Source organism: Rutilus rutilus, assembly GCF_951802725.1.
Source record: "Rutilus rutilus genome assembly, chromosome: 17".
Lineage (NCBI taxonomy): Eukaryota > Metazoa > Chordata > Actinopteri > Cypriniformes > Leuciscidae > Rutilus > Rutilus rutilus.
Genome location: NC_140230.1, coordinates 17,436,975 through 17,507,662, shown reverse-complemented (window position 1 = coordinate 17,507,662; position 70,688 = coordinate 17,436,975). Strand labels below are relative to the sequence as shown.

General features: G+C 36.6%; 7 protein-coding genes across 15 annotated transcripts in view; 3 read left to right on the top strand and 4 right to left on the bottom strand.

Annotated features, from left to right (window-relative positions):
* Positions 1-9,983, top strand: part of LOC311306945 (cell adhesion molecule CEACAM6-like) — a 14,168-nt gene extending 4,185 nt beyond the window's left edge. The window contains exons 3-9 of one of the 5 annotated variants that reach the window (XM_084435596.1): positions 42-317; positions 433-687; positions 1,036-1,159; positions 4,303-4,343; positions 4,544-4,569; positions 8,075-8,221; positions 8,416-9,983. In XM_084435596.1, coding sequence (XP_084291722.1) covers positions 42-317; positions 433-687; positions 1,036-1,159; positions 4,303-4,343; positions 4,544-4,569; positions 8,075-8,221; positions 8,416-8,442 — 896 coding nt within the window. In that variant the 3' untranslated portion in view covers positions 8,443-9,983. Of the gene's footprint in view, positions 1-41; positions 318-432; positions 688-1,035; positions 1,160-4,302; positions 4,344-4,540; positions 4,570-8,074; positions 8,222-8,415 lie in introns of all 5 variants that reach the window. The other 4 variants (XM_084435598.1, XM_084435597.1, XM_084435599.1 and 1 more) reach the window with 4 other exon arrangements.
* Positions 9,984-33,839: 23,856 nt separating this feature from the next.
* Positions 33,840-45,269, top strand: ceacam1 (CEA cell adhesion molecule 1). 2 transcript variants are annotated; one of them, XM_084386120.1, is made up of 17 exons: positions 33,840-34,112; positions 34,237-34,500; positions 34,596-34,868; positions 36,075-36,326; positions 36,500-36,778; positions 36,863-37,114; positions 37,909-38,184; positions 38,269-38,520; positions 39,314-39,589; positions 39,674-39,925; positions 40,709-40,984; positions 41,069-41,320; positions 42,118-42,393; positions 42,478-42,729; positions 43,309-43,584; positions 44,225-44,455; positions 44,580-45,269. In XM_084386120.1, the coding sequence occupies exons 1-17, from the start codon at positions 33,866-33,868 to the stop codon at positions 44,666-44,668; spliced, it is 4,275 nt and encodes a 1,424-aa protein (XP_084242246.1). In that variant the 5' UTR covers positions 33,840-33,865; the 3' UTR covers positions 44,669-45,269. The 2 variants fall into 2 exon arrangements, with proteins under 2 accessions (XP_084242246.1, XP_084242247.1); XM_084386121.1 differs by lacking the exon at positions 44,225-44,455.
* A 1-nt stretch (position 45,270) lies between these two features.
* On the bottom strand, positions 45,271-48,614 carry LOC311276458 (uncharacterized protein). Its single transcript, XM_084386122.1, has 4 exons — positions 48,165-48,614; positions 47,553-47,642; positions 46,131-46,181; positions 45,271-45,639 (listed from the first exon to the last, which is right to left on the bottom strand). Exons 1-4 carry the CDS (start codon positions 48,226-48,228, stop codon positions 45,515-45,517), a joined length of 330 nt encoding a protein of 109 aa, XP_084242248.1. The 5' UTR covers positions 48,229-48,614; the 3' UTR covers positions 45,271-45,514.
* Positions 48,615-50,868: 2,254 nt separating this feature from the next.
* On the bottom strand, positions 50,869-58,614 carry pafah1b3 (platelet-activating factor acetylhydrolase, isoform Ib, gamma subunit). The gene is made up of 6 exons (XM_084385884.1): positions 58,339-58,614; positions 57,696-57,779; positions 57,441-57,530; positions 56,385-56,501; positions 53,578-53,700; positions 50,869-52,494 (listed from the first exon to the last, which is right to left on the bottom strand). Exons 2-6 carry the CDS (start codon positions 57,771-57,773, stop codon positions 52,237-52,239), a joined length of 666 nt encoding a protein of 221 aa, XP_084242010.1. The 5' UTR covers positions 57,774-57,779; positions 58,339-58,614; the 3' UTR covers positions 50,869-52,236.
* On the top strand, positions 57,771-62,483 carry prr19 (proline rich 19). Of its 3 annotated transcripts, XM_084385882.1 has the most exons (5): positions 57,771-58,499; positions 58,593-58,691; positions 58,927-60,350; positions 61,149-61,297; positions 61,472-62,483. In XM_084385882.1, the coding sequence occupies exons 3-5, from the start codon at positions 58,934-58,936 to the stop codon at positions 62,006-62,008; spliced, it is 2,103 nt and encodes a 700-aa protein (XP_084242008.1). In that variant the 5' UTR covers positions 57,771-58,499; positions 58,593-58,691; positions 58,927-58,933; the 3' UTR covers positions 62,009-62,483. The 3 variants fall into 3 exon arrangements, with proteins under 3 accessions (XP_084242008.1, XP_084242007.1, XP_084242009.1); XM_084385881.1 differs by having other exon boundaries at positions 57,775-58,691; XM_084385883.1 differs by lacking the exons at positions 57,771-58,499; positions 58,593-58,691 and having other exon boundaries at positions 58,802-60,350.
* Positions 62,484-62,646: 163 nt separating this feature from the next.
* Positions 62,647-66,696, bottom strand: tlr21 (toll-like receptor 21). Of its 2 annotated transcripts, none has more exons than XM_084385880.1 (2): positions 66,639-66,696; positions 62,647-65,860 (listed from the first exon to the last, which is right to left on the bottom strand). In XM_084385880.1, exon 2 carries the CDS (start codon positions 65,747-65,749, stop codon positions 62,786-62,788), a length of 2,964 nt encoding a protein of 987 aa, XP_084242006.1. In that variant the 5' UTR covers positions 65,750-65,860; positions 66,639-66,696; the 3' UTR covers positions 62,647-62,785. The 2 variants fall into 2 exon arrangements, with proteins under 2 accessions (XP_084242006.1, XP_084242005.1); XM_084385879.1 differs by having other exon boundaries at positions 62,647-65,863; positions 66,639-66,688.
* A 248-nt stretch (positions 66,697-66,944) lies between these two features.
* cnfn (cornifelin) lies at positions 66,945-68,253 on the bottom strand. Its single transcript, XM_084384763.1, has 4 exons — positions 68,075-68,253; positions 67,764-67,877; positions 67,200-67,336; positions 66,945-67,048 (listed from the first exon to the last, which is right to left on the bottom strand). The coding sequence occupies exons 2-4, from the start codon at positions 67,873-67,875 to the stop codon at positions 66,959-66,961; spliced, it is 339 nt and encodes a 112-aa protein (XP_084240889.1). The 5' UTR covers positions 67,876-67,877; positions 68,075-68,253; the 3' UTR covers positions 66,945-66,958.
* Between the last annotated feature and the right edge of the window lie 2,435 nt (positions 68,254-70,688).

Here is a 70,688-nt window from a genome sequence, read left to right as displayed (position 1 = left end):
TCGAGTGTACTTTATTTGTTCTTTCTCTCTCATTTACACAGAAAAAATATCTAATGTCAGGCTTATTGGTCCAGAAGAATTATTAATAGAGGGCAACTCAACTGCTAGCATCACCTCTGAGGGAACTGGCAGCATCACCTCTGTGGAGTGGATGAAAGATAACAGTCCTCTGTCTCCTAGCAACCGCATCATCTTCTCACCTGATAACAGATCAGTGTCCATCAGTCCAGTGCAGAGATCAGACAGTGGGGAATATCAGTGTACTTATAGAAACCCTGTCAGCTCTGAGACGGCAACACACAGCCTGATCATCAACTGTGAGTGTTAAACATTTAAACATCAAGATGACTTGAGCTCAAACCTGATGAAATATAGACATACTTCAGTGCTCAGTTTGTCCCTCTGACAGTGAGTCTCTTGTGTTTGTTCTAGATGGACCAGAAGATGTTTCTATTGAGGGTCCGAAAGTGGTGAATTTAGGGGTTCGAGTGTCTCTGTCTTGCTCTGCAAATTCTGAACCTTCTGCCTCATTCATCTGGAGGTTTAATGGAACAGACACCAGTGAGACCACAGACACTTTCACCATAGTGAAGACTGACGTCCCAGACAGTGGAGATTACGAATGCACTGCCTCGAATAGTGTCACAAAGAGAAGTGCCTCACAAAAACATGCTTTACTAGTTAAAGGTAAAAAGATAAAACTAACCTAAAATGTGTTGTCACTTTTTGATAATCAATGCTTTGATCTTAATTTGCCTATTAAAGTATGTAATATTTTCAAAAATGTATGTTTAAAAAAATAGTAATAGGTACTTTTATGACATTTTGTATTGCTTTAGATTATTTTGGATAAAATTATTTGCATAAAAGTCTGCTACATAAAATAAATTAAATACACCCATTCGGTGTACATTTCATATACCTTCATAATGCCTGCTTAAGTTTTATTTAAGTTTTTTTATTACAGTTTTGGTACAGGTGCATTACAGTAAGTATTGTGTTCAGTAGATTATGTGTTGTTTATCTTTATCTTAGTAGGTGGTGATGGAGGAGGAGGAGGACTGACAACAGGAGCGATAGTTGGGATTGTCATTGGAGTTTTAGTGGCAGTTGCAGGCATTTGTGGTCTGATTTTCTATTTAACCAAAACCAAGAAAATGTGAGTAACATGATCTGTTTCTGAATGATGTGCAATTATAGTGACTTTCCCTAAAATATGTCAATATGTATGCAGGTCCGGTTGTACAGGGGTGCTAGTGGGTGCTTAGTGCCCTCAAAGTAAGAGCACCCTTAGTTGAAACTATTATAGTAGCATATTGGCAAAACAGATTTGGCCAACTGTATTCGGTACCCACTGATACGGGTATGCTTTCAAATGCTGCCATTCTATATGTGTGTTTGCGTTCTGATGAAGGTTTTGCAACCTTGAGAATTGTAGCAAATCATAAACATGTCTGTTGAGAGACCAGTCTTGCCAAGCTACCTTGAAAATACAAACTCAGAAGGACACAAGGACACAGAACATGTGTCCATCACACATTCACACATCTTTGTGTGAATTTAGAAGTACTGTGATCTTGTTGCTCAACTAACCATACCAGCATATTACAAGTAGCAGGAAAGCACTGCCCAATGCACAATTAATAACACATAACATCACAGATGTCATTCTCTCTTAAAACATCGCTTGAGTGAGAAGAGAAGTTTAAAGCTTTCAGGTTGTCCCCCTAAAATGACTTCAGATATTTCTAATTGATATCAAGAACACAGCCAGCTACTTTAATGTGTTATTTGTAGTTCATTTACACGACAACAGCGTTTTGGGGTCCTGAAAACATGAACTTGGGTTTCAAAGTGTAATTTATTTTTAACTATACCATTATCGTCTCTGTGTAAACTACAAAAATGTGAATTTGTGAAAATGATGACGTCATGCAGATGCATATAACACAAGGTGCATAGTGTTTCCATACAAAGTGACATCGCCAACTACAGGCTGCACAATACAGCATTTTTAATCGTTTTAGCAGACCCGTGTGAAGAGGGATCATTTTGACAATGTTGTCCTCTGTATGCGAAAAACACAAAGGAAATACTTTTCCATTTTTTAGTACACTGTTGTCGTGTAAATGTACCCAAAGTTTTCATTGTCTGCATATGCCTGTTTTTGAGTCATTCATCAGTTGTCATGGTTTCAGAATAGTCCACACCTGTTCCCTGTTCTGTTGATGATCTTTCTTCTTTAGAAGAGTTCTCTTCTGTTCATTGTCACTCATTGAAGTTACGTTAGTTGTGTATGCTATCGCTCTTTGTGTTTATTAAAAGCGTCTATTTATCGTTTGTTCTGCGTCACGCATCTTCCTTGGGATTTAACTACATGGCAACCCATGACAGTGGTAAAATAAAAATGTATATAATTATATAAACAATGTATTATTATAACTATTATTTTCAAAGAGTTCAATAGGTAAAAAGTAAAGGAAGTGTGCTCCAATAGCTTTGGCTGTGGTAATGGAATTGGTACTGAGAATCCTGTAATTGTACTGGTATATTTACCGACTACTGAAATTTTGGTATTGGTTTTGTGACTAGTATTGTTAATAATAAAATACTAATTTGTTATACTAAGTTAGTAACACATGCCCTCATAATATTTTTTAAATGCTGTTGCATAATTATTTATAAAAGTACTGACTTGTAAACTTGTAAATCTCCCACTGAACATCACTTTTTTTTGTTATGGAGGTACTTAGGAGCTGTTTTTTACCCATTACATGAGTGTAAGGTCCAAATGGGGGTTTCCGGTAGGACGGGTGAAGGTTTTTGCGCATTACTGTCTTTCCTTTTACGCAACACAACAAGAAAAAAGTGAGCGAATGTTTAATTGTTCTTTTTAACTCTTTAATTATATTTTACCCGTTCAAATTAGGAAACTATGTCGCTCAGAGGTCTTCTGTTTAACGCGGGTCTCACGTTCACAAGCCATCAGTTTTGGTCACCAAAGAGAGGTAATTGCTATATACCTGAGATCGGTCACATTCATGGTTACACAATCAAAGATACTTTGGTATAGCACCCGTGGAATTGCATACACTTGAATTTAACTTAACGTTTACTTCAGTAGAGGTATGGCCACTATTACAGATATAAGCCGACCAACATTACTTCTCTTATAATAGCTTTGGATTGGCCATGCTGCGCTTTCCCTCGTACACTTATCTAAAGTAACATTAAATTAAAACAGAGGTAAGACACACCCAAATTTAGATTGGTCAAGCAGCATTTGCTGTTCTAAATGGAAATTCACTTCTTGTCTTTGCAAACCAAGTACACTTGAATTGATGCCAAATATTAGTCGTCACTAATCTGACGCAAAACTTGCGGGAACATACGAATCCGTTTAATCTACTTGGGAAAACAATTTCAGAGTCAGTCAGAATAAAATCAAATGTTTACAATTTATTATGTCAGGTAAATGTATCATGCCAATTTCATAATCAGTTCAAAGATAATAAATACAAAACATCAAATGCTCTGGAATAAAGAGAGAAGATGCGAACCTGACATTCTAAAATACATGATGCGGAGTGCCTGCATACACTCTGCATCACAGGCTAATTTGAGTTACAAATAGCCCTGAGCCTCTTGTTGCATTTCTTTATATAGACAGAAACTTCTTTCACATGGAAACATTTGCTAACAACGGGAATTTGCATTCAGATTTAACACCTTTTGGGAGCAGAATGCCATTTGCCTGGAAGACACACCCTCCTCTGTGTGCGAGTTATCTCTAAACTCTTAAGAACTTTATTACCTTTTGGTTTACTTCTTTGGGAATGAGACCTTTGCACTGAGACATTTCAAATGATACCAAACATGTGTAATACTGTCTGATAATTATTCACATTAAACCATATAGATTATTGGGTGAATTTTGGTGATCTCAGCATGAGAGAGAAGGAACGGGGGAAGAGGGAAAGAGACATAGATTAGGATGGTTCTGAGGTGAGACTGGTGCGTCTCTCAAATGGTGCACAAGAGTGAGTTCAAATGTTAATTTCCTTTGTTCTCTCAGAGAGTTGCCCTCTCTTCCAGTTTTTTCCAGTCTTACATGAGCACTTTAGAGCACCCACACTAATTTCAGAAGCACCTTCAGTGATTTAATTCTGAAACCGGGCCTGAATTTATCTGATAATAAAATGATTTCAGCAAAACAACTGTAATAAACTGCTTATTTGTGAGACAAAAATGTAGTACAGATTAACAACTAGTTGTAACAATGTATTTGTGTTCACACTACAGCCCAAGTCTAAACCTTCACAAAAGTGGACGGCCAAGTGGAGGTATGTTTGTTATTTATTCATAATTTCAAAACAATTAAGTTCTGATTAAAGCAACACTACTGACTTCAACAATTATAGCAAGATTGACCATGATACTGTACATTCCATAATAGATTTCAGATGATCTATTCATATTACAGATGAATCAGAACATATTTATTTCAGTATCAAACTTATTGAATGTTTCTTTCTTTAAGCAGCAGCAGCACAAAGCAGACAAGAGCCTGTGAGTGACTTTCAGTTTTTCTCATCAACCATTTTTGGTTAACCATTACATTCACTGTAAAAAAAAATCTGTTACATTTACGGTAAAATACCGGCAGTTGTGGTTGCCAGAAATTTTCTGTAAAAAATACGGTAGCAACTTTTCAGATTTTACAGACTTTACTTAAATTTACATTAATAAACCATATTTAATTATCTGATGTAATGTTAATTTACTGACCTATTTAAGTATTTATATCTGTTTTGTACCATAGTAATACTCTGACAACCACCAATCACAGTTGAGATGAAAATCACATGATGAATTAAAGCTCATCACAAGCAGCTCTTTCACAAGAAAGTTAATACTAATAAATAGAAGCTGCACAGTGTGATTCACACAAACACTAAACACCATCATGGTAATACACGTGAAATTTTAAAAATGCAATAAACATTAATTTAACAGCATTAAATGTAACATAAACCCTAATGTCATAACTGATTAGAAAAAACTAAGAAAACTATGAAGAAACATATAGTTATTTCAACAAAAATACATCAAATGTGAAGTGTCACGCAGGGAATTGTGGGAATGTCAATTTACGTTTTTTCAATGTAAATTATACAATGACTTGTTCTTTTTCACTTCCAAAAACTGTAGATCTATCACAGTTGTTTACCGTATATAGTAAGGAAACTTTCTCTTAACCAATAAACAGTTTTTCACTGTAGCGTTTTTACAGTCTTTGACCGTTAAAATCACGATTTTTTTTACAGTGTTTTATTCTCTAAAACTAAAAATCTGATGTGAAATTACACATTACAAACACTTAAAGGTGTTTTTCAGTGGTAGTAACTGTTATTCAGTTGTTCTTCCTCTTCTGTCTTTTGACTCTTTTATCTCATAGAGGTAATTAAAGAGTTTATGGCTTTTATAGCAGGAGGGATGTGTGTATTTTTACTGTCAGCTCAAAAGGACTTTAAGCTTTCAGAAATGACTGCAGTGAGCTATGTATATTGGCATACAGGGCGAACTAGGCGGTTGCCTAGGGCGACAAATGTGTTGGGGGCGCGGACGCACTCTAGTGTCGCCCTATCTACTTCCCATATTAATCATAAAATTAGAACGAAACGTGAAATAAAACATGTTTATTAAACATGATCAAAGGGCAAAGGGCGCCCCCTCAACCACACGTTTAATTACTTGTCAACCTGATTATTAGATTGAATTATGATTTTTGTCGACCATTTCTGGATTGGCGGGGGCGGGAGGGTTGCGTTACGTTACGTTAGGGAAGTGCTCAGCTGCTGTCGCATTGATCGAAAATGAAGCGGTCTAAACCTCTGGTGCACAGGGACGAAAACGGAGAAAGGAAGAAGATAAAAAATAAAGCTCAGTATAGAGTAAGTCTTCTCATCTTAGCTATTAAAGGTAGGGTAGGTAATCATTTTTCAAAAAAAAAACATTCCAAATTTGTTTAAACTGTCTTTATATACCAATACATAATTAAAATGTAAGTACTCTGAAAAAGAAAATATAAAAATCGAGTGACTGTAGACCTTTTAATCTGCAATAAACACAGCTCATTATTTCCATTCACTTCCACCCCCTCCCTTGTGAGCTCCTTCCAAAGCCACGCCCCCAAAACACATGAACGCGCGACGCCAAACGCTCAGGCTGGAACAAGACGCATTTATTACCTGAGACGAGTGGAGAGGAAGGAGCGCAGTACATACAGTGACATCATGTCAGAATCACATGTAATAAAATACCTAACTTTATCACTATGAATATAAACAAATAAGATTTCTTTTAGTACTCACTATCAAGCTAGCATATCGATAATGGTAAAGTTTCATTCGGTAACGAGCTATATTTATAAGGCAAAACTAAAAACAGGTTGCATTGATACACGTTTTTCCATTACCATCAGTTACACTGTGATGAAGGTGAATTTCGTGTAAGATTCATAACATATACGGTGTTTTGCATGTAAGAGTTTCCATGATGAAAACATTGTTGACTCTAATGAAGACTAACGTACACTCCGAGTCCGGAGACAAGTAAGTTACCGCATCGTCGGTTCGAGGACAGGTCCGGGGTTGAGGGCGAAGCAGAGGAGGTCGTTCAAGAGTGCGGGCACGGTCCGAGGAAGTAGTTTTTGCCTTGTTTGCCTTCGCTGACTGCATATGCAGGTGCTTTGAGCTGAATATTTCCGGGAACGGTGACATGTGATGAGTGCACGCAGGGCAGCGCGCGCAGTGGGGCTCGGGGCGGGCACGAGACATGAAGGCATCTGATTGGTTCTTTACATTCGCACCGAATGGCAGTGATTGGTCAGAGTTTTTACTGTCCTGCAGCTGCTACAGAGGTCTGATTTTTTTCATTCCTTTTTCTAAACACATAATGTATTGACTACTATCAGGATGGAAGGACCATTTCACCCAGTATAAAAAAAGTGTTTCTGAACAGGAACACCTACCCTACCTTTAAGGTGTCCAATGAAATAAATTTACTTAGTATTGTAGCCTACATCACCTAATATTGGACGTTTCATTGCTGTCACTAAGCTATAGTTTGCTAGCTATAGTTACTTTGAAGGTGAACAGAAATGGCAGAAACAACTGTTAATATTTTATTATTTGAGATAGAACTAAAAGAACTTAAATATTTTAATTTTGTAGTGGTACATACATTATCCATAATAGCACATTTGTTTGTAGAAGGTATAGTTAAACCAGTTTAATGGTCATAATTTGCTTAAATTAATCCAATTTGGTAAATATCCTTGAACATTCTTTGTAGAATTTGTGTAGGCTATAAACAATTTACAGTTGATTCTTCAAGTCATAATTTGCTTGTTGAAGTGTTGGAGTGACTATTAGAGCATTTTTGTTTGTTCATCAATGAACATTCTTTGTAGCATTTTTGTATGTGCAATTTATTAGAGTGTATCATTTAAGTAATATTTTGCTTGTTGAAGTGTTGGAGTGACTACAGGTGAAACTCGAAAAATTAGAATTTCGTGCAAAAGTTCATTTATTTCAATTATTCAACTTATAAGGTGAAACTAATATATTATATAGACTCATTACATGCAAAGTGAGATATTTCAAGACTTTGTTATGGCTTACAGCTTATGACATATCAATTCATATCAATTCTAATTTTCTGTGATTTTGAATTTGGGGTTTTCATAAGCTGTAAGCCATAATCATCAAAATTATAACAAATAAAGGCTTGACACTTATCAATTTTCTTATTTCTTATTTTCTTATAAAGAGCGGGGGGGGGGGGGGGGGGACTCAATCTTGCCTAGGGCAACCAAAGGGCTAGAGCCGGCCCTGTTGGCATATATTCAGTAATTTGGTTATCATGATAATTACCACTGTTTAATAGTGACACTTCTTTTTCACAATTTAAATATCAGCAACAAGAAATGTTTTTATCAGGTGTTTACCTAATTTGACATCATCATTGTGTATGACATTGTAATTTAACAAAAACAATTGACTATTTGTAGGAATTGAACTATGCAGACATCAGCCATTTTCAGAAGGCTGGTGGAGAGAGAGTGACTCTGGGGAATAATAGTGAGCCTAGTACAGAGTATGCAGAAGTCAATTCTGGAGCCAAGTCAAAGGCTCCTCCACCTCCCTATGGAAGTCAGGTGAGCAGTTTCGTATAGTAAATGTAAATCTAATCCCATTGTAGAGCACCATATGTGTACGTTAGCTGCAATAAAACTGTAATGTATCATAAAACAAGTGCTATTTATTCTGTCCTGCAACCATGCTATAAAACAATAAGGAAGTCATTCGGTTGCTTTCTTTTATCATATGCTTGTGTAACGTCTCCCTTCAGGTATCAAACCATCCTTTGCGCAGGTGAGGGAGTGAAGACACTGAAGTCTACTGCACTGAGTCTTCCACATATTGCACATTTACCACATTTTGTTTTACTTCTTTAATTTAGCTTTATTTTGCTGAATGTTGTTGTGTAAGTGAAATGTAACATTTTTAGTTTTGAATGCAAGATGGCCTGTCAGGCTGTGAAATTGTTCTATTTTCATAATTATGATAGGGAAGACAGGGGAGGGTGGTAACACTTTTTGCTTTAACATTTGTTGGTCAGGGCTATTTATCTTAAATTTTAATGCAATGTTCCCAGATTTATCTGATAGAAATTGATGTTGTTTCGAAATATACAACTTGTTTTGAAATCTCTCTATTGTGAAAAATAATGTCACAAACAAAATGATATTACAACATACCATCTACAGGAGTGAGTTGTAACAGTATACGTGGGGTGCAACTTTATAGTGAAAGCATGGATATCTGTTTAAATTTTGCACATGCATTTATATATTTTCATTGAAATGAAATTAAATAAATGACTGAACAAAAACATAAAACATGGGCTTTCACAGGTGTCAAATATCAGCTTATACAATGTCCTATTTTGTTACAACCCTTCCCAGCTCAGAGATGACAGTTCCAGTTAAACAAGAAGCTGCGGATTCAGATGAAACATGTTCTGTCTATTAACATACATAAACCTAATCGCAAATCAAATTTTGTAGTCAAGTGTTTTATTGTGTGTGTATCAAGTGTTGAAGTCAAGTCAATTTTTCTATCTCAAATTTATCTTCAAATTTTTACACAGAGACTTACAACTTCTACTGTCACCTCAATAGGATGGTGGCCATGTATGATTTCATCCCTGTACGGAATTTGGTTAAACTGACCGTATTACAACTCGGCCCTTGTTACAACCATCCCTTCTCCCACAGCATGCCTTATAGCATATGACTGAACAACATCATATAAAATATCCACTGTTTGTGTCATATGCACCCCCAGTGCCTTTTAATTTAACCATTGATTCACACTTGATAATGTTCCAGATCATTCAAATTGAAACTGTGACAAATGTTCAGAGCAGAGGACTGTGCTCTGCTATTGTGTAGATTGTTATTCGTCTTATCTAAACAGTCCATAGACATTCTTCCTCTAAATGTTTTATATTTATAGGCTAATGTTTAGCCATCACACTAAACAGTTTCTCAGAAACCATCAGGTACATCCTCATTCTTTCTTGCACTGGGAAAATAAAATAACTGTGATAGTGGGTAATTAAAAACAGAGGTTTCATGACTAAATTCACCTTTAGACCTGAACACAACGTCACACATGGAAAAGAAATGAGGAGGCAACATTTTATTCTAGTCATAAACAGTATAAGCTTTGGTAAAAAAAAACAAAAAAAACATTATATGGCAGTTTTATTGTCTGAATGTCTAACTTGTTCATTATCTTTTACCAAAGAATGTGATATAACTACTGTTTTGTTATTTATAATTTATGTAAACTTCAATGACTTTTGACAGAGGCATTTAATTTGTTTAAAATAAAGAGTTAATTTATTGCTCATTCTACCTTTTGGTTCTGGTTTTCAGCTCTTTTGTATATTTATAAGGTCACATACTGTATTTTCCCCTCATGGTGTGATAACAGAACCGCAACTGATAAGGATTTATCAAGGCAGATGTAATGAGTTAAACTTTAACTTTGATTGTGTGTTTTATGTTGACGAGTGACCTAAAAAGTATCATGGATGAATTCTGAACAATGTACAAGGTATATATTGTATGCCTTATTCATGCATAATGTTATTTCATTAATACACTTACAGTTTTTTTCAATCGCTAACAAGCGCTTTCAGATACTTTTTCTAAACTCTTAACCAGTGATGGGAATTACGGCGTTATAAATAAACGGCGTTACTAACGGCGTTATTTTTTTCAGTAACGAGTAATCAAACTAATTACTGCTTCCTCTATTACAACGCCGTTACCGTTACTGTCAATAAAAATGCGGCGTTACTATAGTTGAGCTCACTGAAGCGGTTTTCATCCGAGTAGGCTCTCTCTCAGCCATAGGAGCTGCAAAGTTTTTTCTCTGGTGTGTGAGTGTTTATGAGGCGCTGGACTGGACTGCCGGACTGGACAAAAGCGAGGCGAATGCCGCGAGCGCGCTCGACAGTGCGCAAGAGAGACCGAGTGTGTCCGAGAACGCGCTCGACAGTGCGCGAGAGAGACCGAATGTGTCCGAGCATAAATACTTTATTTATAAATAAATTACACATTTCAGCATTAGAATAATATATGTAGCATATTGGTATCATATGCAATGTTTTAATTAGTTTATATAACATAAACTCCAAAATAAACTGCAGGGAACGTTCAAACATATTTGTTTGACGGTTGTGAACACGTGCGGCAAACATGACTAGAATTTGGCTAAAATAAATAACATCTGATGATGACGTTCTCTGTAGGTTATAAAAATAAACCCACAAAAGATTATATTGTATTATTATTATTTATGTTAATACATTGTTCAGTATTATATTGAGAGCACTTTTTGTTAAACTTACTATTGTGAGGAAGAAAATACTTCAAATAGGCTATGAATGTCTACCAGTTGTAAAGGTGTGTGAGTTTTATCATTTTAATTATATGCACTAGTGTATGTATGAATATTTTTATAAGGCTACTATTTATTTATTTTTGGTACATTTCTTAAGAAGCATGATTTATTTTAGACTTTGTTGGCCAGTTGTGGTCTGTGCAATAAATATTAAAAGTTCTAAACCATCTATTATTTTGTTGTTCCACTATAGTAATGATAATATTTTAATATTTAAGTTAATCGGTGTCTCTCACATTGTCCCACAGCAACATTAAAATAGTGTAGATTAGTGTACAATGTTTAATAATAATAAGATGTTCTATTTAAAAGGTTTGTTTTTTTAAGTAACGCAATAGTTACTTTCCCTAGTAATTAGTTACTTTTGTAATGATGTAATTCAGTTACTAACACAGTTACTTTTTGTGAGAAGTAACTAGTAACTATAACTAATTACTTTTAGTAACTTACCCAACACTGCTCTTAACACAGACTCACACCTACAAAACACAATTGGCCAAATGGATCATTTTCTTCTCAAAAACACATTTTGTTAAATATATACTAACTGTTCATTTCAAAATAGAACACATCTTTCTCTGCACACACTAACTTTACCAAAACACTGGAAATCTTACTCAAAATGCAATTATTCTGTCAAAGAATAACACTTGTTTTCACTTCACAAGGTACATGCAGTCAATCACAGTACGCCAGGTTTCAAAATACTGGCTATTGTTGACATTACAAAAACTGCATAGACTTGTATGTTTCAGTTTATTTGCATGCAAAACATGCAATCCACCGTTTTTACACTAAATTTCTTGGTTGGGAACTGTATGTCCTATACTATACACTATACCTGGACATATTGTCGTCGTAGCTCCTTGACTCTCTCACTGTTCCTCTCAAAGGAAACAGTGTAGAGCTGCTTCATCCGCACTCTGTTTGGACAATGTCCGCGTAATGGTTGTGAGGCTGATGCTATCGATATTGTCAAATATCTCATGGTCCTCCACAATTCTAGTTTGAATTTCATGCAGTTTTATTGCATTATTTGCAACAACCATTCCTACAATGGCAAGCTCTTGATCATTATTGAGGAGCTTTCCTCTTCCCCCAGAGGGTGGAAGATGTTGCATTCTATAGAGGGACAAAAAATTCAACATATGCATTACTGTATAACCTTATTGACATGTCAAGTGAGAATAGAAACAATCCATGTAAAATGCAATACTTACCTGTTGGTTTGTTGAAAGATGCGTATAATGGAGGCAACCGTTGACCGCCTCAAATTGGGCTGCACTCTTTCACCAGCCTCCCTTAGTGAAAGACCGTGGTTGATGGTCAATGATAGTGGCACGAATTTTATCACTGACTACTGTTCTTGCAGCCCTTGGAATGCCACCACCACGCATTCTTACACCTCTACCTTGCCCTCTCCTTGGGCCTGCTCTTCTCCCTGGCCCTGCTCCTCTCATTGCACCTGCACCTCTCACTGCATCTCTCACTGGGCCTGCTCTTCTCCCTGGGCCCCTTGCTCTTACTCTTCCTCGTCCAGACATTACAGTGTTTGTCTTTTTCTGTCTCCAAAAACATCACTCCTCAAAGTCCTCCTTTTACTGTATAAGTGTCAATGTAATAGAAAAAAATAACCCCTGGCACTGAGTCTAAGCCAGGCTGGAATCAGGTGTGGTTGGCCCAATTTACCCAACATAAATCAGCTGTGTGTCAAATATTCAATTGTTTGTTTATTATCAGCTGAGATATATTGTTTTTGAACTGATATCATTGCAGAAGCAGAGGTTTTTATACTGTATCTAAGGTTTGGAATATTGTTTATGCTATTGTGAGATGTTGTGTGTTAACATTCGTAAATACAAAAAAAAACATCCATAATTTTGTTGGGAGGTATAGCTTGTCTGTTAAGAAAATGTAAGCATTGTGGAAATGTGTTCACTGACTGCATATTGTGTGAAAACGACATGAAATGTGTGAATGGTATGGCCACTAAAGGCCGATGCTGTGCTAATTGTGTTTAGAGTTTTGAAAATGTGACAAGTGGTTGAACAAATGCTTGTAAGCGACTGAAAAAAACTGTAAGTTAAAAAAAAAAATTTTTTTAGTCTTGTTCTCATGTCATACTCAAAAAAAATAATAATTTGGCAAGATATATTACGAAGGTCGTTTTCACATGAATATATTAACATATTGTGAAAGTTCTTCTAATTCTTTAATATCAGTTAAAATGACATGCATGTGCACTGACTTGACATTTGTTTCTTCCTCTTTTTTCCCCTTGAGAAATATGTAAAATAATTTCCTTTCTGAGGAAACTTTCCTCTGAACTTCTGAAATGACAGAACTCTTTTTTTTATTTTAAATTCATTGCTATATATTTTCAGAAGTTAAATGTTCTGTGTAACTGTTCTTAATACGAAACATACAGTACATACAGATGAACAACTCTAGTTGTATTATTATATGGTGGTTATTACCATGTTCCTATAAAATAAACTGTCTTTGATAGGGTAGGCTACTGTTTTACAGCCTGTTTGATAATTATCCTTAGTCATTATATAACAGTCCCCTTGAAATGTGGACCATGGGTAGAGAAATAGGCTAAAAGTTGTTTTGACATACAATTTTAACATAAATGCCTTGTGATCATTATGAAACTTTATAAATAACTGCATGCAGTCAAGTTTCTGATAAAATTTCTGAACTTACTGATGAAATTGTGGCCACAAGCAAAAGCCGCTTCACTAAAAATCGTTTCCTGGAACAACATCTTTGACACGTAGACACTATGCACGTAGACTTTCATTGCTGTGAATCAAGTGATTGCCTTGCAGTTCTCCACACTGTTATAGTTCAGAGCTAGACCTGCAAGGACAAATTAACCACTGCTGCCACCTGTTGTTAGTACGGTCACCTGTGGGAGAAAAAAAAAAACAATCCGTGGCGACGGTTTGGCAATCCGTCCACTCAGTTTATTAACCGTACTCACGAATTCTCAAACTGTTCCCTCGGTTTAACAAATCGTGCCCACGGATTAATAAACCGTACCCACGAGTTTCTAATCCGCGCTCTCAGATTTGTAAACCGTGCCTTCAGTTTTTGCAATCTGTACCCACAAACTCATAAACCGTGCCCACGCTTTCGCAATCCGTTCCCACGGGTTTGTAATCTGTACGCACGGATTTGTGGCTCACTCTCATTTTAGAAGAACACGTTGTTAACGAATCCCGTAGTACGGTATATTGTTTTATTGAATATTAAGTGGAATAATACATCAAATTGACATACGTTTGAATGCAAGTGATTCTCAATTGTAGCGGGGTGGAATATACGATTTAATATGAATGACGTGCATCAAAATATTTTGTTTATTTGTGATAATCTTAGCACTTTATTATTATTTTCTAACCTGTATTATGACTGATATTTGACAAATTGCTTTGTTAATTTTTTTGTAAGTTTTGGACAAAAGCGTCTGTCACGGGTGACAAAATGCGGGGAAAAGCGGAACCTTTGTTTTCTTTCCATGTTTCCCGAGGGGAATTATTTTGGTGTAACTCCTCACTCCGGTTCCGGGACCAGGGGCCTGTTTCAGAAAGGAGGTTAAGTGAAAACTCTGAGTATGTTAACCCTGAAATGAGGGAAACTCTGAGTTTTCTGTTTCAGAATGGGAGGTATGTTAAACCTGAGAAAGCAGAGTAAGTCAAGCCCGTTTCTGAAAGAGAGGTAACTTATACTCAGAGTCAGTTACCATGGTAACTTACTCTGTGAACCTAACCTGGTCAGGAGCAGGTTTTCTTCGTTAAACCCAGAGTTTCTTTCGGTCTCCTCCCATTTTTTAAAGAGGAAGCAGTGTTTAAACACCTCATTCATTCTTTCAGTACCTTTTTATTAATAAAATTAATATTTTATTAATAAATAAATAAAAGATTGCTATTTTTACTGCTGTTTTTTTTTATTTTATTTTTTTATAAAATGAAGTCTATATAACTCCTTAACTGACAACTGAAAATACAGTAGTAGATTAGAGTTACATAATGTAGTTATAAACAAATTCTACAGAATTAAACTGTGGCATTTACTGGAAATCCCTGAACTCTGTTCATCTGTGCACCAGAAGTTCCTGGACCGTCCTCCTGCCGTTCTTCCACACTCTGGGGTGAGGGGAGAGATAAGAATACCCGTTTATACTTAGATTCTATAGGCTACTCCACATCAAAATGTGAAAAAAATGTGAATGTGTAGATTGGTTGATGTGTAGACACATAATATTAACATTACCTCTGTAGGCCTCTCTGTGGCAGCAGAAACTCTTTATCCCCATGTGATGAGCATTTGGTTAAGTACACTTTATAACACTATTTATCATAATTTCTGCTGTATTGAGTAGGCTACTTACAACTGCCTGGGGTTCTGTTGGGACAGGAGGCTGCAAAAGACAGATATTACCACCAGAATCTATTGAGATCAACAAAAACTCTAACCCAAAGTAAAATATATGGAAATATAAAAAATAGCCTATATAAAAAATAACACATATGTAAACCTCTTACATTTTATGAAGGCCCTTAGATCTTTGGGACTGGCTCTGAAGTCCGTCCAGGAATTCCCTCAGCCGAAAATGCTTCTGTACTGCTAGACACTGGATGATATTTAGTTATTTAATATGTCACATGTTTGTAAAGTCAGGTAGCCTACACCCATGATATGCTCAAGCCTTACTTGATTGAATTATGTTTTTATATTTCATTTTCACCTGCTGCCATGGTCTTCTAATGCCTGCAGGATTGCACCTACATGAAAATTAAAATTAGGTTGAATAACATACTGTTCTTCCAGTTTCACCTCTGATACTATAACAGTTGGGTAAGTTACTTGTATTACTAACTACAAATGACATCTTCAACAGTGTAATTAGATTAATGTAATAATGACTATCTTTAGAAATTATTGGTCTACTTATTAATTACTAAATCCCATGTCAACCTCAACCACTTGAACAATACAAGGAGAGACAAGAAACTGCACTTTTAATGCTTTCAAATAAACAATATGCAATTGCATGAATTATTCTTGAATTGACCCAAGTGTGTAGAGGGAGAAGGTTACATTAAAAATATACCTTTTAAAAATGTATGTTAAATAGCCTATACAGAATTCTATAGTCTAATACAATGACATCAGATTTAATTTTAAATTACAGAAGAATTAAGAGTAATCCCTTTAATTAAATTACAGTATTTAGATTACTTGGTAATTAATTACACTCATCACTGTATAACAGTAATTAAAACGTAAACTTATAACTTACAAACGAAATAATGTTCGTACTCTCCATATGCTTGCAGAAGCTCATCCAGTTCTGCTGGTGAGAAATATGAAGCCCTCTTGTTGTCTGGCACTGTTGCCATGGTGACTCATAATATCTGCGCTCCATTGATAATGGCTTTTTATAGTTGTGGTGCACGCGCTTAACTCAGAGTAGGTCAACTCAGAGTTGATTGAACTAACTCATTCCAGCTGTTCTGAAACCAAAAACTCAGAGTTTCCCATCTCAGGGTAAGTCAACTCAGAGTTCAAGCTTTAACTCAGAGTTGGTTGAACCTCCTTATTGAAACAGGCCCCGGGTGTAGCGGAGATATTGTCCAAACTAATTACCGCCGATGCACGACAGGTGTGAGGGAGAGAGGAGCGGTGTTTGCACAGGCTTTCCGCTTCACAGGAGGAGGATAAAAGAGCCATTCGAAGTCGAGTTGAGGTGAAGGTTGGAACTGGTAAAGGTCAATCGGTGTTCAGTTGATCAGTTGTTTGGCTGGGTCTCAGTCGTTGTGTTTTGGGGAAGAAGATCTCCTGTAACTGTTGTGGAATACTACTGGATTGAACTGCTGCTTGGATCTGCGCTGGAAGAGGAAGGAAGAAAGATAAGTGAATTAATTTCATCATTGAATCAAATGTAAAGCTTGAAGAAAAGACTGTGAATGTGAAATTTACTGTTGAGGAGGACATCTGTTTCAGATATATTGGAGAGGAATTGAGAGTTGAATATTTCCGTTGAAATGCATGGATGAAGCGAGGCTTCTGATCAGCCCTACTGTGTGAGTGATTTGCAGTTGTTTGCCTTACCTGATGCACGTCGAATTAATGCTGTGGAACTGTAGTGAACACGAGTGCTGTGTGCTATGCTGAGAAGAGTCTCCCAACGCCTGCTTTCATTCTTGTGAGATGATCTACTGGTCTCCATCTAAATCCCAGAACGATACAACTGAACTGGTGAAGTAATGTTTTGTATTGTCCTCTCTTCCACTGAATATTGTTGTGAAGTAATTCCTCATTGAAGGCTCTTGTTAATCCTCTCCCTCTCTCTGAAAGTTCAAGTCTCATGAAGAATCGTATGGCTGTGGAAAAGTCACAATTTCCCTCTCACGTCCTGATAAGAGAAGCTGCTGTTAAGAGAAGAAACCTTACCTGTTACCTACCGTCTGAGTCCTGCAGATGTGCAGCAACGCTGTGAAGTGAGTTTTAAAGTCACAATTTCCCTCTCACGACCTGATAAGAGAAGCTGTTGTTAAGAGAAGAAAAGCCCACCTGTTACCTACCGTCTGAGTCCTGCAGATGTACAGCAACGCTGTGAAGTGAGTTTTAAAGTCACAATTCCCCTCTCACGTCCTGGTAAGAGAAGCTGCTGTTAAGAGAAGAAACCTTACCTGTTACCTACCGTCTGAGTCCTGCAGATGTGCAGCAACGCTGTGAAGTGAGTTTTAAAGTTACGATTTCCCTTGCATGTCCTGATAAGAGAATCTGCTGCTGAGTGAAGAAACATTGCCTGTTACTTACTGTCTGAATCCTGCAGATGTGCAGCAACACTGTGGAGTAAGCCTTCCCAGCCACTATTACACCATTGGGTCTCGAAGACAGTGAATAATCGATCCAGCGGCTACTCCGGCCGAATAGCCTTAGAAGACAAGAGTTGCTCATTCTTTCCTCAAGTTGATTATTATTCAATAAAGATTGCTACTTGTGAACTAAATTACTTGCCGCCTCTTTTGTCCGTCTGTCGCGTGCCTGTGGTGTTGGCTCCTCACGGTGGTGTCTGGAGTCAGGGGCGGCTGGTCATCCGAGTCCGCCCCGGCCTGCACCGGTGACACGTCTTTTAAATATATAGCCAAAAAATGTAATAAGGCCTAATAATTATTATTATTATTAAAGTTATAAATGAACTATAAACGAGTTAACTTAGTAATACAGTAATATGTTTGTCATCAAATAATTTATCAATGTTTTATTATTAGGGGAGAACGGGGTAATGTGAGACATCGGGTAATGTGAGACACCCCCTATATCTAGGCAACGGAACACAATTTTGGTCATTTGACCATTATGTTTTCAAGCCCCTTTCATTTCACCTTGGCCATGAAGAAAATGACCTCATGGTGCTGTAGTAAGCATGTTTTTTTCACAAAAATATTTTTTTTGCATGTAAAAGTAAATTTTCTTGCTGTCAACTTAATCAACTGTTGTGCCAAAGCAAATTGATTCCGGTATAAAAACTTATATCATACATGTTGAAGAACTACCAACATATAAAACCATGTGATGATGCTAGCTGAAGATAAGCCCGAATTGCTAAGAGAGATCGTTTTTTTCTAAAATGTGGCGGTGGGGTAAAGTGAGACAAATGCTGTGGGGTAAAGTGAGACATGAGGCACAAGTTAAGTTTAGTCTTAAACATATTTTAATGTAATATTACATGACATATGTTTTATTTTTAATGTCATAAACGTAGTAGAAAAGCCATAATGCCAAGGCAATACACCAGGAAGAAAACCTGACGCCCCGAATGAGAGGGTGCTCTCCTCTGGGCCCCAGGCAACCCGAAGGCGCCTGTTTTCCATTACCTAGTCCGATAAGAGTGTCGTCTTCCTCCTCTACAACACCCCGAGCATCCGTGTTTGGACCGTCATTGCTCCAGCAGGAGCGCCAGCAGGTGTACGGATCTGACTTTGACCAGAGATGACCCACCCTCCCTGGGGCCGGCCCGGGAGGTCCGCAAGCATGGAGCTCTTCTTCAAATACAAGATATTTTTGGACATTTTTACGAGGAGGAATATCCTTCAGTGTTTCTTTCACCCCTAGCTCACCCAGGATGGTGCACATTCACCGGTGTGCACGCCCTGGCACAGAGGGACTGGGTGTCCAAACCAGACCCTATTTACTGGAAGTCTCGCCCGCACAAAGTGCACTTTCTCTGGCCTGGGTCAGGCTGTTTCTCCACCCGGTCTGACCACCACGGTTCTCTGGTCCATGTTCCTTGTCCGAGCGGAGCATTGTCCCTCCTCCACAAAGACCCAAAGGTCCGTTTTAGGACTGACTTTGCTCCAGACGGAGCTCCAGCAGTGGCGGACAAATCCGAATCTGGCTCAGGACGGGCCACTCTCCCTGGGCTGGCCAGGGGAGGTCTGACAGCATTGAGTTTTCCAAATGTATCACAATAATTTGGACATAGTTCTTTTTTTTTTAGGAGGAATTTCCTCCAGTGTGCCATTCACCCTTAGCACGCCAATGACGTTGCACCTTCACTTGGATGCGCACCGGTGGGTCATCAAAAAATGTGCTTAATTGACCAATCCCCATGATTCTGTTACTAGTCTGACATTAGTTCTGGAATGTGTGATTGTCAAGCTAGCTGTCAAGATTCTTACTGTTACAACATGTGTTGTTATGGAAGTTTCAGAGTGGAAAAAGTAAGTGGATCAGTTTACCCCCAGCTGGTTCACTTTACCCCCTTGATTTCTCTGGTCTGTCTCAGTTAACCCCTAAGCTGGGGTAAAGTGAGACACAAGACCACTTTTTTAAAAACAATCATATTTTCACTGCCCTTCGTCCTGAATACATTCTAATAATTTCCATTGCAAGGAAACATCCTAAATTAATGGGAAATGTGTAAATTTGACTGATATATAATTTTAGCTTGCTTAGAGGGGAACGAATGTAAAAAATGTCTCACTTTACCCCACTCTCCTATAGGCTATAACCTAACCTTTTACAGTTTTGGATAAAATAGGCCTACATTTTTGCATTTTTTTTTATCTTAAGTGAACTCATTTATAGGCCTAGTTATTAATTTAAATAATAATTATTATTATTATAATTATTAATATTATTACATTTTAGGCTACATATTTTGAAGACGCTTTTGTCCAAAACTTAAAAAAAATAACAAAGCAATTCGTCAAATATCAGTCATAATACAGGTTAGAAAATAATAATAAAGTGCGAAGATTATATCACAAATAAACAAAAGATTTTGATGCACGTCGAGAATCACTTTAAGCATGCAGACGTATGTCAATTTGATGTAGCCTATTCCACTTAATATTCAATAAAACAATATACAATAAGATTCATTAACAACTTGTTCTTCTAAAATGAGGGCGAGTCACAAATCCGTGCGTACAGATTACAAACTGAGCGGACGGATTGCCAAACCGTCGCCACGGATTGTTTTTTTTTCTCCCACAGGTGACTTCCCGGGCTCCGTATGTTTATGCAGTGAGAAATCCCACAACAACATTTTCTGTTTACTCAATGTTACACTATTGATCATTTGGCTAAATACAAGCCATATTTAATGTAAAAAAACAACAAAAGTTGCTTGTCTAGGATCTAGGAAGTGTGGTGTCATCATCAGTTTTGCCTTTGGAGGGCACTATTGTTAAATAATGGCATTTTTGAAGGACTCTGTAACTGTGTAACTGTTCTACAACAGATACATTTACATTAACTCTACAACTGTTTTGAAGGACTCTACAACTGTTTACTGGATCGAAACAACTTTCATAACTATCATGTGTCAGTCCCATCCTATTTCCCCCCCACAGGATCGGCTATAGCAACACAGGATGTTTTTTCAAGAGCCCCAAATTTTGAGAAATCAGATTAAATTTGATAACTAGCCTATAAGAAGTAGGCCTTAGGAATAAGAATTGTTGAAGCTTTTAAACAGATTAAATAATATGTGGACTTTTTTTTATTTTAAGTTATTTGTTTTTATTTTGCCCATATAGGCTAGGCCCATATTAGGCTATCTGTAGGCCTAAAAACGTACATTAAAGAAGACAAATAAAGACCTTTTACGAAGTCTTGATTTTGTTTTTGGGGTGTAGGCCTAGAATATGTTTTCATGCTTGACTGTTACAATTTTACAGCTCCTCTCTCCAGTCTGGCTCAAACCAAACAGCTGATTTCAATGAAGCCCCTCCTTTCGAAACAGCATGTGCTAAGCAGGGGCCTGTTCCAGAAAGGAGGTTAAGTGAAAACTCTGAGTATGTTAACCCTGAAATGAGGGAAACTCTGGGTTTTCTGTTTCAGAATGGGAGGTATGTTAAACCTGAGAAAGCAAAGTCAAGCCCGTTTCTGAAAGAAAGGTAACTTATACTCAGAGTCAGTTACCATGGTAACTTACTCTGTGAACCTAACCTGGTCGGGAGCAGGTTTTCTTCGGGAAACCCAGAGTTTCTTTCTGTCTCCTCCCCTTTTTTAAAGAGGAAGTGGTGGAGATAAGAATACCTGTTTATACTTAGATTTAAACTTAGATTCTGTAGGCTACTCCACATAAAAATGTGAAATAATCAGAATGTGTAGATTGTTTGATGTGTAGACACATAATATTAACATGACCTCTGCAGGCCTCTCTGTGGCAGCAGAAACTCTTTATCCCCATCGTCCTGTGAAGATGTGCATTTGGTTGAGTACACTTTATAGCACTGGTAGGCGACTTACAACTGCCCGGGGTTCTGTTGGGACAGGAGGCTCCAAAAGACAGATATTACCATCAGAATCGGTTGGGACCAACAAAAAACCCAACCCAAAGTAAAATAAATGGAAATATCAAAAATAGCCTAAAAAATAACACATATGTAAACCTCTACATGTTATGAAGGCCCTTGGATCTTCGGGAGTGACTGCTCTGATGAAGACCCTCCAGGAATTCCCTCAGCCAAAAATGCTGCTGCACTGCTACACTGGATGCTTTAGTTATTTAATATGTCAAATGTTTGTAAAGTCAGGTAGCCTACACCCATGATATGCTCAAGCCTTACTTGAACTTTTTTTGCATATTCTGTGGTCAGAGATTATTTAAATGAGGATTATGACTTAATAAAATCCGGAAAAATCGCTTTGTAGCCTAGTCCATGCAAGCCTTTCATTGCTCTTAAAAAGGGGATTCTGTTAAAATATCTCCCTTTGGAGTGGACTTTAAGTTTTGTAACCTTGCATATATTTTTTTTATGCTCAAATAACATTACGCACTTACTAAAACACTTTAAGACATTTAGGAAAATCGGCCTAACAACCAGACGAACATTTCAACATGTTCCATACCGAATACTGAAGCATGATTCTCACTAAAATAACCCAGGCGCAAGATGGCGCCAGTTGCGTTTGTATAAAACAAGGGAGCGCGCGTGTAAGGTAATACCACAGACTGTACCGGTTTCAGCCGTAGCCTACATATCTATGGTTTCAGCTATCTCGATGATGAGTGGTCCAATCAGAATCGAGCCATGTAGTAATATTCTCGTCCAGCCTTGATTGAGTTTGCGTTGTTGCGGTGTTTGCATTACAGAACAAACCTTTTATTTATAGGCTAGCCTACCCAGAGAGCATTACATTTGAAATGATATGAGTGTCTCTCCTACGGTACAGATAAATAGAATCAACAGATGCCTTTGTCTCAGATGATGTCTTGCGATATAAATGCAAACAGACAAATATTTCCAGACAATGTTGTGCATTAGCCTACAGCATTAAAGGTAAGGCTGGCCCAATTCAGCTAAAAAAAACACACAACAAAAACAGGCTTCGGTATTATTTGTTCTTCAGTCCCTCTTTGGATATCATTTTACTAACTTTGTTTACTGACTTTGTGGTTCCCACACAATAAGGGTGAAGCATACTATTTATTCCTACTGGTTATCTGTGAGAAGGTTTACAGATTCATTTATTTATTAGAAAATAAGAAGACTTGAAGACTTTAAAAGAATAGTTCACCCCAAAATTTAAATACTGTCATCATAACTTTCTCATCATGTCTTTTCAAACCTGTATGACTGCCTAATTTTCACTGTCTATATTTTTATTATCATGCAAATATGTCAGTCACTGATTTTCTTTGCTTATTTACACCGGTCACAAATCATATATAGTAGCTGAATCTCTGATTCTCATTTTAACAGTGGTTTAGCTGAAATGAAAACGAGAAATCACAAGAACATGAAAGAGCCTCAGATCAGTACAAAAGAAACTCAGATCTGTTTGCTCAAGGTGAGTAGCAGGAGTGGTTGCAGACAAAAAGAATTTTGGACAATAGCACTGTGACACAGATGTTTAAATATTCTCTACCATTTTACATTCAAAACGGCAGTTAGGGTTGGGAACCGAGAACCAGTTCTTATTCCTTAAACACTTTTACAACTCTTTCTACTCGTTATATTACATTTATGCCTAAAAAAAAAAAAATGGTTTAATGTACTGAATAATAAAGTGCTAATGCACTCTATAGATATGGTATAGAAGTGTTCCTTTAGAGAGCATTGTCCCATGCAGCAACAAGCTGTAGTAACCCATAAACGTACTTCTTTCTGAGATTGTGCTGCTAACATCTGAAGTGTAAAATGGGGGAAGATGCCACCCTTAAGAACATTGTACTTTTAAATTGTAATATATTTAGATATATCTCCTGTAAATGTATCAATACTAGCGTAAGATGCCCCCCTGTCATGGGCAAGAAATGAAAAGCAAAGGTGTCTGAATGTTCAACTAATTCATGAAATTACTGAATAATAACCCCATGAAGTACAATAAATATTAATTGAAAAAAATGATAAGTAACAACATTTCACTTGGGGCCTTCTGTGCCAATTATCGTAAACAAAGGTCTAATTGTATTAATTCACTTCACAATAAAAACTTTTATTTTATTTTTAAATAATTCAAATCTAAAAACATTCATGTTTCACAAATCCCTTATTATCAAATAATAATAATAATTAAAAAAAATAATACAATGTCATAGATCACTATTTTCCAGAGACAAAATTGATCAGTTAACCTCAAAATTGTTTTTACTGAATAAATGTTGATATTCAGAAGAAATGACAATATTATAGTGTAGCCATTCATCATAAGTGATGACTGAATTGAGATTGTTTGACTTTATGGTCAAGAGAAAAATGAAGGTCATCTAGCCCTGGGGAACACCATACCCTGTCTTATACCCTATATGTTAAATAAACAAATGATGTGGTTCGGGATCTCACCCTGGGGGTATATTTACATATAAATATGATTTGAAATAAATATGAGTTGTCTACTGATGGTATTTCCAAAGACATATTGACGATTAATAGGATCGCACTAATAGAGTAGGAGTGTCCCCTCACGTAGGAGGGTCCCTGGTTCGAGTCCTAACTGAGCCAGAAGATCTTTCTGTGTGAAGTTAGCTCTACATGTTCTCCTCGTGTTAATGGGTTTGTTCTGGTTTTACCCACAATCCAAAGACACAAAGGTTAGGTGAATTGGAGACTGTAAATTGCCCTTCTCTCCAGGGGTTTCCCTGCCTACGTCCCAGCATCCCTGCCACCTTAGGACAAGAGAATGGATGAATATCTTACACCAGTGCTCTTGTTATTATGCTTGATTATGATTAGGCTCTGATTAAATGCATGACTAAATTTCATATGTATAAAAAGATTTATTCTTATTAAAGTGTCTTATTAAGCCTTATTAAAGTTTTATTCTTATTAAACTTTATGAGAATCATTCTTAGGCGTGTCAGTGCTGAACTTGAAAGTCAGCCAAAAAGCCTCCATCACAATTAAATAATCGCAGAACAAACAATGATTTTTCACAATTTTTACTGCACAAAACTCATATCAGTGTGAAGTAATCTTTTAGAACGTAAACGAAATGAAGTAATGTTAAACATAGCTTTTCAATGACATCAAACCTGTTCGGTTTACATCACTTGAGATAAAAGTTTAATGTATTATAAAAACAAACTTGAAATACTCAGAACTTGAAACCAGGAGTGACGTTGGAAGCTGGCGTGAATGAAAACAGCAAACTTTAATTGTCATCATGAGTCACTCCATGTTAATATCAACTCTTAGTGTTGATAGTCCACAGTTTTTATTAACCACATATCTTTTCCTACCACACCAGGAAATATTTAAATACATATGGTTTGACCTTGGATTTGTGACTTGAATGTCAGCTGGGTACCAGCAGTCTGATTCCAGATTACAGTCAACCACAACAAACACCGTCACTCAAAGTGAATGTGTGTGATGGTGACAAGGGGAGTACCTTTTTGTCACATGCTTTCTCATTGGAGAACCTAGTCATTGGGTAAATATTGGTAGAATGAAAGTATAATAGTGATTACTCCATTTAGTTTCAGACTCATCTGAAGTTTGTGGAAGAAGTAAAATATTTTCTAGTTAGGATTTCCAAAATGGGACATCAATTACTTGCCTTCTTCTTCCTCACCTTAATCTGTATACCAGGTATTTATTCAATTGTATTTTCAATTGAGTTCTTTTTTTATGAACAACAATGCAGAAAGGAGTTTGTTACTGTAAATGTACCGGTTTTACAAATTTACCAAACATTGTGTTAGACAGAACAGTTAACTTTCAAACGTTTTTTTTTTATAATTCTGTATTTTACTTCTTTTTTTTCTTTTTTTTATAAATTTCACTAGTAATCTTCAAATTTTGTATAAAAAGAAGGTCAATTTTAAGAAATTATCAGTAGTATTTAGTATCAAATCACTTTTTAAATAACATTTATATATATTTTGGTAACACTTTACAATATGGCCTCATTTGTTAACATTAACTAATCAGCTAACAACGAACAAAATATTTTTGCAGCACTTATTTACCTTTGTTAATGTTCGTGTTCATGTTTATGTTCGTGTTAGCTCACAGTGCATTAACTCATTTTACAGCTTTCAATCTTAAATATGTATTAGTAAATGCTGAGCTTAACAAGAACTAACAACAAACCATACTTCTAATGCATTTATTAATCGTAGTTGATGTTAACTAATGTAGTTAACCAATGTTAACAAATAAAACCTTATTGTAATGTGTTTCCTTTATTTTCAAAAACTTGAAGTGCAATACTGTTATAATGTACAGTTCTGAATATTCAACTTTTCTCAGGTTCTTCTGACTGTAATTATTATTACAAGAAATATATATTTGTATATTTGAAGAAATGTACATTTGTGGATACAGTGACATGTCAGAATAAAGTATTAGAATAAAGTCTCAGATTACACATAAACAGAAAAGGAATTACATTAGCAATAGCAATGCTTAATTAGAGGGTCGACCACATAATTATTACATATTAAATATATGCTGTTCATTAGTACACTTTATAGTGTCTATTTGTCTAGAACATACTAAATATGAAAACTACAATATGGAAACAAGCAACGAATATGCAAAGGCTACATGTAAATCACTAGACTTATTTCCATCATAATACAATGAGAGTTGAATATTGTCTTGTCTTACTTTATATGATTGTTTAAAATGATACTGACTGGCTCTCCTGCCTCTCCTAGGTCTTTATGCGGTGACCCTGGTTCCATCACAAAACCCTGTGGCGGTCGGGAGCAATGTCACCATAAGTTTGAGTGACCCCATCAACGCTATACTTGGGAGCTGGTTGTTTGGGTCTAGTACATTGTTCATATGGCACACAACAAACATTTACCCGGGTAGTAGCAACCAAGATGGAATATATTTAAACATCACTACGTATCAGCTCACCTTAATGTCAGTAACTCTGAAGAGCTCCGGCATCTATGTTTTTCAGAGCTTCAGTCCAAGCAGTGGCAAAGCAGAGATTACATTAGATGTTCAGGGTAAGTCAAATAAAGACCCTCTTACCTTACACACTGTAAAAATAAGATATTCACAGAACTTGTACTGTAAAAAAAAAAAAAAGCTATAGAATTAGGTTCATTAAGTGAATTTAAATTATATTTTTATCTTGAATAAAAACAATACATTTATATGTTACCACATAAAGCACATTTTTAAATTGATCTAAATAAGAAGATTTCTTATATCAAATGTTTCTTAAATTCTATGCAAAAAAACAACTACAACAATATATCTTATTGGCCTGATAATCTGTGTCCACAGTTTTATAGACTTTTCCATCAATGTGACCACTGATTCGTTTAACAATTTTACATAAACATTCATGATGGAATAATATATAAAACCATTGTAAAACAAAACAACAAACAGAAAAAAAGAAAGAAAGTAGCCTACAATAAAACCTTCAATAATCAAGTAAATATTTGGCTATTTTACCAGAATTATCTACTACATCTACTAATTATATGCTTTACACTGTACACACGTTTATAAGGGTGTTTTCAAAACAAACATTTGTGCACATAGTTCAACTTTAGCTGCTCACGCACTTACAAACACTTACACTCCCTGCTAAAAAAATATAACGCCTAATATTTGCCATGTGGTTACTTCATGCTCTTTGAATACAAAAAAAACTTGTTTATAACATTAGCCTATACTGTACCAACATGAACCTGTAAGCTTAGATCAGTAGGCTAGTTCCCAAAGTGGATGCCATGCTTTTTTCCAACTTAAACAGCCTAAAATAACTATCCTAACATATAATAACTTTTTATAGCATATCTTTTAAAAATATATCAAAACACCAAAATATTTGCATGTCCAAACGAATAAATAAGCGAAACAACAATGATATATTTCAAATAGCCTATATTTAAAGTTTAAATCGCCTGCTCCGCCCTCTGTAAACTACTGGCCCGCGACTCCGCGCTCAATTTTATATTTCACGCAGAGATTGACAGGATAGGGCAAGATGGCGCTAGCGTTCTCATTCCTGGCATAGGCTACGTGAAAAACAAAAAAGGCAGCGCCTGTCAGTGGAACACGATCTACGAGTTGCACTATCCTCAATCTACCCCCGTATCAAGATTAGTGATGGCAAAATGAGGCTTCCTGAACCACTGAGACCTCGCAGTCCATTGCTTCAGCCAAAGGTTCATTAGGCAAGGCAAGGCAAGTTTATTTATATAGCACATTTCATACACAATGGCAATTCAAAGTGCTTTACATAGAAGAAATTAAAATAATAAAAAGAAATAAGAATAATTAAAACAGTTTAGAAAAATAAAAAATAAAATACAGTACAAACAGTCGGACGAACATTGGCACAGTGCTCATTCAGTAAATGCATAGTTAAACAGATGTGTTTTGAGTCTGGAAAAATCTTTTTTTTATAAAAAAATGTATATTTTATAAAATACTTTTAGAAATAAAAATATTTATTTGTAATGTAAATATACAAATAAATATTTATATTTATTTGTATATTTTTATTTAAATGTATATTTTATAAAAATATTTTTATAAATACAAATATTTATTTATTTATTTTGTAGGCTACTCACTGTTGATGTCTGTAACCTTTCATTTGCAATAATAAAAAGACATGATCAGACATTTGTCCATTACTATATAAAATATGTATCTTTCTCTGTCTGAATTTACTTGTGCAGAGTCACACACACAGTTTATTAATTATTCATACATTTTTTGGATAGTGACAGTATGAACAACAACAGTGACACTGTGTTGAGTGCAGTGCTTATGTTAGAGGGAGTGTAATAAAGTAAATTTATTTATTTAGCAGATTATAGATAAAGTAAACTGCAACAGAATAGTCCGGAAGGAATGATTACAATAGATTTTTTATTGAGAAACAGAATTATTTCAAGTGTGTTGGGGTTTAGACGATTCCTCTTCTTGGACAAAATCTCTCTAGCCTTGGAAAATATCCTTTCACAAGGAACAGAGGATGCAGGGGAACGTAAAAATGGCAGTGGTACAAATGAGGACACTGATGCTTCTGTTGAGCCCAGACAGGGGAGGATTCCCTCTTTCTTGCTGGCTCCATTACCAGGAAAAAGAAGAGTCACAAAAAGCAAACACATCCAAAAAGGCAATCCAAATCAAAAAGCAGTCCAGTCCAGATGCAAAAATCCAGAGCAATCCAAATAATCTTATCTAATTAATATAACAAGACTATAATATAGCTAGGCCTACTATAATAATAATATACTATAACTATTCTAACCTGATAATGTAATAATATACAGCCCTCACATATGACACAACAGTTATCATCTAACTCTCTCTGACTCTCTGACACTACTACAACTTCTTCTACTACTCCTGACAACACCCACAAGGAGGCGCGAGTTTCGAACCGCCTTTTATCCGGAAGCGACACTCAGACCGAACCGATGACGTATCCACACAAACCGAGGCCTCGTTTGTCATTAGTCACGTGATTTTCACGTTAACAACACAAGCCTCGAATCGCGGCTTCATCTGGCACGCCCACTTTTTCTCGACACACGCTCCGACGCCTCGGTTCAAATGGCCCATCACTAATCAAGATAGCCTGGTAATACCAAACTCTGCTACTTCGCTTTGCTTCGTAGACAGAGTATGGCATGGCATAATAGGAGGATCTTATGCGAGTGGTTGTGTGGCAACAAATCAAACAGTATTGCGGGCTGTAAAGACGCGACGAGCACTTTCAAGAGAGTTAGCGGGCAAAATCCACAATATATAAGCACTTTAACATCTGAAGACCGGAGGAGGTTTGGAGAGAAGCTCAAAATTTGTATTGGTGACAAAATCGAAGTTATTCAAAGCCCATATGAGATCTCCGTTGACTGTGCGTGCAGCTCCCCAAACAGATGAGGCATTTATACTTGACGCAACTGTTTTGTTTTAGACTGAACACCAGACCATACAACTGATTTAGACGCGCAAACTGGGTGATGATGAGATGTACTTATATCCGTCTGCTCGGGCAGATTCGGCTCAAAGTCGTGCATCTGCGGATGCGGAGGCGCGCGCGCTGTTAAGCCGAATCTGCCCGAGCAGACGGATATTAGTTTTTTTATTACCTTCGCGCTCATGCGGACGCGTCGAGTATAAACAAGGTTTTACAGCTCGGCCACTTGTTTTTTTCATATTTTTTTGCAAGTGGAAGATCTTGGTTTACATTTGGACTTGGATGTGATCTTATAGGCTTGAAAAGGTTGGTGACCACTGCATAACGCAAACCCAATCAAACGTTTGACTGCAGTATCTTCTATTCTATGCGCCTTATAACCCGGTGCGCCCTATATATGAAAACAGTTACAAAATAGGCCATTCATTGAAGGTGCGCCTCTACTTATAGTGCGGAAAATACGGTAGTCTGGGTGCTGTGGATTTTGGGACACCTGAATCAGAACGCGAAAACATATGACTCGGTTGATTTGACTCAGTTTTATTATTTTTTATTTTATTCAATCTTCTATAAATACATAGTCACTAAGACTCAGGCCTACCATGAACAAAATAAGCCTCACAAACTCGATCAGTAACGTTAGGAATCCAGGCTTCGGAGCGTCCAGGTTCAATCGCCTAATTGCACGCAACCATTTCTTTCGTTTTTCGCGATCCTTTTCGGAGGGAATTCGAAAAAACTTTTTATCAGGCCCCCAACGAGCCGTACAATCGACCACACAGCAAGAGTGAACCATCCTCTTCTCTAAATCCTCCTCCAAACGTGCAAAACAATCAAATTACAGGTATCTAGCGGTGTTTCCTGCCACACGATTCCCGTGATGCAACGCGGCAAACATAAACAATGACGTCACAAAAGATCCGCCTATTGAAAAGCGTTTTCTTTCTCGCGGGGAGGCGCTTGTCTGAAGTTTAAAATCATTGGTTCCCGTAAGCCAATCACATAACGTTTGGTTATGGCGTGTGTTATGCGCATGCTCAGCCGCATCTAACTTCCACTGTAAACACATGTAGTATGATCTATTTTTTACAGTCTATGAGTATGATGCGAAAACAAAACCATCGAGCGAAATACCGGAGTGAACATGGCTGTGAACGACTTTTGCAGATTATGTGAAGTAAATCTACGCATCCACGGTACAATCAGTCATAGGCGTCGATTTCGGGGGGGACGCGTACCCACCAGATTTCGTCATGAGTCATTTTGTACCCACCACTTTTAACTTCCGTCCATATTAATTTGACTTTTGGTTCGATTTTTTTGACCGTTTTCAGTGGTTGTGAGGAGCAATATGAGAGAGAAATTTGGTAATCATTGTCTGACCCAACAAAAAAACATAATATTCATTTTATATTTTTTTCCGTGTTCGCATTTATGAGGGAAAAAACAACGTGTCAGTTCTCGGTTACAGATGCGAGCGCTCTGAAAGCGGCACTAAAAGACTGCTTTAAAACTTTCACAGAGACCTCAAACAGAACAGCTGCCTTTCTTTAAAGTGAATTTCGTTTTGTATTAATTATATCTTAATTTTAATCAATGTTTCATGAACCAATGGATTTAATAAATAATAAGTAAATAGGCCTATAGCAGATAATCACGACATTGAAGTTCGTCTCATAAATGAACCGAAACTCAGCGTATAATGCACATTCACATTCACAGCGTATTTAGACACATTTAGACGCAGTCATAATCATTACTTTTACCGGTTCTTTGTGGCAAGTTTTATGCGTGCGGTCGTGCGCTTGAGTGCGGCTATATTACGTAAACGCTCATTATCCTGTAGGCTATATAAGTAATTAAATTAATATAAAGGGGCAATTTGTCCACGAATGACTTAAATGAACAACTAGCCTACTAGTCGACTAGGAAAAAAACTTTTAGTCGGAAGCAGCCCTTATTCCACATATTTTCGAACCAGGCAACAGGACATCTGTGTTGAGCGAGCGACCCTGTGGAATGAACGAGCGGAGCGGAATATTCAGAAATGCGCTCTCCACTCACGAGCTCTGATCGGAACAAACCCGAACCTCACTGTCTGCTGAACTTGCGCAGAAACATCAAAATATAACCAGCTTTTTTAAATGTTTTTTAAAACTAAACACTATTTTAGCACAAATTATGAGCTTATTGGCGATTTTTTTTTTATTATTGACAAAATTAGAATATAGTAAAAGTTTTTTTTTTTTTTTTTTTTGGGTGGGCCTGTTGAAAAGTGGGGCCGTGCCTGAGCTACAGGACATCGTCTTTCAAAACATAACCTGCGCGAAAGAGAGAAAAAAATTGAATGCGTCATTGTACCCAGCACTTCTGAAAATGCACTTCCGAATGCGTCTCTGTCCCCAGCACATTTCAAACCAAACTGACGCCCATGCAATCAGTGTCTACGTCACGGCTCTCAGCCCGCCCTCTGTTCGTTGATTGGCCGGCTGTTTTCAGGCCGGAGGAAAACGGAAAGCTATTACGCTGTCTCAGACTGAGTACAGAAGCGAAATGAAATTGGGCGGAAGTAAGAAGTCTGACGTAGTCAGGCTAGTATCAAGAGGCTGTGCTCGCAAAAGCAGGCACATGTATCCCATTAAAATGACCGCGACACGGTTCCATGCACAGATATTTTAGTTAATTTTTTAAGTTATAAGGTCAGGTTTGAACAAAGCAAATGAGAAACTAAAGAAAAAATTGAATTGGAGTTGGTTATTATTATAAGTATCAATCTTTAAATGTGTTTTGTTCTAATGCTTCCCACATAAAGTAATTATAATTGGTTCAAATCACTTACTGAAACAATCGTTGTCATACTTGTCTGTTAACAATTTGAATGTTCTTGTTCACTTTTATTTATGTTGAAGATCTGAGGTGAATTGTTGATTTCAGTACCGCTATACAATACATTAAATAAAGCACATAAACAGTAGGCTACCTGAGATGATCACTTTCTGTTACAGTCGCGATGTCGCAAAAATAGAAACCGTTTCTAAATAGAATCATCGCGTGTCGCCGTCGCGGCTGGTTAGGACAATCTGGGAAAAGATACCCTTTATCGCGTGTTGCGGCGTCGCGTCACGTCTGGTTAGGACACGGTGTTAAGCCTATGTCTGTTGTGATGCATTCATAATAAATTCATGCTGCTGTTTATGCTTCATTTGTTGTTTGCTCATCTAGATTTAATTTAATCGATGGGCCAAAATCACTCGTGTCCTCGTCAGAATCACTCAGTCATCATGAACATAATGCAAAATAATGAAATTCTGAGGTTTTATGATAAATCAACAAACATTTACACACATAGAAGTAGGCTACAATGATACATCTCTTGAAATGTGTTTTTGTCATTTTATACCATTTTCTTCAATTAGATGTAGGCTATGTGAATTTGGCATGTCCCACATGCTGCTCTGCTAACTTCAGTGAGTGTAAAAAGTGGTTAAATGACACAAAATTAAAATAATTGTTTTAATATTCTTATTTTTCTCAACAAGTTGTTTGATAAAACAAGTCAATTTGATCATTTATATGCTATTTTCATAATAATATTAAACATATACACATGTACGTTTAGTTTAATTGGGTTGGGGTGCCGTGGGAAATAAAACACTACAAAGGGATGCCATGCTTTCAAAAAGTTTGGGAACCACTGGCTTAGATAACAGCATGATGTCTGACGACAGTATAGGTTTACATGTACTCTGTACTTATACGGTGAACAGATGATTTTGTTGAGGGGGTGCAGATAAAGGAATGGATTGATAATGTGAAAAGTTAAGGTCTACTATACACTGATATAGATAATGCTTTGAGCTTGCAGAAACTCTTGTGCTAAAAACAATTTCTGTTAACTTGTAGAGCCTGTCAGTAATGTTACTGCAGATGTAAGCATGACAAACCTGGTGGAGTTTAACGACACCGTGACGTTCACATGCAACGCCAGCGGCACGCCACTGTGGTTTTCATGGCAGAACGGCAGCTCTGCAGTCACAGCGGGAGGAAGAGTTCAGCTCAGCAACAATGGACGAAATCTCGTCATCAGTGGTGTGACGCGGTACGACGAAGGTCCCTTCAAGTGTATTGTGGTGAACAACATCAGCAAGGGAGAGAGTATTCAAATGAATCTCTCAATAAGCTGTGAGTATATAACAGCACAAAGTGTTGATTTCACTACATATTCCTTCAAATGGCATAGATAAGGAGGGGCAGCTGACAATAACATGTTTCAAAAGCTCAATCTGAATTGGTTTTATGTGTTTAGATGGGCCTAATAACCTGAGAATGACAGTCTCGCCAGACAACATGGTATATACTTCTGGTTCGGCCATTTCTCTGTCATGCTCTGCTGAGTCCAAACCAACAGCTTCTCTCTACTGGACATACAATGGCAATCCTCTGAATGTCTATAGTTCGAGTTATAATCTTACAGACACTACCCAGAACAGAACGGGACAGTACACCTGCGTTGCCAGAAATGAAGTCACGCTCAGATATGCTGCAGTGACAAAAACTATTCGTATAGTTGGTGAGAACACTCTCGAAATATGTTTGTCTACATTTCTTATGCTTGATCTTGTGATCTTTTTATCACCAATACATTGTTGTTCTTTGTTTATTTAGACCCAATATCAGCAGTGGCAGTGAATCCATCAGGCTCTCCAGTAGAACACAAGCCTTTTAATCTAAGCTGTAATGTTGTGGGGCCAGTGGACTCCATTCAGTGGATGAAGAACAACATGTACCTGTACGCCGACAATACGATCACTTTTTTCAATGGCAACTCAACCTTGAGCTTTAAAAAACTCACTCTTAGTGATGACGGATTGTACCAGTGTGCAGCTAGTAATGCTGTCAGCAACATTAGCAGCCAGCCCTACAACCTTACGGTCAACTGTGAGTAGGATAGATATTTCCAGAACATCTTTGTTTCCTATGAATACTGTATAGATTAAGATGGGGGCAATATGTCTTCCCACCATAAATTTCTCTCTTGACCATAAATAAATGGTTGTTAAATGTCATCGCAACACATTTATTAAATAGTTATGTTCTTATTAATCTGTGCTTTTCATCTGAACATCAGCATTTGTGAGATTTATTCCATCTGAACACTTTTTAGGTGAAATGACAAAAAAGTTTTAGTGTTAGATAATACTGAGCTGTGAAGTTTTTTTTTATGTTGGATCTTGATTTATAGTTATTATTTATAAATAATTTATTTAGTTCCTACAAAATAATTTCATGAATTCAAACATCTTCATTATTTACACACCTTATAGTTTAAGTGAGTTGAATCATTCGATTTGAATCCATGGTATTCTATAGAAAAGCTGTATACTTTATATAATTATATATTATAAGTATATTTCCGGTCCTTGATTCTGATTGGTTGAACCGTGTTCAAAGCTGTTGTAAATTACTCTACAAACATATCCTACACCTGTGACCATTACATCAGTATTACTGCTCTGTTTATTTTATGAATAAGATAAATATTAAAATAAGTATATTTTATGGTTCAACTGTTTTTGCAATAAGCCCAGTGAAGCCATAGTTTACAGTGAATTTAGACAGCTAAGGGGCGTTGTTAGGCACGGCTTCTTTGGGCTTATTGCTTTAATCTAGTTCTTTAGATGGAACATTAAAACAATTAGAAATGTTTCTTGAGCAGCAAATCATCATATTAGAATGATTTCTGAAGGATCATGTGACACTGAAGACTGGAGTAATGATGCAGAAAATCCAGCTTTGTAAATTACAGTAATAATTCAATTAAAGTTTAATTGATTCATTGATTTAATTGATTTAATTGATTCAAAGTAGATTGAATAAATTTCAATTTTAAATATATTAAAATAGAAACAGTTCTTTTAAATTGTAATATTTAAAAATATTAGTTTTATTGTATTTTATTGTATTAAGAAACTTCTTTCAACAACGTTAAAAAACTATTAATATTCTAAAATTGATATTGTATGATTTCAAAGAACTGCTCAAATCTTTGTGTACTTCATTGTTAGTTATGTGTATTACAATGTTAAAAATAGTGCACCAGTATAACATGAAACAGAAAGTTAACTCAATTCATGTATTTACTAGATGGCCCAATCAACACAACAGCCTCTGGTCCAGATCTAGTCAAAGTGGGATCCAACGTGACATTCAGCTGTTCTTCTGTCTCTCGTCCTCAAAGTCAATACAGCTGGTTTTTCAGTGGCTCAAAAGTGGCAGAGGGCTCAGTGTATGTGACTGCAGCTCTCCAACAAAACCATAGTGGACAGTACACCTGCATGGCCTTCAATAACATCACAGGCATTAGCAGCAATGCCTCAGTGCAGTTAACTGTACTTGGTGAGTGATTCAATTCAGTACTTTGCTTAACTGAAATTAGTGTTAGTTTTAAAGTGTGAGATTTTTTGACAGCCTGATTGTTTTTAAAATCTGAAATGGTTGGAAATGTAGTTTATATATATATATATATTATTTAATTTATTATTTAATTTATTTCTTGGTATGAAATTTAGCTCCTGTCACCACTGTTATGGTGGTGAATATGGACAATCAGCAACCAATCATCAACCAACCATTCACACTAACCTGCACTGCCAGTGGAGATGTTGAGCACATTCAGTGGATGAAGAACGACATGTTCCTGTATCCTGAAAATGGAATCACTTTGTCCAATGACAATTCCACCTTGAGATTCCAAAATCTCTCTCTCAATGATGACGGACATTATAAGTGTGAAGCAAGTAACGCTATCAGCAACTCGACCAGTCACGCCTATGACCTGATCGTCAACTGTGAGTAACACAGATATATTTGTAACATGTCCATTCGAATCATTGTTCATGGGAATAATTTTCAATGTATTTGGCATCTTTCAGATGGTCCATGGAACCAGAAAGTCGAAGGTCCAACCATTGCAGGGATTGGGTCCAATTTGGCCTTTAACTGTACTGCAGTCTCTCGTCCTCAAAGTCAATACAGCTGGTTCCACAATAGTTCAAAAGTGGGAGATGGCCCAGTGTATGTGACGGCAGCTCTCTCACTAAACGTCAGCGGACAGTACACCTGCATGGCCTTCAATAACATCACAGGCAACAGCAGCAACGCCTCAGTGCAGTTAACCTTAAAATGTAAGTTGTTAGGCCTTCAAATAATGTATGCTTTTTAAAATACTTTATCAGTTCTGTTGTTCAACAGGCAGGTAAGCACATCTGTTGAGTTCTTATATCAACTTAACTTTGCAATTTAAAGTAAGCATTTTCTATGAATGTGCAAGACTTCTGGTTCATTTTCCGCTAGGTAAATAACTTGAAGAATAACAGTGCAGTAAACGGTAAAATTATTTGCCAGTGTGTTTATGATTATGATAATACATAAATAATAAGATAACAAATACCAGTTTGCAGTATCAATCAGCATTACAGACTGTACTTGTACAGCTAAAATAACTGGAAGCAGCTTCGCACATTCAAGTTATAGATGACCACTACGCTCTTATTTAAAAAAGAAAAGAAAAAATAAATGGATAGGGTGATAAGGAAAGGTCCAGAATTACTTAAAAGAGATAGTTCACCAAAAATGGAGAATTCTGTCATCCTTTACTCTCAGAGTCCAAACAGGTATGACTTCCTTTTTTCTCTGCAACAATAAAAGAAGGTATTTTGAAGAATGTTCCAGCTGTTTTAGTCTGTACAATGAAAGTCAATGGACCTAAACAACACTGGACCACATTGACTTTCAGTGTATCGACAAAAAACATTGAGAATTACTTCAAAATATCTTGTATTGTGCTCTACAGAATAAAGAAATGCATATTGTACATGTTTGGAACAACATGAGGATGAGTAACTTATGACATTTTTGGGGGGTGACCTATCCATTTATTTGATGTCATCTGTCTAAAACCTTTATGTCTAAATTTCAGATCCAGTCAGTGATGTTATTGTAAACGCGGGCAATCAGCAACCAATCATCAACCAACCATTCACACTAACCTGCACTGCCAGTGGAGATGTTGAGCACATTCAGTGGATGAAGAACAACATGTTCCTGTATCCTGAAAATGGAATCACTCTGACCAATGACAATTCCACCTTGAGATTCCAAAATCTCTCTCTCAATGATGACGGACATTATAAGTGTGAAGCAAGTAACACTATTAGCAACTCGACCAGTCACGCCTATGACCTGATCGTCAACTGTGAGTAAGACAGAAATATTTGTAACATGTCCATTCGAATCATTGTTCATGGGAATCATTTTCAATGTATTTGGCATCTTTCAGATGGTCCATGGAACCAGAAAGTCGAAGGTCCAACCATTGCAGGGATTGGGTCCAATTTGGCCTTTAACTGTACTGCAGTCTCTCGTCCTCAAAGTCAATACAGCTGGTTCCACAATAGTTCAAAAGTGGGAGATGGCCCAGTGTATGTGACGGCAGCTCTCTCACTAAACGTCAGCGGACAGTACACCTGCATGGCCTTCAATAACATCACAGGCAACAGCAGCAACGCCTCAGTGCAGTTAACCTTAAAATGTAAGTTGTTAGGCCTTCAAATAATGTATGCTTTTTTAATACTTTATCAGTTCTGTTGTTCAACAGGCAGGTAAGCACATCTGTTGAGTTCTTATATCAACTTAACTTTGCAATTTAAAGTAAGCATTTTCTATGAATGTGCAAGACTTCTGGTTCATTTTCCGCTAGGTAAATAACTTGAAGAATAACAGTGCAGTAAACGGTAAAATTATTTGCCAGTGTGTTTATGATTATGATAATACATAAATAATAAGATAACAAATACCAGTTTGCAGTATCAATCAGCATTACAGACTGTACTTGTACAGCTAAAATAACTGGAAGCAGCTTCGCACATTCAAGTTATAGATGACCACTACGCTCTTATTTAAAAAAGAAAAGAAAAAATAAATGGATAGGGTGATAAGGAAAGGTCCAGAATTACTTAAAAGAGATAGTTCACCAAAAATGGAGAATTCTGTCATCCTTTACTCTCAGAGTCCAAACAGGTATGACTTCCTTTCTTCTCTGCAACAATAAAAGAAGGTATTTTGAAGAATTTTCCAGCTGTTTTAGTCTGTACAATGAAAGTCAATGGACCTAAACAACACTGGACCACATTAACTTTCAGTGTATCGACAAAAAACATTGAGAATTACTTCAAAATATCTTGTATTGTGCTCTACAGAATAAAGAAATGCATATTGTACATGTTTGGAACAACATGAGGATGAGTAACTTATGACATTTTTGGGGGGTGAACTATCCATTTATATGATGTCATCTGTCTAAAACCTTTATGTCTAAATTTCAGATCCAGTCAGTGATGTTATTGTAAATGCGGGCAATCAGCAACCAATCATCAACCAACCATTCACACTAACCTGCACTGCCAGTGGAGATGTTGAGCACATTCAGTGGATGAAGAACAACATGTTCCTGTATCCTGAAAATGGAATCACTCTGACCAATGACAATTCCACCTTGAGATTCCAAAATCTCTCTCTCAATGATGACGGACATTATAAGTGTGAAGCAAGTAACGCTATCAGCAACTCGACCAGTCAAGCCTATGACCTGATGGGCAACTGTGAGTAACACAGATATATTTGTAACATGTCCATTCGAATCATTGTTCATGGGAATAATTTTCAATGTATTTGGCATCTTTCAGATGGTCCATGGAACCAGAAAGTCGAAGGCCCAACCATTGCAGGGATTGGGTCCAATTTGGCCTTTAACTGTACTGCAGTCTCTCGTCCTCAAAGTCAATACAGCTGGTTCCACAATAGTTCAAAAGTGGGAGATGGCCCAGTGTATGTGACCGCAGCTCTCTCACTAAACGTCAGCGGACAGTACACCTGCATGGCCTTCAATAACATCACAGGCAACAGCAGCAACGCCTCAGTGCAGTTAACCTTAAAATGTAAGTTGTTAGGCCTTCAAATAATGTATGCTTTTTTAATACTTTATCAGTTCTGTTGTTCAACAGGCAGGTAAGCACATCTGTTGAGTTCTTATATCAACTTAACTTTGCAATTTAAAGTAAGCATTTTCTATGAATGAGCAAGACTTCTGGTTCATTTTCTGCTAAGTAAATAACTTGAAGAATAACAGTGCATAAACAATAAAACTATTTGCCAGTGTGTTTATGATTATGATAATAAATAAAAACAATAAAATAACAAATACCAGTTTGCAGTATCAGCATTACAGACTGTACTTGTACAGCAAAAATAACTGCAGCTTCGCACATTCAAGTTACAAATGACCGCTACGCTCTTATAAAAAAAATAAAAAAAAGAGTGGATAGGGTGATAAGGAAAGGTCCAGAATTACTTAAAAGAGATAGTTCACCAAAAATGGAGTATTCTGTCATCCTTTACTCTCAAAGTCCAAACAGGTATGACTTCCTTTTTTCTCTGCAACAATAAAAGAAGGTATTTTGAAGAATGTTCCAGCTGTTTTAGTCTGTACAATGAAAGTCAATGGAGTTTTAAACAACACTGGACCACGTTGACTTTCAGTGTATCGACAAAAAACATTGAGAATTACTTCAAAATATCTTGTATTGTGCTCTACAGAATAAAGAAATGCATATTGTACATGTTTGGAACAACATGAGGATGAGTAACTTATGACATTTTTTGGGGTGAACTATCCATTTATATGATGTCATCTGTCTAAAACCTTTCTGTCTAAATTTCAGATCCAGTCAGTGATGTTATTGTAAATGCGGGCAATCAGCAACCAATCATCAACCAACCATTCACACTAACCTGCACTGCCAGTGGAGATGTTGAGCACATTCAGTGGATGAAGAACAACATGTTCCTGTATCCTGAAAATGGAATCACTCTGACCAATGACAATTCCACCTTGAGATTCCAAAATCTCTCTCTCAATGATGACGGACATTATAAGTGTGAAGCAAGTAACGCTATCAGCAACTCGACCAGTCAAGCCTATGACCTGATGGGCAACTGTGAGTAACACAGATATATTTGTAACATGTCCATTCGAATCATTGTTCATGGCAATAATTTTCAATGTATATGGCATCTTTCAGATGGTCCATGGAACCAGAAAGTCGAAGGTCCAACCATTGCAGGGATTGGGTCCAATTTGGCCTTTAACTGTACTGCAGTCTCTCGTCCTCAAAGTCAATACAGCTGGTTCCACAATAGTTCAAAAGTGGGAGATGGCCCAGTGTATGTGACGGCAGCTCTCTCACTAAACGTCAGCGGACAGTACACCTGCATGGCCTTCAATAACATCACAGGCAACAGCAGCAACGCCTCAGTGCAGTTAACCTTAAAATGTAAGTTGTTAGGCCTTCAAATAATGTATTTTTTTTAAATACTTTATCAGTTCTGTTGTTCAACAGGCAGGTAAGCACATCTGTTGAGTTCTTATATCAACTTAACTTTGCAATTTAAAGTAAGCATTTTCTATGAATGTGCAAGACTTCTGGTTCATTTTCCGCTAAGTAAATAACTTGAAGAATAACAGTGCAGTAAACAATAAAACTATTTGCCAGTGTGTTTATGATTATGATAATACATAAAAATAATAAGATAACAAATACCAGTTTGCAGTATCAATCAGCATTACAGACTGTACTTGTACAGCTAAAATAACTGGAAGCAGCTTCGCACATTCAAGTTACAAATGACCGCTACGCTCTTAAAAAAAAAAAAGAAAAAAAAAAGTGGATAGGGTGATAAGGAAAGGTCCAGAATTACTTAAAAGAGATAGTTCACCAAAAATGGAGTATTCTGTCATCCTTTACTCTCAGAGTCCAAACAGGTATGACTTCCTTTCTTCTCTGCAACAATAAAAGAAGGTGTTTTGAAGAATGTTCCAGCTGTTTTAGTCTGTACAATGAAAATCAATGGAGTTTTAAACAACACTGGACCACGTTGACTTTCAGTGTATCGACAAAAAAAACATTGAGAATTACTTCAAAATATCTTGTATTGTGCTCTACAGAATAAAGAAATGCATATTGTACATGTTTGGAACAACATGAGGATGAGTAACTTATGACATTTTTGGGGGGTGAACTATCCATTTATATGATGTCATCTGTCTAAAACCTTTCTGTCTAAATTTCAGATCCAGTCAGTGATGTTATTGTAAATGCGGGCAATCAGCAACCAATCATCAACCAACCATTCACACTAACCTGCACTGCCAGTGGAGATGTTGAGCACATTCAGTGGATGAAGAACAACATGTTCCTGTATCCTGAAAATGGAATCACTCTGACCAATGACAATTCCACCTTGAGATTCCAAAATCTCTCTCTCAATGATGACGGACATTATAAGTGTGAAGCAAGTAACGCTATCAGCAACTCGACCAGTCAAGCCTATGACCTGATGGGCAACTGTGAGTAACACAGATATATTTGTAACATGTCCATTCGAATCATTGTTCATGGCAATAATTTTCAATGTATATGGCATCTTTCAGATGGTCCATGGAACCATAAAGTCGAAGGCCCAACCATTGCACAGACTGGCTCCAATGTGGCCTTTAACTGTACTGTAGTCTCTCGTCCTCAAAGTCAATACAGCTGGTTCCACAATAGTTCAAAAGTGGGAGATGGCCCAGTGTATCTGACCGCAGCTCTCTCACTAAACGATAGTGGAAAGTATACCTGCATGGCCTTCAATAACATCACAGGCAGCAGCAGCAACGCCTCAGTGCAATTAACTGTAATAGGTAGGTCTTTTTGTGTCCTGTCAGTATCTTTTTTAACCCTTTTTTTTTTTTTTTTTTTTTTTACATATGGAAAGAGATCATTTGAAAAGTTATGCACATTTTGCTTACATAATATAGAAATTCTATATTATGTATATTCTATTAAATTCTATCCTAAGTTTGGAAATCAGACTACACTAGTCGCATGTATGTTTTGATTTACACACACACACACACAAATATCCTAAGAGAGTCATTCTCTCTGGGAGTCTGGCTACACTGTATGTTTTTGATTCACTAAAAAGAACCAGTTCATCAGAGTCAGTAGTTGCAGTGTTACTACACTGTTGCAGTGTTTTTTTGTTTGTTTTTTTGTACACAAACACAGGGACAGTTCAATAGAAAGTAATTTATTTCTAAAATGTTGCAGTACATTTATTTTTTATGGCATTACATTCAATACAGACCACAAACTGAAAATCATTCAAATGAAGATAATTCCAATGAAGATTACTGTTAAACGCGACCCCAGAAGGTACATAATCACACTATTTAAAACACGGTGAGATGGACTAATATAATATTCTGTACACTCTACAGATCCCATCACTTCAGTGGTAGTGACCCCTGATCGTCTCATTCCTCTGGCGTCTCAAAGTCTGCAGCTCAAATGTAATGTGATGGGTCCCTACAACAAAATCCACTGGCTTCGAAACAACCAGAATTTCCAGCAATCAGACGGAGTTACATTTTCAGGAGATAATACCATTGTGACCTTCAAAAATCTGAAGACCGCTGATGACGGGCGATATGAGTGCGTCGCCACAAACTTATTGAAAGAGCATGTCAGTGAACCATATGGTCTTGTGGTCATCTGTAAGTAATATAAAAAACATGCATGTTTAAAATATAGCTGTAAGCAGCAAATAAGGGGCTAAGCACTAAAGGGGAACTAAACTAAAAACGAAATGAATTTGAACAAATATGGCATAATTGGTATCATTGTGTTCAGTATTACTCAGTATTCAAAAGATATTAGCATTTTTTTTATTTCTTTATACTTTTTGACCACAAGGTGGCTGTCTTAAAACTTTTTGAAACATCACCAGGGCATGGTGGCGATGACATAGCGTTTCATAACAATGCGCTACTGTTTTCATAAATCATAGCATTTTACTACACAATTCAAAATGGCCAACATGAAAAAATTGGGAACTGTTCGTGATTTTTGGTCAACCTGTTCAGAAGTTATAACATAAAAATATTATTTTTTCTTATCTCATATTTCATCTTAATACAGCAAATCGCTGTGGAGCAACAGCCTCATGTCCATTTTGGCGTGCTCTTCGTCGAATTTGTTAATTTCTCAACTGTGCAAGAACGGTTGGGTCTATCAAAATGTCAGGATGGTCTGAAGGTGTTCTTCAGTGCTTGGCTCCTAATTACTTTGATATAAACCTGACTTTAAAAGACTTGTTTTTTGTACAAACTAAACCTCTGTGTGTTTACTAAACAGTTGGACCACAGAGTGTGCAGATCATTGTAAGTCCAGGGATTCCCGCCAAGTTGACTTGTCAAGCCCTGTCTCAGCCACTTGCTGAGTATCATTGGATCGAAAACAACACAATAGTGGGAAATCAATCTACCATAGAAGTTCCTATAAAGTATATCCTGGGCAGCAATTACACCTGTGTGGCCAAAAACCCTTTGACCAATGTGACGGTCTACACCAGCCAAGTCGTCAATTGTGAGCCCAAATTCACACAAAACAGTTAACATGCAATATAGAGGTTAATTGTCAAAATATGCAGAAATAGGAAGTTGTATGCCGTGTTCTTGAAGTAACCATCCTCTCCCTATCTTTACCACAGACCCCAATGCTGCTGTCAGCGTCCAGGCGAGTGTGTTGCTGACGGCTCTCATCGCTCTGCTCCTCCCTGTGCTGGAGCAATGCCTCTAATACTGATATTACTGTCAGGATGAATATGGTATTTCTGAATGAGGCTTGTAGATTAGTTGAACTGCTCAAATTAGTTTTAAAACATATTTAAACATTATTGAAAGCCAGGCATAAGCATTTATTAACGGAACACTCTTTTGGCAACTAACAAAAGGGGGTTACATTTTAATGTACCATACTGCATTATTTGCCTATATATTTATTTTCTAAAAACGATATATGTGGTACATTTATTACTATCATTAATTGGACAGTAATTTAATGAATCACCCATTTAATATGCTTTACTCTAAATTAAAGCTGAACCTCACAGATGCAGGATTATTCTTTTTTTAGGCGTGATAGAAACGATCTCTTTCTGGGAAAAGCACCAAATTCTGGCAAATTACTTATCCTAATGACATATTATCCTAATTCTGTTTACTTCACAAAGTTTATGTTTCTTATATCTCGCAATTAGGAAATGTTTTCTTAAAGGAAAATGATATGCCTACTGTGTGATTTATGTATTTTGTGATTATTTAAAAGATCAAAAAAATGTGAAATGTTATATATGATATAAATGTTATTTTCTTTATGGAATTAAATAAAAGCAAATTATTCAAACAAACTTCTCTTTTTATTGGCAACCTGTTTTATATTTAAATGCACTTGCACATCTTTTTCCAATATGTATATCTTTTCCAATTGTAAAAACTGAACCTAGAACACTGGGTAGATTAAATGTTTTGGAATATTACAGATACAAAAGTAGTTCAGTATACACTACTTACTTTAGATATTTTGTAATAAGTACATGTATAAAACTGTGGGGGCGTATAGTTTGTGTGTATAGTGACTGTGAGATTAAATCGGCATACTGATGTTGCCTTTCTTCTGCTTCCTGACTCCTCCAGTCAACTGTTGGCATTTTTTAAATGTTGCAATCCCCTTCTTTTGGCAAAGAGCTCTCTGCTCTTTGCTGAGGAATCCTGAAAATAAAAGAAAGGAAAATGGATAGGGCTGTTAAGCGGAATTCCAAAAAAAAAAATCGTATTAATTACACAATGTGGCGATTAATTAATCGAATTAATCACAAATTAATCGGACATCAGATTGGCTGAGAAATTACACCCAAAAGATAATAGTCATTAAAGTCATTATGGTGTTAAATGAGAAAAACATCAAATAGACATAAATAAAAGGACCTTGGAATTTTTGTTAATTATTTGATTCAACATTCAACAAACTTTTAGGCTTAGACGGCCATGCCCATGAGGGTGAGTAAATGATGACAGAATATTCATTTGTGGGTGAACAATACATTTAGTGGATTTTTTATATATGGAAATTAAATTATAAATATGAGACAAACTCATACAGGAGCATTTATATAACTGCAAGTTGTCCCAGTGTTTCATGATCTGGTCTGTTTAACGTAAAAGTCAAAATGGTCTGGGTAAATACAGGTTGCGTGACTCACTGTGACGTGGCAGCTCACAGGAACAGTTCTGCTCCAGAGAAATTCTTCTTCCTGTGCAAAACACCACATCAATCAAAATGACAGGACTCTTTTTACACTATAAATATGTTTGCATGTCATGGTAAAACAGTAGAGAAAATGTCATATATTCTGAATCAAAACTTCCATCATCACATCATTTAAGAAGCACACTGAGAGACACTTTACTACTGGTTAATTGCTGTAACACATAAAACAAATAAAGTCCGCAAAACAATTCTGAAATCGCAAGGCAGTAAATGATTGTCATGGTAATATAAGGAATTAAAAGATTAAAAGCTCTACGAGACCTACAGTTTCAAGTGAGTTGCGTAATAAATGTTATTTTCTTTAAGACACAGGGTAAATAAAGCGTGCTCACCGGCCAACTTAGTTTAGTTTAGCATGTTAGCAAAATAATTAAGCATTTCAGATTGTTTTATGAGCAATTTAGCATCAGTTGTCATTAAGAAGATTGAGTAATTTTAATGTTTTCCCCCGTCTTACTTTTAATTAATTAATTATTATGCAAAGAAGTTAGCTCCAAATAATATTAGCATTTCCGCCTCAGTTGATATTGTATTTTATGCTTGAATGATCATTAAACAAATACAGTTTTTTTTCCCCCCAAGCAATGTTTCAGACTTGACTGCATTCCATGAAGGTATGACAAATAGATGTTTAGTTAAGTGCTTACAGTGAATGTAGAAATGTAGAATGTAGAAATGCTTGAAAAACATTTAACAGGTTTTAGGTTGGTTTAAGCTTTCTATCGCCAGTAGATAGGTCATGTAAACCGATCAGCTGTGCTGGTACTCATAACAGAAATGAAGATTTGTCTTCTCGATACAATAACAGGGGTGAATTCAGGTTGATTGAGACACTTTTTCCAAGTCATCTCAGTGGCAAAAAGTGTCCCAATCACCCTGAATTCACCCTATAACTACAGTAGCCAACATTTGAAGTGGATCGAAACCTTTCATCAAAGTTATACATGAATTTTGAACAATATCCATTCTTGTCTTAGGACAACTTTGATTAACTTTTTTGATCCACTTCAAATGCTGACTACTATCTGATTCAGTGCTTCCTTAAAATTCATGCCTTAAGAAATGAGGAACAAGCCCGTTACATGTTGTAAGAGTATAGCTTTGAACCTGTTTCCTTAAATGCGCACAGTCATGATTTCCCTCTGATTCATTGTGCATCAGTGTTTTATCGTATGTCAGTGTGTAAGAAAATATAAGAGATTTGGGGCTCCTAGTATTTTGTGACGCATTCAAAAGTCATTTTTAAACCATTTGTGTCGATGGAGACCTCTCTCATGAAGGTTTCCAGATATGTACATTTCTGATATGTAAGATATGTAAAAACCTTATGCACAAAATGTGAGTATCATCTTACCACTGCAGTTGCATGTCCTGACCTGCCTTCTTGACATAACGTGACTTTTGACCTCAGGAGATGGATCTGAATCTCTCAGCTGAGGCTGGGCTGCATCAAGGACAAATATTGAAACATCAAATATTCAAATAAATCACACATTTAATATCATACATTTTATTTAAAAAAAAAGAAAAAAAAAGGATTTAATAGTTTAGTTAAGGAATAGTTTACCCAAAAATGTAAGATATTTTGAAAAATGTTGGTAACCAAACAGTTGATGGAACCCCATTAACTTTCATATTTCATACTTTTTTCACATGGAAATCAATGGGGTCATCAACTGTTTGGTTAACCATATTCTTCAAAATATCTTCACTTGAGTTCAGAAGAAGAAATTCATACAGGTTTGGAACAACTTGAGGGAGAGTAAATGATGACAGAATTTTCATTTTTTGGTGAACTATCCCTTTAACAGATGTAATTTAACAGCTAAATGCAAATGCAAAACAAGCAATATATTTTTGGTTTGGTTTGTAACATTACAACGCAATATAACATAACAGCTAAAAAAAAAGAATATATACATATAGCATACCTTAAATGTAATTATATTTAAAAAAATGTTTTTACCTTGACAGTGGATGTTAGTGGCAATCACCAGAGCAAAGGCCAGCAGAAGCACCTGGAACTTCATCGTTCTCACAAGCACTTAGAAAGAAAATGAGAAATACTGTCTAAAAGAATGCTTTTAGGTCTTCAAGACTCCTGCTTTTCAAGAGAACTCTCTATTCAAATCTAGGGTTGCACAGTATTTATATGACAGAGCTCCGATATCTGGGTCTCAAAATCCACGTCTGGTTATGCCCCAACTTGCTGGATAGAATTTTAGAGGTGAAGTGTGAATGACTTGCTGACAGCATTTTTTTTTTTTTTTTTTTGATGGAAACATCTAAGATCTGTGATGAGGGTTGCCATTATTTTGCCGAATTTCAATGTCTCCTTTGTAATTCAAACTCTGATGAACCCTCACAGAATTTTTTCTTGTTCTTACCATATCACATTTATACCTTAGTTCAGTTCAACTGAGACCTATTAAGTCAAGTGCCAAATGTTCTGCATTAGATTGTTTTGCAGGAACCCAAAAGTTCATATTTCACTAAACCCTTCAAAGTCTGATAACATTATGCGGTTACAGTGATTTGCCATGGAAGAAACATGATGTATGTTCTTGTGAATAAGCACCTGGAGGTCTGGGTCACATTTGATGAACAACTCAGGACCAAAAAATAAATTCCTTAACAGCTAAATGATATCAAGCATGCACCCCATAATCAATCTTGTATTCACTCACATTCATTAAACTGTAAAGACATGCTGGTTTGACTAAAACCATTGTATAACTGCAAAACAAAATAGGGAAAAAATATCGTCCTTCTGAAGACACTCTCAAAAAAAAAAGAAGAAATGACATCTTGCGGAGTTCTTTATTCAGAGTTTTGACTTTACCTGAGATGCTTTGGCATGACCTGCACACGTCAAGAATAGCTGAAATAAAACAAATGGCACCGATTCACAGTTGCAGAAATCATGTTGATGTGTTATCTGTTATTAAACCCATAAACATCACACAATTTCAAATCACATACTTAAATCCTCACTCTGCCCTGAATATTTACACAGTGTCTGATAACTATATGAAACTATAAACAGACTGTATCTATTGTTATGCAGAAAACCAGTTTTCATACTTTTTCCTCTAACTTTAAATCAATGTCTTGAAGTCGGCTTTCAGAACAGAGACATAATGAAGAGAAATTAGATTCTACCTGTAAATCTACCTGTCACATTCTGACATATAAGAAATGTTGTGCAAGACATTTGAGTTGATAAAAGAAGTAAAGTACACATGGGTTGTCTCGAAACTCACTGATTTACAGATATCCTGCACTGTAATTCTATCTTTAACCGTCTGAATCACTCAGCTTGATATCACATGTCATCTGACACTCTTGTGTGTACACACCATAACATGTCCCAGCCGAGTGCTTGTTTTCTGATGCTTATCAGATTGTAGGTGCCAAAAGGTATTTAACAGTATTTGTGCAGTGACACAATATCAAAGAGCAACGGACTTCAATTCATTCAGCTGAAGGAGACCTATCGGTCTGAGACTGACTGACTCTGAAGCATGGTTTCTGAAAGCAACTGGAAGTTACTTCAATCACATGGATTAACTTCTGAATTTAAACTCAATTTGATACTTTTTTTCAGACTGTAAAATATCATGCCCCAAAACAATTATATTTATTAAATATCAATTTTATACACTCACACACACTACACTAGTGGCCAAAAGTGCTGTCCAGCATTGGAAAATTAACATCTTTTCCCTTTATTTAAATATTATAACAAATGTATTTAACGACTTTGTAATAATATGATTGTAGTTGCGCTTGCAGTAAATTGTTTTATTTGTAATAACGCAATGACACATGCCAAATTGTGCAGACCAAATTTTTGGACAGGCTTTCATACACAAAAATGATGAACACATGCAAAAACAAGAAAGAATCAATGAAACTGATTATGTTGTAGTTATTATATGTTTTCCTGTGAGCTTTTTGTTTCTCTATGTTTTTATTTATTTTTTTGCAAAGTAAAATAAAACCTGTAGCTGTACTTTACCTTTTTTGCCAAATAATTTAACCAAGTTTAGCGTTTTGTTTTTCCTTCATATTTACAATATTTCAAAACATATAATCAAACTCATAAAAGGGTCATAAAAAAGAACTATCACCTTCAGACAACACTTTTGGCCACTACTGTATAAATATATATATATATATATATATATACCTTAATATAATATAAACACTACCCTTCAAAAGTTTGGGGTAAACAATGGCACATTAAATTGTTCAAAAGACATTCATAATGTTACAAAAGATTGAACTTTTGAACTTTCTATTCAACAAAGAATTTGTTTCTTGAGCAGCAAATCAGCATATTAAAATGATTTCTGAAGGATCATGTGACACTGAAGAGTAATGCTGAAAATTCAGCTTTGCCATAGCAGGAATAAATTACATTCATAAATCTATTAAAATAGAAAACAGTTATTTAACATTGTAATAATATTTCACAATGTGTACTGTATTTTGATCAACTAAATGCAGCCTTGGTGAGCTTACATGACTTGATTTGAACAGTGTACTGTATATTTAAAAACTGAATATAATACACTTCTAAGAACCTGACAAATGTTTTCAAACTAAATTTGTCCTACATAACAAAAGACAGCTTAAAATAGAAATTCAAAACAACAACACATTTGAAAGGTTTTCCAGGTTTTATTCCATAATTTTGACATGATAGTTGTTTATCGCAGCACCAGACATGACATCTAACCCTCAGGCTGGAATCTCAACACAAGTCATTAGGGAGACACAATTCCTGGAATCATTAGAAGATGATAATGTTCACAAAAGCCCATCAGACAAGACAGTACACAAACACCAGGACAAAGCAGCAGAACAATCATACACCGTAACATTTAAACATATTCATCAGCATTTGAAAGTGACGGTGGGTTGATTGGTTGCAACACATCCAGAAATGAAAATGAAGAAAGTGATCGGACTCTTGTAATTTCAATTCTCTGCTTATTAGAAACCGAGCCATGCAAGGACCACCCACACCCACTCCTTGTCTCTAGTTACAAGTTGTAAATCTTTCAGTCAGATACCCCTGGTGCCTAAAGTACATATGATTTACCTGGAGGTGAAGGAGAGAATTCATTCCAAAAATAAGAAAAACACTGTACAAAAATAACTGAAACAATAATTCAATGTTTATCACAAAGAATTCCTGCAAAGAAAGTATCCAAAACAATAAATCTTATGGAATCATTTTAAAGGTACGTAACATTGTGTGAAGCACCTACCCTTTTTTTCTCAGAAAAGAGACTATGGGCATGTACTATGAAGGATCACTGACGGAAAACAAAACCAAATTAACCCACATTGTTCCTTTCAACAAATAAACAAGCAGTTTCCAACATCTGAAGAGCTGTATATAGACTGCGTTCGAGAAATTTGCTGTTTCCTACACAAGGATCAAAAGGAAGTCTTGGTCAATCAAACCATGATAGCAGCACGCAGCCATTATGTACACTTCAACAACCTCTACTCATCACCATTACACTGCAAAACAACAAGCAATGTCTGTTTATATATGTACAGACTTTATAATGTAATGCATTTTGCGTAAAGAGAATAAATCTGACAACATTTTAAGGGACAGTTGACCCAAAAATGAAAGCTCTGTCATTATACCTTCATGTCATAACAAAACTGTATGACTATTTGTTCTGTGTATGTGTATGTGTGTGGGGAGTGGTATATATGTTTATAGAACTAAAAAGTCACAAGATGTTTGGAACTACATGAGGAATGGCATGACAGTTTGCATTTTTGGATGAACTGTATGCTCTCTCTAAAACAAAATCTATTTTCGTAGTAACAAGCATACTGACGGGAAGCATGTGTTGTTGTGTGTGATATATTCGTTTGTGTCTTAAACAGTCATGTGTTTTTTCCTCGGGGTGTTTATATCTCAATAAGGCTCTAATTGTAGAGCATAAATGATGAGACATCCGTCATTTCACAAGAAAGGGTGGTTATGCTATATTTTGTGTTTGCGTTCATGGAGCTTGTTTATCTAAAAGGGATTTGATGCATTCATGCAAGGGTTGGCACACCCTCTGGTAGGCCTGCGGCGTGAGGTGCAGATAATCATACATGTCCTGATGTGCGATGGAACCGTCGGACTGAATGAACCCAGCGTCCATGTCCAGAAAAGAGACATGAGACAGAGACGCTACCTCAGCCTGAACTTGAGCATTCACACTCGCGTTACGCTCACGAAGAGGGTTTGGACTTTTACCTCTCGGCAGCAACCCCTAGTGGTGAGGAAAGAAAGAGAATTACCTTCCAACAGATGCAATAAGTTTGAGCCTTTTAAATGAGACACCAATATATATTGAGGACAGGTCTAAAAGACAAAAAAGGAGCTTTTTGTCAATGGTCAAATTGACTGAATATGCATAACCGTTCAAAAGTTTTATAAGATATTTTACAAAATCACAGAAAAAACAGTAATATTGTGAAATATTATTTTAATCTAAAAATAAAAAATGTCTACTTTAATATTTTATAACATTTAATTTATTCCTTTGAATAATTCAACATCATTACTCCAGTCTTCAGTGTCACATGATCCTTCAGAAATCATGCTAATATGATGGTCTGGCACTCAAAAAACATTTCTTATTATCAAAGGTGATTACTGTGCTGCTTATTTTTGTAGTAACCATGATGCAAAAGAACAGCATATTTTTTAAATTAAATCTTTTGTAACATCACAAGTCTTTACTGTCACTTTTGATCCATTAAGGCATCCATGCTGAATAAAAGTAATAATTTCTTTAAAAATATATATCTTACAAAGTTTTGTACAGTAGAGTACATTATAGTACCCTGGATTAATATGTTCTCATTTACATTTATGCATTTGGCAGACGCTTTTATCCAAAGCGACTTACATTGCATTTCAAGGTACACATTTACATTCTTATCAGTTCTTGCTTTCCCTGGGAATCGAACCCATGACCTTGGCGTTGTAAGCGCCAACGCTCTACTGTTTGAGCTACAGGAAAGCATTTATATGATTAAATTATTTGTATAATTTTTTTTAAATAGTAATATATTGTGCACATTCTATCTCTTAATAATTAATATTTGTTCTGGTCATTATTTTCACCTATTTGTTCTTGTATTATGCTTGTTTTGGAATAAGTTTTACCCTTTGGACAGTTCTATTTTTGTTATTTTTTTGCCCATTTCTCTGTTAAACAAGTCATAATGGCCAAGAACATCACAATCAGCACTGATGGAAATTGACAAGACTGGTGTGATGAATTAAATTGAGGATTAAATTATTTTCAAGATGTTGTGACTGAGAGGAAGGAGCTGAGATAACTAACCAACACAAGAGTGTGAGCATGAGGCAGCTTCTGATGGATCACATTGACGATGGCCATGATGCCTCCAAGAATCTGTTCTGGAGTGTGACCATGATTATTAGTGCCCACCCACAACACCACCACCTGCAGACCAACAGACCAAATAAGACATTAGTAACCATTTTTGCTAGAAGAGGGTCTTTAAGTTTGTTTTGTTAATTAACTTCAGATGTCTAAACAGTGCCATTTGTGACCATTTTCCTTCATGTTTCCTTAAAAATAAGGGATCCATACGCAAATGATTCACTTCTTAGAAAGAATGCAAAGACTTACTGTTTACATGTACACATTGTACAGGCTACCTTGCATAAGTTGAAGCTCCACCTTAATTCTTTGAACAGCTTGGTTTAAAAAGTCTCTTGACAAACACTGGTTTAACTTTGAATAAATCGATCCGTTTGCGAAATGAGAAATTTTGTGCTCTCTTTTTGCCAACAGACTCTTTGGTGATTCCCAGGAGGTTTGAGATTTAGATGTCAACCTATCCCACACTTCCACACGTATCAAAGTAGCCGGAGCAACTTTTCTCTATTTACGGATATGACGACACACGAGCGAGTGACGTATGTACACAATTTCCTGCAAAAACCATCCCACTAGGTCTAAAATATAAACACTTAAAACAGGGTAATACAAAAACATGTTTTGGAAGGACTGATGATGTATTGACTCATTAATTAAATGATTTAAATTAAAGGTTGCTTTACTATAGGACTATTGCCTAGTTAGGTTGGCTCTATGTAGATATTGTAATAACAGTTAAATTAGTTTTGTTCATGAATGAATCAGCCGGTTTGAATGGATCGGTGAATGACTGATTCTTTGACTCACTTATTAAGACTTGCCGGCACCTACTGGTGGTTTCAGTTTCATAGAAAAGTATCATACATAGAAAAATATTATTTAATTATTTAATTTCATATTTCTATATTTAAAATGTTACATTTTAAAACTAATTTCATAACATTCCAGCAACTGTAAATGAAGTGTAAGTACATCAAAATAATAAATGGTGATTTCTGTCAGTAACGCACAACACTGATTTAGTTAATTTACCAATTCCAGCATAATGCCAGCAAAGGACAAATTTAATTATTAAATTGTTTGTTTGTTTGTTTATAGTTGAACGCCATGACAGCCATAGATATTATAGAGACTAGATGCCCTATTGGCCGCTGGGCACTGAGAAATGCGGCCGCCATCTTAAACCGGTCTTACTCCTAGTTTCGTTGCGTGGCAGCAGTTAAAGATGCCAGAGCACTGTGGACTATTTTCCTGTTCTAATCGGCGGACCATCGCAAATAGTGCCCGGGGGATTACTTTTAACATTACCGTACTATTGGTTGTATTTTGTGAATAGAATATTACCAGATAATTGAGAAGGAGCAAGGATCTTTGATATTACTGTACTGAAATCGTAGCTAGCTAACGTTAGCTAGGCTATGTTTACTGCACAAGCTGGTGTTCACCCGGCATGGAGAGGTGGGGTAAAGTAATAATTACAAGAGCTTCTCGGTTATTTTAGTCCCGTCCAGACAGTCAGTAACTTTTACCTTCTGTAAAAAAGGTCCGGGAAAATTACCTCAGGTAACGTTTTAATAGACGTGCGAATAGACCCACTGTAAATCAAGTAATTTTGTGTTTAAAAGTAGTTTCCTGTGATTTTTCAAGTAACTTATTGAGACGCTTGAAAAGGCATTCAGTTGCGTTCTAGACACTGGGAGAAGTGCGTTAGGTTAGGTAACTTAAGTGCCGATTACCAACACAATCCAATCATCTGAAGTTAATTCATACATTGTCCGACCGGACATAACTGTTTTACACAAATAACCTATCTATATATGTATGTGTGTGTGTGTGTGTGTGTGTGACACGTGATATCAGGAAGCAATGTAATACACACACGTTTCCTCAACTTATTAAAATATCTTACTTTACTGCAACTATCTGTTTCTGCTTCTTTATCATATTTATAGTGTGTGATTTATAAAATACCTTATATCCTACATCACATATTTTGATTTTGGACGTCTGGCCACTTTATATCTTATATCTGAATATTATATTACTGTTAAGCCTACTATGAATATTAAAATACGCCGAACCATGTGTCCTGTATCATAGCTACATGAATGACCTTTGTAGCAAAAAACCCCGCGTGAAAATCAGTTCGGTATTTAGTGAGGTATGATTAATTAAATGCGCTGACAGCTCATTGCACCTGCCATTCAGATTACACTGAGTGGAGCGGGTGACCGGTCTAAGATGGCGGCCCCACGGCTCGACCGCGCCAGTAGGCAGTAGCGGTCGATAGGGCGTTTATCTATGTGATGTCTATGATGACAGCTATCTCTAAATTCATGGCGAGAAAGAGATTAAAAAAGAACGATTAAAATAATTAAAATAGATTTTTACATTTTATCTTTGATAAAAATTCTAAAACTAGATCTGGTGTTACGTCATTAAGAATCAACTGAAAAATAAAGAACTCTAACAGAGTTCAATCTATCACAGTCCATCAAAATATGCTTCAGTAATAATGGATTCTGGCACAAGGGGCATAAAGGAGGATCTTTACCCGTTAACAGAAACATACGAGTTAGTCTGGAGTGCCCTATTCGTACTCATTTAAATAAATACATATTAAAGTAATTTAAAGGTGTTCTACAGTATGTTACTAACTTTTTTTGTAATTTTTATAGTAATTTTTACAGAGGTGCCCTTTTTTTCTGCTTGAGCACCTGCCCTACCTGTTGCAGGTCATTTACCTTTGGGCTGATGTGGTCCAGCTCTCCATTGATGAGTCTCCACAGTACATGCTGTGTAGCATCTCCACCAATCCCAAAGTTCAGTGCATGGAGAGGAGAAAACAGCTTTCGCCAAACCTGCCAACATCAAGTAATACAGAAATAACACTTGTAAAATGCTGAAAATGGCCTTTAAACAGGTAGTTGCTGTTCTCATAGCTTTGAATAATTTAATAATCCATATTGTAATATCAATATTAAAGAAAAAAAGAAAAAAAGTCTGCTAATTAGTGCTAATAAAAAATGGACTAAATGTCGTTAGGTGGAACAAACTGTAATTTGCACTACTGTCAGTTCAAAATAAAATAAAATAAACCTAGCATTGTGGATTTGTTGCTTTTTCTGGTAACACTTTAGTTTAGGGTCCAATTCTCACTATTAACTAGCTGCTTATTAGCATCCATATTACTATGATATTTGCTGTTTATTAGTATTTATAAAGCACATATTAATGCCTTATTCTGCACAACCATATTCTACATCCCTTAATCCCACCCAATACCTAAACTTAACCGTACTAACTAATAAGCAGTATCAGTGTAGTTTTATTTAATGCCATGTCAGCATCTGTGGCTATCTTCATGGCAAAAACTGAATTACAAAAATACAAGAGTTACATGTATACAATAAATGAAAAAACAAGCAAACAGAAAAAATACAGCATTTATTATTATTTACGATTTTTAACATTACCATGATAAAAATTCTAAAACCTTTTTGTACTAAATTCTTACTAAACAAATCCTTACGTAAGCTTTCTTCATACAAATGTTTTCTACTTGCATTAAAGGCAGGACAGTCCAATAAAATGTTTATCCAATTAGGGGTTTATTAAGGCAAAAGTCATAGTTAATAGTTAATGGTGAGAATTGGGCCCTAAACTAAAGTGTGACCATTTATCCTATTGTGCCGTCATTTTTTTGTACTGTTACACCCCTAATATTAATATTAATATATATTTTTCTTGTATACAAAACCTAGCAAGTATTTATGCAGTCGTTGATAAGAATGCTGTACCTCAAACTCATGCAGAAGCTGGATAAGTGAATCTCCAATAAACAGAACATCCGGCTCTTTTCCTTTACTGTCCGATACAAATCGATTGTGCTGCACAGATAAGAACACATAAAAATGCCATTATGACTCTGTTTGCATATTAGAGAAGATGCTGGGTAATTGTGTTTTTGGCAGATAAAACAACAGGATATATAAGCAGTCTAATAGGTACACTAAGGTTGTAATATTGTGTTGTATATTGTACAAAAGAACCACCAATGACATCCATCGGCCATCTCCCTGCGTGTCCTGACAGGGGGTGGGTGTGGCTGCAGGGTTAGAATCTCCACTCATTACTTCCTGAGGAACGACATGGAGGGAGATGGGTTACATTTTTCCAGTAGCGTTGAAAATGGATCCTCTTATAAGCCCAAACAACATTTGAGATTATACAATTTTTAGCACAATATTGTGCTTTAACATGCAAAATATTAAATTAAAACAAGTTGTACTATGGTTATCTTATGTACTTTGTACGCATCGTATCCGTATGACAAGCACAAACACGGCTACATTTTTCACAGCTTCACTAGTGCTATTTTTGATGAAGTTTGCATTGCAGTAGTTAACCTCACAAAATAGTTGATGAAAAAATAGCAGCTTGTAAATAATAATTGGTTGGGCGTTTGAGTATATCAAAAAGTTAACGTCTTAAAGATTATTAATGCTAGTTAAAAATGCTTTTTTAACTGAGTAGCTCACATAGCTAATGTAGCACTTAGCATGCAGATGTCTCCTTTTAGAAGAACAAGGCACAAAAACGCGTTAAAACAATGCGTAATATAATACTAAGTATTTGCAATACATATTAGCACTTATGTCGATTCATATTCATTTTAAGGATGGGAAATATCGTTACCAACAAATGTAACCACAGCAGAGTTCAGTGTTCAATCAGTCAGCCAGCCAGCGGTCAGCTGCCAAACCCCGGAAGCAGGAATATCGAACCAGGCATTACTGGCAGATCGCCGAGAACAGTCGACTTATAAAAAAGCGTAAAACTTTACAAAAGCAAAAAAGGTAATTAAATCTCCTTCGTTTTTGTTTTCAGTGGTGCAAATGTATGTCAAACTTTTACACATTACTTAATAGCAATTCTCATGGCCGAAATAGTCTTTGCAGAGATCTGCATTTGACGGTCATCTTTCGAAGCACGTTGCCAAGCAACGAAAAGTTATAACTTAACGGCCTTTGGAGTGGACTCAACTACAGGTATACCGATTTCATGTGGTGGTTTGATATATGTATATATTATATGTCTATTTGATAATGAAGAAAGCATTTCATTCAACCGTTTGAACACAAAGAATGCTCTTTATTTGATGTATGTTGCTAAACCGGTGTGGTGAACATAACTACAATAAGCATGTGACTACTAACTCAGATTACTTAAATTATTTAAATACATAACGGACTCATTTTAATTTTAATAATGTGTGTTTTATAGTCTCAACATGAAGATGAGCCACCAACCCTGCAAAAACGTTCCACATAAACACAGCTTGCCAAAGACATCCAAGGACCACAGTCTCAAAACCAAGTCTTCATGTCATGCAGCCAATGCTGTCCACAACTGCAAACCAGCGTGCAGCAGCAGCATGAATACAGATGTGCATTGCAACGCATCACATAAAGTAAGGCGTTTTAAAACCAGGAAGGAGAGGAATCAGGTTCGAGGTCAGGAGAGAAACCGGTCTCACACATACAATCAGCACAGTAGAAAGGAAGGCGGTGAGAAAGCACAGTGCCGCCACATCCATCCACTGTCTTGTTCAAGAAAAGAGAGCACATTCGCTAAGCCAATAATTCCCCAGAAGCCAAGCATCATAACTGAAGGACGCCTTACCTCCATCCGAGGCCTTTTCAGCCATGAGGTTAGGTCCATAGATATTGAGAGGCTGGTGAGCGACCAAATAAAGAAAGATAAGCAGAAAAAAGAGCAAAGAAAACAGTCTATGACGCACATAACATCACCGCTATCTCCCCCAGTAACGTTACCTGATTCAGACCAGGACTGCACTCTCGATGAAGTACAGGAACCACTCCAGGAACAAGAAAACAATACGCCACCACATGTGAAGAGGAAGAAAAGTTCAAGAAAGGAGCTTATTGGAAAAAACACTGGTATTCAGACTAATAGCGGAGACGTAGGGCCTATGGGATTATCTAGAGAAGACGGGAAGTATGACAGAAATGCCAACACCAGGAAAGAAGATACTAGTAACAAAACAAGGCAAGATAGTCCAAGTAGCCCAAGAGAAACTGAACACATGGTTTTGTCATCCTTAGAAAATGACCCGGTTCATCAGTTATGCTCTACTCCAGCTGAAAAAAATAAGAATAACTCTGATGTTTCACAAACAGACACTCTCAAATCCCATGATGAAGGAAACCAAGAAAATGGTTTTATGAATAGTCAGATATTTGAGAAAGCTTCTACAATGATGGGATTGCCAAACATGGAAGTTCCACACATGTTGGAAAATCTGCAAACTTTAACCTCTCTATCTGAACTGGACTCTGGGGCTAGTCAATTGGCAGATAATGTCAAGCAGAGGGAGCAAATGTCAAAATCTTGTAGGGAAGCAGTGAAAAGGCTGGCAACACGTTTGTGCCAGGCTTCAGAGCTCCATGTACCAAGCCATCGGCGTCCCCTGCTGGCCGAGTGTAGAGAGGTGCTAAAGCAGACTTTACAAAAAAGACATGGCTTCCAGTTAGAGCACAACCTGCATAGGCTACACTCATTCTTGAATGCGAAACAAGCTTCCTCTCAGCTCAGCTCAGGACAGAGTCATAAAGATTGTTCATCTTTTAGCCATGCAGTGGAGAACGAGGATAGGTGTTACAGCAGGAACATGGAGATTTGGAAAGGTATGTCACTTTTTTGACACTTGTGGTTCAGTGACAGGTAAGAGTGTCCAAGATAAAGAAAAGGAAAAATCTTTTAGAGATACAGTTTAAACAAGTTCCTAGAAATGTAATCTTTGTATTTAGGTTGCTTTTCAAAAAAACTTTTATTCTATTTTCAACAACATTTTAAATTTAAAGCTATGACAATTTTAAGTATGAAATAACCTAGTCTTTTTAATAAAAGGTCAAATTATTTGTTAATGTAAGATAATTATTAACCTCGAAACAGACATGATATTGTTCCTGTTTTATTTATTTATTTTCCTGCATGCTTCTGCACATTGGTTGCACAACATGAGTCTATCAAATATTTATAATATTTCAACGGAACTGCTTTGATGCTTATTTTTTTCTGAAAAAGTTTTTTTCAATTTATTTTTTATGGTATTAGGACAGATGTGTAACTCCGACATTTTTGACTTAATGCACCCCAAAAATAACGAATGAATAATGAATTTTAATTTAGAAAAATAAAAATATGCTTATCATTGAAGAGGTTTATTCAAATCATTATGGCCCGGTTTCACAGACAGAGCTTAGATTAAGCCAGGATTAAGCCTTAGTTCAATTAGGGCATTTAAGTAGCTTTTATAAATGTGCCTTAGACAAAAACTTTACTGGTGTGCATCTTGAGACAAAACAACTATCTTTCAGTTAAAACAGTTAAAACATGCATTTTTAGTCTGAAAAAAAAACGAGTGTCATGTTATAATATTTGTGTACATGATAGAAGTTTGAAATGACCTCTCTGCTTCCTAGACAGTGCCATGCAGCACGATTACTTAGCAGAGGAAGTTAGGATGGACTTGGACAGAGGAGCTTCCACCAAGAAACGAAGGATACAAGAGTGGAACACCTCTTCCCCTCCATTCTCTCTAGAAGAACCACAACAATCACAGACAGACATGGTGAGTCAGTGAAATCAGACACAACGTTTAATGTCTCTCAACAAAAAAGTAAAGTATCAAGTCCAAATAATGCCAAAGTTGTCGTAAACTAGACTATTACAGAGGAAAGACATTTTTACAACTTGCAGTTCAGGGCTCTATGGCTATTTTTTGCATCTGAATTCGATTTGTCAGTTTTTGCAGTTTGACCAGTGGAGGGCAGCTGAATTGTCTCAGGATTGCTTCAGAGCTCAGCATCATTCCAGCAGACACCTCTTTAACCAGAGCCAGACCTTTACCCAGCATGCCGTTCCTATACTCAGAGCCCCCAGCTGGCTTGATCATCCTGTGAACTCCTACTCCCAGCAGCAGTCAATGAGCACAGGGGAGAGTTCGAAAAGTGTACATTTAGATCTCTCCAGAATCTCTCAACAGTGTACAGAAGAAACAGATCTTAATCTTTATTCATATCACTTACATGAGAGCAGAAAACAAAAACCACAAGAACCATCTTTTGAGGGATCCAGATGGTCCGATCAGCAGCAAGTTCAGGATGAAAGAGAAAGATGGGCTCCCTTTTCATTCTCAGCATCCTATCTCTCAGAGGGCTTTCAGTACGAGCCATTTTTTCGCTGTCCACATCCATCTAACACACAGCGCAGGTCAGACTGGCTTGGTATGACTCAATGTCCCAGGTCAAACACACCATTTTACCCTCCCCTTTACCTATAGCAAAGGCTGTTTGCCATGGTTAATCTCATCTAATCATCATAGGTAATGATATGGTCCAACTATGCATCTTCTTACTGTCTTTGGATGAGTAAAACATTTTTTCTTTGCATTACAGATTTACCTTTTTATATTTACAAAAATTGAAAGACCATCACCTCTACATGTGATTTGAATTTGAGAGTTCAGAGTACTTACATTATGATTTCTCTAATATATTCGTATAAACTGGTAACACTGGTAGTAAAAGTGAAACACTTTTTAAGATCAAAGCACTTTTTGTGGTGTACAAATATCAAAAGCACTGCTTATTAAGTTTCTTTTATTTTATTTATTAATCTAGTCAAATTTCTTCTTTAAATTTTCTTCTATTCTATATAACTTGAGTGGACTTTGAGTGGAATAAGTTCAGTATACTGTAAAAATAAGATGCATGTGATTTTGTTATATCCTTTTAATAAAGCAGTACAAAATTTACATTTTTATATCAAACTGATTTCTGCTAAAATATCTTGTAGTAAACTAAAATATAAGAATTCAATTTAATACTCTTGCAAAGTAAGTAGATCACAGTTATTTTACCTGTTGAATTTCTATTTATTTAATTATATTATTTTATACATTTTCATTACATTTTCACCACAAAAGCCAAATAAAAATTAAAAATACATTTTTTTCTTACATATTGCAATATATGCAGCCTGCAGAATTTATAGCCTTTTATTCAAGTAAATTAGATTAAATTAAACTTAAATTGTAAATTTGGTTTTATACATGTAGTCAGGGCATCAGGTAATATACTTCCTCATCAACTGGTGTCTGATTCACAAAATATTCGGTTTCCTCCACGTCCTTCTCTTGTCTCTTCTGATAATTCTCTTCCTTTATCTTCTGTTCCTCTTGGCTTCCAGTGTTGCTGCTCCTTAGTGCTCTCTTTAACTGATTCCAGAACAGTTCTTTTGCACTGCTTGGATCAGAACAATTTAACCCAGGCCATTGCAAATAGGTCTTTTTGAGCATGACCTTTCTCATACGGTGATAAGTGGACAGTTGCCGCTTTGGTATAGGCTCCAGAAAGACCAGCAAAAGCACATCCTGCATTTCTTGAAAGAGACGATAGCTGGCCAGCTGGATCTCCAGTGAGCACCATTCACTGCGAAGGAAGCTCTGACTGACCACACAGATCGTTTTGCGGCTTCCATATACAGCAGCCACAATGTTGTCGACAATATCGCGGCCCAGTTCGAAATCTCTGTGGTGGAGGCAGAGCCGAAATGAAGAACCCTCGAGATTCGGCAGCAACTGTTCCATTACCCAGTCTTCATCTGCTGAGTTGTATGAAACAAAGGCATCATACTTGTATTTCTCTTCCTGGTCCCTTAAGCGACGCCACTGTTCTCCAAACCATGATCGAAACACATAGTAGCCGTACTTAAACTTCCAATAAAGTCTGACATAGAGAAATGGTATTAAGGTTAATAATATTGTGAATGTAAAAGTTAAGGAAAAGAGGTAGAGTTCTATGTCCAAATAACAAACATTAGTATCAAAGTTGTGAAAATATGAGCCTGGATGGTCTTGGCACGTAATATTGTAAAGATATGGAAATTGGAGTCTCTTATTGCTTAAAGTCCAGTTCTGTAGATCACTATTCTGGCAGCCACAACTAAGAGGACAACTGCGCATGTCAATGTATGTTAGATTGGTCAGATTGTCCAGTAAACTGATGTCCAAAGACATCATGGCATTGCGATTCAGATGTAGTGTCTTTAGTCCTGTCAAATTTCCAAAGACCTCTTTTGAAAAAGATTTAATCCCCATGTTCTCAACAAATAACATCTTCAATTTTCTAAGGTTTTTGAAAATACCAGGTTTGAGTTGGGCGATCCCGACACATGAGTCGACTAGAGTTAAAAACTCCAAGTTTTTCAGGTCATCAAATGTTTCATCACCAAATCCAATGATATGGTTGTTGGTGAGGTAAAGACTTTTTAGAGAAGTTAGACCCCGGAAAAACGCACGCGGCAACAAGTATATGCCATTTGGTTTCTGCGCATCAAGTTTCAGGTCGAGAAGCCTCGACATATTAATAAACGGCGAGTATGTATGCTCTTTCAAATACCGAATGTGGTTATCCTGTAAATCCAGCACCTGCAGGGTGGCATGAAGTTTCCCAAAGAGACGGCTGTCGATCATATTCAGACGATTTCTGTCTAAATACAAATTGGCCAAGCTATGCAGCCCATCAAATGCATGTGGCTTCAGCTGAGTGATCTTGTTGCCGCCTAAATCTAAAATACTTAGATTTGACAGAGAATGAAAGGTATAGTTGAAAATTACAGCTATTTGGTTGTCGCGCAGGTTGAGAGTCTTCAGGCTGGTAAGATCTTCAAAGCTGTCGTTGTAGATATCAGTCAAAAGGTTGTTGTCCAGACGAAGTGTTACAAGATCTTTGAGTCCACTTAAGGCTTTATGGTCCAAATAAGCAATTATGTTTATATTTAGCTCGAGGTTTGTTAATTTTGGTGTATTACTGAAGGCAAAACCACTGACCTGTAGAATACGATTGTATCGATAGCTCAGGTTTCTCAGGCTGTAGAGCTTTTCCGTTTTGTTGCAGGACATTAGCTTGGTCAGATGGTTATGTTCCAATTTGAGACTTTCCAGTTGGTTCTGACCGTGCAGAAACTGCAAGCAGCCCGTGGTTTTCATTTCGTTTCGTGAGAGGTCCATTACACCTGTGATATTGGGGCAATGATAAAATGTGTTGTTTTTTAGAATTCTTATGGAATTGCCCTCGAGAAACATGTTAGGTATGTGGTACTTTTTATGGTGGTGATCTTGCAGAAGAAAACACAGCGAAGACAGCGCACGAGAGTCCTTCAGTTTCAAACCAGAGAAGTCGATGCTCCACGGTCGTACATTGGTACAAGTAAGAAGCTTGCTAGCAGAGACGTTGGTAAAGCGCAAGCGCAGGTACGTTATATTCTCCAGATCCAGGCCCTGAAAAGCCTCGAATGATAACTTTTTGTTGTCTGAGAAATCTAGCACTTTCACATACATTAGGAAAGACCTGTCACATCCCAGTTTGTATAGATTATTATCACTGAGGTAGAGTCTGGCAAGCGACTCTGGCAGACGGTGGGAGTGATGCAGGGTGGTAAGCTTGTTAAAAGAAAGGTCCAGCTTTATCAAGCTGGACAGGTTTGTTATGCATTCAACCAAAGCGGAAAAGTTTTTCAGGTTATTCCGGCGTAGGTCAAGAATCTGAAGGTTTGTCAATTTGGAAAACAGGAACATATCAGTATTATTGAGTTTGTTGCTTCCCAGGAGCAGCTGTGTGAGGTTATGGAGGTCACTGAAGACATCACGGTGGAGAGACGATATGCTATTGCAGGACAGATTTAAAATCTGAAGTTGATGCAGATTATTAAAAGCATCTTTGTGGATTTTAACAATATGGTTAACATCCAGTACCAGAGAATTCAGATTGGACAGATGATCGAAGCTTCGGCCTTGAACAGATGTAATGTTACTGAGAGAAACTGTAAGGTTTGTTGCTGTGGGAAATACATCTTGCACAATTGTAGTTATGTCTGGTTCGTGACATTTAATACATCTGAAGGTTTTATGGTTAGAATCTGGGATCTCTATGCAACTCCTGAAACTGTAGCTGAAGGCAAGTTTAAGGAGGCAGATAAATACCGCCTTTAGGATCAGTTCGCGGCATGTAGAATCTGCCATATTTTTCAATTCCACTTTTAAATAACTGCCTTCATCAAAGACCAACACTATGATGTTCTTCACTCAGTATGAGCAGCACCTAATCCAATATTGAGAGTTTAACACAGCCAGCTGCTAGAAAAAAAAGAGGGGAAGGTTATAATCGGTTTAAAAATAAATCTGAAACTGACAAATTGTTACATATTGATCCATAATGCTTCTTGTCAAATTGACCTTTTTTTTTTTTTTATGTATTAAACCAACAGAAACAGACTATGGATGTTTTATGTATTTATTTTCAAATTAATAAAATGACTTCAAATGTGATGGAAGTATATCTAATGTAGGCCTATATGAATACAGGCAGTAAAAAGGTAGATACAAAAACATTACTCCTAATATTAAATTCCACCTAAACAAACTTCTCTAATATACTCTTAGATAATCCACCTCAGGTGACAATTTCCCACTTCTCAGACTCCTTTTCCCCCTTTTGTTTTTACATCAACTTCCTTAAAATCGTAAATAATAAAACAATAATGGATTGAAGCAACAAAACATGTTAAATAAAATGTCTTTGTAAGTTTATGTAAATGCATGACACATTCTAAGTTCTCTTTTTTCACATGCAACCATTTGCTCACGATACTGATGTTAACATACATACAAAGGCATACATCTTGTCATGGTGAACAAAGTAGATAAAGAGCTTTGTAACATTATGTGCACAAATTGTTCTCTATAGTGTTAACAGGACAAATACAGAAAAAAAAAATCACTATTTCGAAAACCATAAGCGAGCAAAAATAACCCAAGATCTTATATCTTTCATTAATTAATTTCATCATGCTGGCTATTAGTCATTTGAACATTCTCTAAATATAAACAGAAATGTAGTTCAGTACCTTACCTTCATTAAATTGTTCCCGATAATTTTGCAAAACTATCATAGCCGTTCTCTCTTTTAAACAGGAATAGAAAGAGGAACCATACAAGTTTCGAGGCCGAGCAAAGAAGACCAGACAATGGGACACAATGCCTGATCCAGTATACTTAGATTTTGCAGTGAGAGTTTGAATACTTTCTTTAAACAAATATAATAATTGAATTAAGGATTGATTCGTAATGTAAACTCACATGTACGGGTCGTTTGGAATATAAAATAAAATAAAAATCCAGCCATCTAGGCATTTTTAAATAGGCAATTCTCTTCCCTTCATTTTCTTTAAATTAACCTCTCGCCTTCTGTTCTCGAGCCATCTGACAGAGTCCACAGAAAGGACAGCAGGTCATAATCACCCAGTCATCACAGACAGAGCCCTAAAAGACAAAAGGCACTTACTGCAGTGCTATTCTTTGACACCAATGTTATTAATGTTATGAAATGATAGATTTCAGCAGGAATTTCAATACCACATCAACATCAGAAAAAAAGAATAATCAATACTGAAAATATTTTTGCATGGCCTACATTAATACGATATTTGTCACGGATGCTGGTTCTCAATGCAATCATAGCTCCAGGTAGGAAGGGCAAACAGCAGCTGTCACCATTATCCTGTGCCACCTTACAACCCAAGATGCAAGGAATAAATGCCCCACACAGACCTGAGGAGCAAACCAGTGTCAGAATTCACTTTTTTTTTTTTTTTTTTTGCAATATGAGGCTTGTGAGGTTCAAGCCACTTACTCTGACTTAAATTATTTGAAGAGATAGTTCATTCGAATTTACTCATCCTCTATTTAATAAAATCCTCTATTTCTTACTTTTGCTGGACACGAAAGAAAATATTTTTGTTCAGTAGGGTCCAAAACAACTGACTTACATTGTATGGACCAAAACATTGTTCAAAGAAAGAAAGTCATACAGGTTTGAAAGGTTTGAAATGACATGAGAGAATAATTCATTTTTAAGGAAGAATTTTCATTATTTAGGGAAGCTAGTCCTTTAAAAACTTTTTTTATATTTTATAATCTCTATTACCATAAGCAAAATAGATTTCAATCTATCTCTCACGCACACATATACACTCACAAATGCCGCAGTCCTCACAACAGTCACAGACATCAGAGCTCCAGTGTGAAACAGTGTAGCTGATCACAGTCATTTGTGGCTGGGAAGTCATTGCTTCTGTTTGATATGACATCACTGACACACAGCAAATTATATAATCATCAATTTATATGCAGTAAATACATTAAAGGTGTCTTGTTGCTATAAGTAAACAAAACATGCATTTTTATTTGATGGCTATTATAGCAAAGATTGAAGTATGAATTAGGACATAACATGTGATGTCATTTCTAAGCCAGCTGGAATGTTTAAAATGTTACCCTCTCTCTCACCTGTTTGCTTGGAGAGGCTTCCTGGTACTGTATGTGTCTCTCTTCCTCAGAAAATGATGTTCAATTTCTGATAGTTTCACAGTGAAGTTGGAAATCACCTCAACATGACGTAGGGGAGGAGAAAATGTGGTTACCAGGTGAGTGGTTTATGTGGCCTGTAAACTAAAGGGTGAAGTGTTTGATTTGGGGGCGAGGAGTTTTACACTATTTCAGTTCTCCACACCCTTCCATCAACACAGGATATCTTATCTACAATCTATAAAACATTTAGATGAGAACCTTGTGTTTTTGTACCTCTTGAATATGTACATTCGCCCTTTTGACAAATAAGTAATTGCCTTCAGAAAATCACCACACTGCACAAATCAGGAGCTCGGACTTCCATTTTTAAAACTCCTACGAACATCACAAACACTTATGGGGTTCATATAAGCTGCGAATTCTCTGCACCTGAGCCATTAGAGAGAATTATTCTATTGCCAATTGGTAGTTTTCTACAATCTGTTCGAGTTACTGGGAATTCGGGTGAGCAAGTCCACAACTTTTTCAGCGCCCTTGGTTCTGGAAGTATTTTTTTCATCAATTTTTCCAATGGGGATTTTAAAAAGAGTTATAGGCCATAACCCAAACCGGGTGAAACACAAAATTATAAACTTTGATTTGAAGCAACAACAAAAAAGCAAAGGTACAAGTGTAATAAACAGACATTTAAGTTAAAGCACTACAATTCTATTAGCATTCTTTTACAACCCCATTTCCAGAAAAGTTGGGATATTTTAGAGGGCTTGGACCCAGAGGGGCGTAAGTGGCATTTTGGGCGAATATGAGTTCTTAATATCAAAATAAAGGTCTCGATGAGCTCTATCCAATGGCCAAAAAGACCTATCTGAGATCAAACTGTATTGAATAAAGCAACAAAACAATAAAGACCCAACACAAAAGTGTGAGTAATGTCTGGACTGGCGTAAGTGTAGTTGGTGCCCTAAAACAGCATTCAAAATGGCTGACACAACTGCAGACATGGAACTGTCTGAGTCAGAAAAGATTTTGATGAATAATATGAAACAAACTGATGAATCCTATATTGAAGAAGTTGAAGATGAGTCAGAGTTGTTTTTGAATGTATTTCCTCACAAGATACGCAGAGTTCTACAATGCTCTGACAGTGGACAGTGAGTAGAACAGTGAGTAGGCCTAAAAAAAACTATAGTGAACAGAAAAGCAAATAAGATGCGACATGATTCTTTGGATGTGGTCAATGAATAGACTCACAGAGTAATTGAAATGGTTGAACAAAAAAGAAAAGTGAAATGAGTAAAAAGAACACGAGAGAACTGGCAATTGTATAGAGTATTTGAAAAAAAAAGAATGTAATGAAATAAATTGAACAACTCATGAAGAGGTGGGGGACTCGAGTCACATGACTTGACTCGAGTCGGACTTCAGTCGCAAATTTTAGGACTTGAGACTTGCTTGACAAATATTTATAAAAGACTTGACTTGACTTGACTTTGACTTTATATTCATGACTTGAGACTTGACTCGGACTTGAGTTAAATGACTCGAAATAACTTGTATTCTGTTTAATAAATATCTGTTTTTGAACGCACCGCAATCTAACCACGTGACGCAGCAGGCAAGCAAAGAGTGCTAACAGGCTTGTTCGACATGGAACTGGCGCTGCACAGACTAGGGGTGAAACGGTACGTATTCGTATTGAACCGAAACGGTACGGGCGTCACGGTTGGTGCATGAATTTACATGGTATAAAAATAAATAACACTCACGTGCAAATTAATGAATGTAATGCTACTGTTAGATGCGCGGGTTCTTAAAGGAACACTCCACCGTTTTTTTAAATAGGGCTTATTCATATTCTTTCATACATTTAGATAGGTGGGTAAATGCATTTTTGTCTCAGTGCATGCATTGTTTTAGTTTGACAGGGTCGGCGCTAGCTTAGCTTAGCACAATGAATGCATCCTTTGTTGCCAGCTAGCATGTCCTGAGTAAAAGTGATAAAAAAAATTTTTTTAAACCCACGTAATTACTTCTTGTGACCTGCGTATTCACAACGAGTACAAATAGCGATGCAGATTAACACTAGGTGATTTCTTAGGCAGATATTGACTTGGGACTATATTATGGGGAAGCACAGGCGAAGCACGGCTACTTAGGCGAAGCACTGCTACTTGGGCGCAGAGATATCACGCAACACATGAAATCCCACGACTTCTGTCAACATACCGGTGTGCAACGAGTCAAAACACAGAAGAACAACACGCGTGACCTGCACCGAGTGTCTTCGCTTTTGGATTGTTTTTTTTGAGAAGTTACAGCTACAGTTACAGCAAACATGGTAATTATCTGCGTAGCAAAAGGTTGTGAGAACAAGCAAAGGACATACACGAATGTAATGTTTCACAGAATTCCATCGAATGTGGAACTGAGAAATAAATGGCTAGCTGCTCTGGAGATCTGTACTTCAACGCCTCTCTACAAAATCAAACAATATCGTGTTTGCGAAGAGCATTTTGCACCGGAGGACTAAGTTACTTTGAAAATATGGGCCCAGAAAGACGGTACTACGTCTGAAACATACGGCTGTCCCCAT

Excerpts from the sequence above, each read along its gene's own strand:
- ceacam1 (XM_084386120.1), top strand. The coding sequence starts at position 33,866 with ATGACAAACCTGGTGGAGTTTAACGACACCGTGACGTTCACATGCAAC. Across the intron at positions 36,327-36,499 it reads AGTGCAGTTAACTGTACTTG|CTCCTGTCACCACTGTTATG; the intron begins GTGAGTGATTCA and ends TATGAAATTTAG. Across the intron at positions 40,985-41,068 it reads CTATGACCTGATGGGCAACT|ATGGTCCATGGAACCAGAAA; the intron begins GTGAGTAACACA and ends GGCATCTTTCAG.
- LOC311276458 (XM_084386122.1), bottom strand. The coding sequence starts at position 48,228 with ATGAAGTTCCAGGTGCTTCTGCTGGCCTTTGCTCTGGTGATTGCCACT. Across the intron at positions 47,643-48,164 it reads CACTAACATCCACTGTCAAG|CCCAGCCTCAGCTGAGAGAT; the intron begins GTAAAAACATTT and ends TCCTTGATGCAG. Across the intron at positions 45,640-46,130 it reads CTGTGAGCTGCCACGTCACA|GATTCCTCAGCAAAGAGCAG; the intron begins GTGAGTCACGCA and ends TTTTATTTTCAG.
- pafah1b3 (XM_084385884.1), bottom strand. The coding sequence starts at position 57,773 with ATGAGTGGAGATTCTAACCCTGCAGCCACACCCACCCCCTGTCAGGAC. Across the intron at positions 56,502-57,440 it reads AGCTTCTGCATGAGTTTGAG|GTTTGGCGAAAGCTGTTTTC; the intron begins GTACAGCATTCT and ends TGATGTTGGCAG. Across the intron at positions 52,495-53,577 it reads ATGCTCACACTCTTGTGTTG|GGGTTGCTGCCGAGAGGTAA; the intron begins GTTAGTTATCTC and ends CCTCACCACTAG.
- prr19 (XM_084385882.1), top strand. The coding sequence starts at position 58,934 with ATGAAGATGAGCCACCAACCCTGCAAAAACGTTCCACATAAACACAGC. Across the intron at positions 60,351-61,148 it reads GAACATGGAGATTTGGAAAG|ACAGTGCCATGCAGCACGAT; the intron begins GTATGTCACTTT and ends TCTGCTTCCTAG. Across the intron at positions 61,298-61,471 it reads AACAATCACAGACAGACATG|TTTTTGCAGTTTGACCAGTG; the intron begins GTGAGTCAGTGA and ends TCGATTTGTCAG.
- tlr21 (XM_084385880.1), bottom strand. The coding sequence starts at position 65,749 with ATGGCAGATTCTACATGCCGCGAACTGATCCTAAAGGCGGTATTTATC.
- cnfn (XM_084384763.1), bottom strand. The coding sequence starts at position 67,875 with ATGTCATATCAAACAGAAGCAATGACTTCCCAGCCACAAATGACTGTG. Across the intron at positions 67,337-67,763 it reads TTGTGAGGACTGCGGCATTT|GTCTGTGTGGGGCATTTATT; the intron begins GTGAGTGTATAT and ends TTTGCTCCTCAG. Across the intron at positions 67,049-67,199 it reads GTGACAAATATCGTATTAAT|GGCTCTGTCTGTGATGACTG; the intron begins GTAGGCCATGCA and ends TTTGTCTTTTAG.